At 29.1% G+C, this 60,948-nt stretch overlaps 8 protein-coding genes across 10 annotated transcripts; 6 read left to right on the top strand and 2 right to left on the bottom strand.

Moving 5' to 3' along the window:
- Positions 1 to 5,488: 5,488 nt before the first annotated feature.
- LOC113848120 (protein ENHANCED DISEASE RESISTANCE 2-like) lies at positions 5,489 to 6,517 on the top strand. Its single transcript, XM_027477509.1, has one exon. The coding sequence runs from the start codon at positions 5,504 to 5,506 to the stop codon at positions 6,392 to 6,394; it is 891 nt and encodes a 296-aa protein (XP_027333310.1). The 5' UTR covers positions 5,489 to 5,503; the 3' UTR covers positions 6,395 to 6,517.
- A 2,597-nt stretch (positions 6,518 to 9,114) lies between these two features.
- On the bottom strand, positions 9,115 to 10,963 carry LOC113848229 (peroxidase 46). The gene is made up of 4 exons (XM_027477644.1): positions 10,736 to 10,963; positions 10,197 to 10,376; positions 9,940 to 10,105; positions 9,115 to 9,530 (listed from the first exon to the last, which is right to left on the bottom strand). Exons 1-4 carry the CDS (start codon positions 10,961 to 10,963, stop codon positions 9,115 to 9,117), a joined length of 990 nt encoding a protein of 329 aa, XP_027333445.1.
- Positions 10,964 to 15,360: 4,397 nt separating this feature from the next.
- Positions 15,361 to 18,545, top strand: LOC113874984 (protein TIC 55, chloroplastic-like). Its single transcript, XM_027513356.1, has 3 exons — positions 15,361 to 15,908; positions 16,631 to 16,733; positions 16,851 to 18,545. The coding sequence occupies exons 1-3, from the start codon at positions 15,490 to 15,492 to the stop codon at positions 17,967 to 17,969; spliced, it is 1,641 nt and encodes a 546-aa protein (XP_027369157.1). The 5' UTR covers positions 15,361 to 15,489; the 3' UTR covers positions 17,970 to 18,545.
- LOC113874986 lies at positions 15,420 to 22,520 on the top strand. Of its 2 annotated transcripts, XM_027513358.1 has the most exons (7): positions 15,420 to 15,908; positions 16,631 to 16,733; positions 19,343 to 19,476; positions 19,620 to 19,715; positions 19,898 to 20,020; positions 20,939 to 20,978; positions 22,180 to 22,499. In XM_027513358.1, the coding sequence occupies exons 3-7, from the start codon at positions 19,354 to 19,356 to the stop codon at positions 22,251 to 22,253; spliced, it is 456 nt and encodes a 151-aa protein (XP_027369159.1). In that variant the 5' UTR covers positions 15,420 to 15,908; positions 16,631 to 16,733; positions 19,343 to 19,353; the 3' UTR covers positions 22,254 to 22,499. The 2 variants fall into 2 exon arrangements, with proteins under 2 accessions (XP_027369159.1, XP_027369160.1); XM_027513359.1 differs by lacking the exons at positions 15,420 to 15,908; positions 16,631 to 16,733 and having other exon boundaries at positions 18,043 to 19,476; positions 22,180 to 22,520.
- On the bottom strand, positions 22,441 to 24,353 carry LOC113874988. Its single transcript, XM_027513360.1, has 3 exons — positions 24,042 to 24,353; positions 22,949 to 23,098; positions 22,441 to 22,823 (listed from the first exon to the last, which is right to left on the bottom strand). Exons 1-3 carry the CDS (start codon positions 24,249 to 24,251, stop codon positions 22,746 to 22,748), a joined length of 438 nt encoding a protein of 145 aa, XP_027369161.1. The 5' UTR covers positions 24,252 to 24,353; the 3' UTR covers positions 22,441 to 22,745.
- A 5,937-nt stretch (positions 24,354 to 30,290) lies between these two features.
- On the top strand, positions 30,291 to 35,467 carry LOC113874985 (probable monogalactosyldiacylglycerol synthase, chloroplastic). The gene is made up of 8 exons (XM_027513357.1): positions 30,291 to 30,966; positions 31,701 to 31,873; positions 32,509 to 32,670; positions 32,760 to 32,901; positions 33,369 to 33,593; positions 34,357 to 34,419; positions 34,495 to 34,569; positions 35,072 to 35,467. Exons 1-8 carry the CDS (start codon positions 30,454 to 30,456, stop codon positions 35,306 to 35,308), a joined length of 1,590 nt encoding a protein of 529 aa, XP_027369158.1. The 5' UTR covers positions 30,291 to 30,453; the 3' UTR covers positions 35,309 to 35,467.
- A 1,023-nt stretch (positions 35,468 to 36,490) lies between these two features.
- Positions 36,491 to 41,719, top strand: LOC113848226 (uncharacterized transporter C405.03c-like). Its single transcript, XM_027477639.1, has 8 exons — positions 36,491 to 36,571; positions 37,843 to 38,232; positions 39,051 to 39,265; positions 39,841 to 39,911; positions 40,043 to 40,141; positions 40,795 to 40,912; positions 41,388 to 41,523; positions 41,648 to 41,719. Exons 1-8 carry the CDS (start codon positions 36,491 to 36,493, stop codon positions 41,717 to 41,719), a joined length of 1,182 nt encoding a protein of 393 aa, XP_027333440.1.
- A 3,062-nt stretch (positions 41,720 to 44,781) lies between these two features.
- Positions 44,782 to 48,486, top strand: LOC113847374 (ER membrane protein complex subunit 4). 2 transcript variants are annotated; one of them, XM_027476448.1, is made up of 5 exons: positions 44,816 to 45,149; positions 45,237 to 45,390; positions 46,203 to 46,300; positions 46,932 to 46,997; positions 48,083 to 48,486. In XM_027476448.1, the coding sequence occupies exons 1-5, from the start codon at positions 44,970 to 44,972 to the stop codon at positions 48,119 to 48,121; spliced, it is 537 nt and encodes a 178-aa protein (XP_027332249.1). In that variant the 5' UTR covers positions 44,816 to 44,969; the 3' UTR covers positions 48,122 to 48,486. The 2 variants fall into 2 exon arrangements, with proteins under 2 accessions (XP_027332248.1, XP_027332249.1); XM_027476447.1 differs by having other exon boundaries at positions 44,782 to 45,149; positions 46,932 to 48,479.
- The last annotated feature ends 12,462 nt before the right edge of the window (positions 48,487 to 60,948 follow it).

The raw sequence follows: 60,948 nt of genomic DNA, 5'->3' as shown, positions 1-60,948 counted from the left end.
TAAGCTTATTTACAACTTGGAAATAGTTTACAAATGTTACATACTAGAAGTTTGATGAATCATAATATACTCATCGTATGACTTCCACGCCACTTTAGAAAAAAAAATACTAGTTCAAAAATATGAATAGAATACTAATTCTGGTAGCTATTCATTATCTATTCATTATGATATTATTTGTAAGAAGGTAGTTTCAATACAATTTTTTAAATGGTTTCTAAACAAAGCTTTTATTTATTGTGGAGTTACATTTCAATTATTTGATAATTAAAATATGTACAAAAGACAACTTCTAAAGAAAATTTATTTTTTACATTTTTTTCGCATTATCTTTTTTTACATCACTTTGAGGATTTAATCCCATAATATATTAAATATTCTTTTAAAATTAAAATTTCAAAAGTAAAGAAAAAAAAGTAACGTGACTAACAAAAACAAATACGGTAAAAAGAAGTATTCCTTTTGAAGCTACTGCAGACTCTTGCTTAAAAGTAAAATGTAAAAAATCAAAAAGGGTATATTAATAATATTTTCTTATTTATAATTAAATTTTTTAATAAATTTTTCTTACAAATCTCTTTTAATCCTCTTAGTTATGTTGCTTTTGTTCACATAAATTTGTATTTTTTTTAGTCAAAAAATCATTGTAGTATAAGACCAACCACATCTTTTATTCCTCACCCAAGGTTTTTACTAATTTGTAATTTTCCCACTAAAATTAGATATTTTTCTTTTATAATATTTTTCAGCGGATTCATTGGGGGATGTAAGGGGAAAGAGACGTTCGTTCGGGCAAGACAGACAGAGAGAGATCTCACTCTCACAGTCTCGCTCTCAGTGGTAACTACGAAATGGAAAACAAAACCGTTGGATCCGTGTTTGAGTAAAACGACACCGTGTTGCTGCAAATCGAATCGAAACCCCGAATTCCTCCCTGTGTTCAATGGCGAAGTCCCAATCGATAGACCATCCATGGATCCTCAATGCAGTGCCTTTGTTGGTCGTTGTTTTAATCGCAGTTCACGTCTTCGCCTTGGTAACCCTAATCTAATGCCACTTCTTCTTGTTTTTCTTTCTCTATTATGTAACCATTTTTTCTTCTTCTTTGCTTTAGGTTTATTGGATTTACAGATTGGCCACTGACAACAAGTCACAACAGCATCAACAACAACCACAGCAACAACAGAGAAGAAAGGCTCACTGACCTACGACAATGTATTCATTTAATTTCATTTTCTGTAAACTATATAATATATCCTGTTTTATTATCGAAAATAGCTATTTTCTTTACTTAATTATTGATTTAGATAGGAATTTGTGTGAAATTGTTTTTGATTGTGCTTTTTGAAATTGTGTGATGTTGTGCAAATTAAGTTGTTAAATCTCAGATAATCGTTGACAGAGGATAGAAATTCTCTGTTTCTTGTATAACAGTGCTGAATGTGGTTTCGTTTTGTTCTCCTTTTAAAATAATAAAATCCTCTATTGTTTTGATGTTGTGTTTAAATTTTTGTTGGAGATGGTGACTTGCTAACCTGAATTTTGTGTGCTGATTGAATTTTTGAAATTGGTGTTTTGATTGTTTTAATTTTTGAGTACTAGTGTTATAGAAGATGCTGTTTGCTTCCTTCGACACAATCCCCGGGCAAGTATGTTTTCTAGAATTGAATAATCTATGTGGAATGTGGTCAGGCTGTAATTGAGTTCATTTCATATGTTAGTTTTGTGCTTAGAGTATGTAAACATTTAGGAGAGACAATGAGTGTGTTCTCTGTTATTAAATTTTGACTTAAACTAAGGCATCGCTTAAATTATTGGATGTCTGTAGTGAAGCACGGTGTATAATTTGTGTGAATATCTGGGGATTTTAGCTAGGTTTATAAACCTTTTCTCAAGGAATGCTAGAAGCATACCTTCTAATACACTCTTCACATTGCTGGTTAAACTTTATTGAGACTCATAAAATTAAGTGTCTCATTTCCTATTTAGTCATATGCTTGATTTCATGAGTCTCAATAAATTTCAACCTCTAATAAAGAGTATGTTAGAAAGAGGTTGTTAGAAGTATGCTGCTAGCATTCTTTGTGCTTACAGAGAAATGTTATTCCTTTAGTTTTCATCTTTCTTGGTTTGTCAATGTTGCATTTTTAAGGTAGGCGTGTACAAGTTAATACACAAATGATATTCACACAAATTATACCCGGCACTGCCTGGTGCTTATAGATAATGGGAAATATGGATGATATATTTGTCGTTCACTTAAATTCTGACTATGGGATTATGTGATGGCCAAGGGAAGGGATTGCTAAACCTTCGTAGAGTATATGTAGTAAAATTTGGAAACAAATGAGCGATAAGCCGGTCCTCTGATGTAATGCAAGTGTCACCAAAACAAGTATCTGTTAGGGTATGCATTATGTAATGATGCAATTGTTATCACTTTTATAATGAACTTCAGTTGCAGTTATGGGGTTAGTAATTTAACGTTTTATAGTTGTGCGTGAATATTTCAATAATATTTGCTTGTATGACTTATTTCGAGTAGTGCAAGATGAGTCAGTGCCATTCAATATCAGTCGATTATATTGGATTGTATTTCAGGAAGTTTGGTTAACTTATATGTAGCTGTTTGAAGTGAAATTTGAATGTCACAAGTATTGGCCGGAGATACTAAAGAAACAATCGTGTGGTAAAAGAAAAACTTCGATGCTTTTTGATAGTGTGTATTTCGTTTCCAGTTTTTCATTTTTCCTATCAAAAGAGTGGTTCGGATGACTCTAAATTTGACCTTGGTGATTGGGATGATTATAATGATAAGTAGAATTGACCTTCATGATTCAGGAACCTATGCTATTCAAAACCACAAGAAGCACTTAAAAGAATGAGAACATGTAAATGTTGTAATATTATTATTGAAAAGTAGTTATACCTATATCCCTTCTTTTGGTACAAGACTCAAAAATGAAGATCCAATTAAGAAACTTGCTATTCAGCTCGAATAGATCTTACTACCCACAAAGGGTTAGTAGAATGAGATAGATAAAAGAATAACACTCCCTCTATCAAGATGGATCTGTTGACAAAAAAAGGTTAGAATTGGACCCATACGGTCCATAAAACCAACCCTATAATACGTGCTTTATTCTTCTACAAGGACTAATATGTTGACATTATATATTTCTATTTTCTCAAAGATATAATTTATGTTTGATATAACTCATTTTTAAAAAAATAATTGTTTGTTAAAACTCAATCCAACCATGCACTTAATTGTCACTAAATTAGACTCCTTTTTTTTTCACCATTTTAACTCTTTACAAGAATTAATATGGTGGTATTTAAGGTTTTGGAAGACTAATTTGTTGATAGATTAAATATTTGAAGACTAAATTAGTGGTAAAATATTTGAAAGACTAATATAATGACATGGCCACCTCGTTCTCAGAAAGGTATTAAACAGGCGAGGATGTGTAAAATGTTGTAAGGCTTTATTTAAAATATTCATTTTATATGATATATGAATATACATATAAAATAATTTAATTTGTTTGACAATTATAAATTAAAAAATATGATTCATTTCATTATATTTTTACTAACAAACTCTATATATCAAGCAATGAAGCATGAATTTTTTTTTAAGAAATGAGTAGCACATATTTAACATAAGTTAGTTAATATTAAAAAAAATACTTGTATGTAATTTTGATTTTAACTTTAAAGCATCATCAGTTTAAACGTTTTTCACATTGTCAACTAATTAAATATACAGTATGATCTTTATATTAATTATCACAAAAGTCAAGGATTCTTTCTTATATAACGATTTATGGCTGGGTTGTAAAAAATTGTTAGTGCATTTCAATTAAATTTTAGATATAATTTAGAATTTTTTAATATATTTTTGTATGAATTCGAATCCTCCTCTTATATCATATACTCCCTTATGATTAACTTTCTTTATTTGAACATTTTTTAATTTAAAAACTAATTCAAGACAAAAATAACCACAAAAAAATATTACTATGTTATATATATATATATATATATACACAAGACAGGAGGACTGATAAAATTTCATAAAATCTATTATAAGTTTGTCTAAAAAGAAGTTATGTATAACAATTTATTTAGTTAATATAAATTAACTTGGTCCTCTCAAATATCTCTAGACTTTACTGAGTGAATCTACTAAAATATTTCTCGGTTTGCTGCTCCAAGTGTGTCTATGGATAAGCTGTTCCATAATTGCAATCGTTGGCTTCATGATTATTATATTAATATGATTTTATTAATTTTATTTGAGCATAAAAAAGTTTTACGAAAATTTTTAGCCATCTAATTAAATTATAGAAAATGCTAGAGCATACCAAACTGTACATGTACGAAGGTTTAAAAATGTACTGATTCAGCTTATATATATAGTTTGTGTTACATTTTTCGAAAAGTCAATTTATACTAAACAAAAGGCAGATCTTTAATTTTAAGTTGTGGTTAAGAAAATGTTATTCATCACATCAAGTGTTTATCAACAAATTCTCTTCACATGCACTCTTCTACTTTATGATTGATACGTGTCGCCATGAACATCATCAAGGTCCTAAAGATTTCCAGGTGTTTGAACTGCGCCCACCCCAGACTTCAATGCGTATCGTTGAATAGGGAAATGTTTTCTAAACAACAGAAGTTGACAACTAAATATTGTGGCATTTGATTTTAGCCTGAAAAAATAAAATAAAAATATGACGTTATCTGTCATAATTTCTTTTGTTGTTGTTCAAATAACAAGTTTGTGTTGAATTTACGCAGCAATTCAAATCTAAAAATTCAAAACAAATAAAAGAGGTGCAAGCTTTGTCAATAATAATATGCATGCCTTGCTCCCACTCCCAGCTTTGTGCTTCTTTCTTATTCTGTTTATTCCCATTTCATCATTCCTTTTTTTTTTTAATTAATAATTTCATTAATAAAGCTATAAATTAATAAATAAATATAATAGCAAGTAATATTTAAAAATGATTAACCTTCGAACCTAGTTCAACTGCTTCCAATGATGACAATAATTTGGCAATTAGTTGATGTGATGGTGCATAATTGGCTCGATCCTTTTCCAACTCTTCCTTGAATTACTACAATGTTTAAACAAAATTCTATAGTTGTTAAAGCAAATAATTTCATTATTGTGTTAAAAAGTTTTGTTGTGGAGTTATGAACATCCTATTTCAATATAAAAAGTCTTCTAATAATTGAGCTTTGAAGCAAACAAATATTTTCAAATAGTACTTCCTAAGTAAAAGCAAATAGGCATCGTCGAGGGCTAATAGTTGGCATATGCAAATAGGGGCTCCATTGTAATTTCATTAAATTAGGGTTTCTTTTCTAATTATTCTTTTTTCATTCCTCGCCCCTCCTTCATTTTATCCTTTGCTAAAACACCCCTCCACACCATGTTAAATGCACTTCAGTTCTTTCTATACACAGTGCGCAAACAGATGCTCCACAAATGTCCCCGCCGACGAACACACGCCGGAGCTCCGGTCCCAATCCCGCCGGCGGCATTGTCGACTGGATCTCCGAGTCAATCGCCGGCGGTTCCCTACGCCACGTGGACCTTCACGCCGGAACCAACGGCTGGGCTTCGCCGCCGGGCGATCTCTTCTCTCTCCGTTCAAACAATTACTTCACAAAACGACAAAAATGGCCCGCCGGCGACTACCTCCTCTCGCCGGCCGGCATGGACTGGCTCAAATCCAGTACCAAACTCGACCACGTACTCTCACGCGCTGACAACCGCGTGATGCACGCGCTCCGCAAATCACAAGCCCTAGGTCAGTCCCTTAAGAGCTTCGTCTTCGCCATGAACCTTCAGATTCCCGGCGGAAAGGAGTACCACAGCGCGGTGTTCTACTTCGCAACGGAAGAACCGATTCAAACCGGTTCGCTACTGAACCGGTTCGTTAATGGCGACGAAGGGTTCAGGAACCAACGGTTCAAGCTGGTTAATCGGATCGTGAAGGGACCCTGGATCGTGAAAAAAGCGGTGGGGAATTATACCGCGTGTTTGTTGGGGAAGGCTTTGACGTGCAATTACCATAGAGGTTCTAACTACTTCGAAATCGACGTTGATATTGGAAGCAGTGCAATCGCAAACGCGATTCTGCACCTCGCGTTGGGGTACGTAACCGCCGTTACCATCGATATGGGGTTTCTTGTGGAAGCGCAGACGCAGGAGGAGTTGCCGGAACGGTTGATCGGTGCCGTTAGGGTTTGTCAAATGGAAATGTCGTCGGCGTTTGTTGTTGATTCGTTGCACGCGCCGCCTGTGCCGCGTGGGGTTGGATTGGCCAAGGTGAATCACCATAAGTCTGCTGACGACGGCGAGTTGAATGCTTAGATATTTGTTTAGTGATAAAGTTTTTTTTTTTAAATTTGTTTTTTATATAAAAAAAACAACATTTCTTGGGTTTAATTCCCCATTTCACAGATGTAATTGAAAAATAATTCTTAGTTTGCTAAATATTCTAATCAAGATACCAAGAATAAAGACTGGAACATAGGATACCAAGAGGGTTTTCAGATAGCTAATTTAATTAAACTGAAATATATTAAAAGTATAAAATATTTTTATATTAAAGAATTAATAAATTAAAATTTTATTAAAAATTATAAGAAGAATATAACATTTATATTTCTTAGTAAAAGAATTTTACTTTTAATTCTTAATATTGTCGCTAAAATATTAATTAATGTTTTCTGAAAAAAAATTATTGAAAGGGCTAAAAAGTCCTCTAATCAAAATATCTATATTGAATAACGTAGTGTAACATGAATCATTAAATGGATGCATATCGATTTATCCAACAATTTATTTGAAGTGTCACATGGTCACTGTACAAATTTTGACTACATTAAACGAGGGTGCCCTCGATGATGTGTTGGTAAAGTGAATAGATTGATTATGAAGTTAATTAAAATCTGTCCAAAATGAAACTTGTTAACAAGTATACATAATTAGAAATCAATAATTGAACCACCATTGTAAAATCTTAAAGTGTGCATCTTTACCGGTGAACTAAAAGTTTATGAGGGATTATGATAGCTTTACTTTGAGGTTGGAGTTTGGAGCACTTTTGATGAAATGGGGAAGGGAAGGTACCTTAGTAAGCGAAATTTGGGATGATGAAAAGACGAGTGCGTATATGTGGTGCTTGGAATCTCTGTTGCTGTAAAGGGTGAGAGCATAAAATAATGGGTGCCATGAATCTTGGACATTCCTTGCTTTACACCATTGTTCTCTTTTATGTTGTAGTTAAAAGGTATCATAAAGTCCTAAGCTGCTTCTGATATTTCAGATCATAACAATATAAGTCATATTAATCAATCTATGATGCTGATTAATAAATAAATGATTTTTTTAGAAAGTATATTTGTATGAAAATTATAATAGAATATATTAATAAAACTTTTTAGTAAATTTTTTTTTTTAATTTTACAATCAATGTCTATAGACACCATTTGGCATTTGCGATCTATAAAGTTGGTTTGAACTTGAGCAAATTGAATTTGGTTTCGAACAAATGAATGGTAGTTTGAATATACAATGTGGATGTAGTAGTTTGATTCTTCCAGGTTGGGATTTAAGGGATAAAATCATGGATGAATAAAGGTGGTTCTTTTTTTTAAAAAAAAAATTAGTAGTTTGGTTTTAGAATCAAAGGGTAAAATAACATTATTTCTTTGCGTGAAGATTCTTCAATCATGACCAATGTTTTGGGGCATTAACTTTGAGGGATCAATGCTGCTGACATTACAATGCGGATTACCATTTTATTATTCATATTTTTTATTGTCTTTTGAAAACAATATTTGCAGAGGTAGATGCCAAACTGGGCAAGCTGGATTTTTAGTTATAAAATAATGTTTGATGATCTCTTTGGTATGTATATCATTGATCTCTACTGGAAGAGGAGATAGACTCAAATACCAATGATGATCTGTTGCTATTTTAATTTGTGGAATCAACTCTTCTGAACATTGGCCCTACTCCAACCAAGTTCAGGTTGGTTGACCTCAATGGGGTTTTTCTAATAAATAAAATAAATGATTCGTAAAATTATTTAAGATAGAAGGTTAACAACACCTTTTAATAAAATTATTTAAATTTATTTAAGTAAAAAAAAAAAAAAAACACTGTGAGTTCTGCAGTTTACCTCAAAACTGCAAAAAAATTCATATCGGTATCTTTTCTATTTGAAGTATCATGGAACAGTAGTATTTAGTAGAAAATCATTTACACAAAATAATCAACTCTTAATTAATGGAGAAATACTCATGAAGTTGATTGATTTATGTGCACAGCTAGAGTCAATCCTAATAGGTACTATTTTATTGTCACAAGCCCTACTCATGTAATAATCAATGTTACTACTAAATTCTTGTAAAAATATTTCAAATCATCACTGAAAACTTCTTTGACTTTTCACAAATCATTCCAAACTGACTACTCATTTTTATTTTTACTGTAAATACCTAACAATCAATGTCAACACATTACCATTTATCAAATATTACATATTTATGTTTTATTATTATTAATAATCATCTTTATAAACCCATGCCAATGTCAAATACTAAAATATGCTCTGAACCAGTAAAAATTGAAAGATAAAAAAAAATTATCAGCAATCTTTAGCACAAAGAAATAATTTAGAGTGCTAAATTAAATAAAAAAATTTAAAGAACAAAAATAAAACTTAAATTAAATTTAGAAGATTAAATTAAATAAAAATAAAGTTAAAGAACCAAACTGTAACCTCACTTAAATTTAGAATTGTTTATTAAGAATTTTATCTAAAATAGACCAATATCTAGTATACATAGCTTCAAATATTTGCATTATTTAATATAAATCAATATTTGTTATGCTACATCAATAAAAATAAAAAAAAAATACAAAACAGACATCAAGAAAGAACAGAGACAGCAGCAGGTCAACACAATTAAGCCGTCTGCATATGCTTTTTTACATGGTATAAAATTTATTTAGGTGGCATTTATTCTCCATTATACATCTATGCTTAACGAACCTTGGTTGCTACACTACATGTTTCTTTTTTATGCATTAGTTGATGCACAAGAAATTCGAATTTCACCCTCATCACCTGTTTTGACTCCAAGACTAGTGAGCTTCAAGAAAGATTGGCCCCAATTTTCAAAGAAAAACTCTTGATCATTTGCCAAGTCCTCCACTAATTTACTTGTTCTATTATCACTTAACAAAACAGAATCAGACTTTAACAACCCCTTGTTCATCATAAGATTTTTATAGTACTGGTTGTCAAAGACCATAGATGTTTCAGGATCATTGTTAACTTGCACAGATGGACTTGCACTTAAGGGACACTCTTTCATTAGCTCTTCAGCATAGCTACTGTCAAGAGCCTTGTCAATGAGTGTCAGTTTCCCCTTTGAATCTTCTTGGAACCTGTCCCTAAATGAGTTACAATGAGATGTTCCTATGGTGTGAGCTCCTGCAAGGTCAAAGCATCATTATGTAGCATTTAGTGTTGTATTAAAGCATCATTCAATCTTTTACATTATTACATCTTTATGCCAATCATATTTGGTTTTTGAATATTTAAAATCTAGGAAGAAAAACAAACCACCTACTGCTGAATAGTAATTTTAATAAATGTGGTGAGTAGGTTCTTATCTACAAAGCATCAACAATTCAATTCTTCCTACCTAACATGTGTTGTCTTGCTTTATGCCTTAATTAGATTTTACCTCGAACATGAAGAAATTCATGGTCATTTCATTTACCCCTTTAATTTTAATAATAATAAAGGGATGGGGAAGAGACTGAAAATAAAAGGAATGACACTAAATAAAGAGAAGCATGCCAAATATAGTTAAAAATCCCTTGGAATGATAATGCACCTGAAAGGATGACAAGGTCAAATAAAGACAACCCTTTACTTGAAAAGCGGTTAATCATCTCATCCATTGTAAAACTTGTGTCCACAATGTTGGGTCTGACATTTGAAGCAAGGGAAACCCTCCCATCTCTTCTACCTGTTGGAATTAGAACCACAGGACCACCAACCTGTTTTCAAGACCCCTCAAAAAATTACTTTACGAAATGACATGTCAATACAGTGTTGAAGAGTATCAGCAATGCGATGATGATAACTTACAATTCCAACAGCATCTCTAGCAGCCAATGCAATTATGTCAGCACAAGAAACTGTTCCTGGACAAAGGAATTCAAGGACTCTTTTTGCTGATTCTATAACTGAAAATCCTCCAACAGACCTGTTTCCTGGATCACTTCGTTCTGTATTATTCCCTTGTAGCATCAAAGAAGCATCACATCCCTACATATTATGAAACATCAATTCATAGTTGAATCCCCTCTTCAAACCCATTTGAATTTCCCATCACAAAAAGGAAGAACAAGAACAGAAGAAAGCACATTCCGAGTAAGATTTTTTCCCAAACTGTGAGGCATAATGGAGTGCAAGAGAACAAGTGTAGGCCTAATAGCTAGGAAACACAGATACGACACGAGACATGAATTATAAATGAACAAATTTTAAAAATCATAGATACGACACACTTATAATACATAGTATAAAATTAATATTAATTAATATAACATAGAAATATTATATCATAACGATAAAATTCATGTTTTGAAAATGAAAAGTGCTTCTTAGTTTAATATTATACTAACCTCCACAAAGCAATCATGAAAAACCAAGCGAAGGAGCTTTCCAGGAATTGAAGGATCATCAGAACAGAATGATCTGACCGTGTCTCTTACAATAATCTCAGCATTTGGGCATGAAGGTGCATAGAAGTTGAAAACTAGGCTACCAGAAGAAAAAGAAGAAGCAGCAAAGAAGATAAAAAGACAAGAAAGTGCTATAGGAAAAGGAAAAACCACTGTTCTTTTCTCCATAGAACCAAGGTTTTATTTGTTGAGTACAAGCTCAGTGGTTGCAGTCTCACATGATAATGATAGATAATAGAGATACACCAGATATGACCAGGAAATAAACCCAATTTAAAGCTACATTTATGTGGTTGGATGAAGTCAGTGGCATGACAGTAGGTAGAATAAATATTAGAGGTTATGTTCATGCATTTTCCATCCAGCTCTTGGGCATTTAAGATGCTTCCTTGTAACTTTAGAAGATAGTAAATACTACTTAGTCTTCAATACTTATTTCAACAGTGTCCTTCTCACAAGCATAAAGTATGAAGCATCGTTTTTATCCCTTTTATTTTTTATATATATTTTTTACATATATATCTTAAGAATACACTAAAAAAATGAAAGAGAAACTCAAAATTATACAAAACACGATTTCGTATAAGAGGGTAGTTTTATGCCAGGTGTAAATAAAAATCTCTCTGCTGAGGAATGGTGCTGGAATTTTCAGAAAAGAGACTTTCTTAATTCAGTGATTACATAACATTCTATTTTTCTTCCGCCTTATTTTTTTACAATCTTTTTATCTATTATATCATATTATTTGACATATTTTTTCTTCTTTTCTTTCCTACTTCACATATCAGAAAAATGAAGTGCACAAGTATACTTCTTAATTTCATTTCCACCGCTAACTATAAAGGCCCACCATATTTAATCTTTTATGGTCTAGCACCAGGACAACAAGAGAGAGAGAATAAAAACTGAAGAGGTTATATTGTGATTCAGTAAAGTAAGAATTAAGATCCAATTTCACAACTAACCACATTGAAAGCATCACTACCCCCTACATCCGCTGCCACTTTTATCAAAATTTGCCATGCAACCATTGTCAATTAATGCTTTCTCCAGCGTCACCACTGAATAAATAAATCCAGAAAAGAAAAAGATATAATTACATTCAGCTCTTTCTAGATTAGTTGTAATTATACTTAGATCTTGTTTGATTTGAAAGTTACACTTTTTTCTTATTTTATATATTTTTCTTGTATAATAACACCTATTATTTATTAAAAAAATTATATATGTTTTGGGTTTGTCTAAATTATCCCGTGAGGTAAATAACCACATTTTAGATAGACTAACAGGATTTTGCTATACAAATTAAACAAAAAGTTAATATGATGTCTAACTTAATGTTCACCTAAGATGAGGTATTTATCCCATGAAATAATTTAAACAAACCAAGAGATTCAAAATTTAAGTATAATTAGATGAGTGTAATTATGACAAGGAAGAAAAGGCATTAAGTGTTGCATTGCCATTAAAGATAAGACAAAAAGAATGAAATGTTACATAAACAAGTCATTTGTGTTGGGTGACTATTGTCACAGTTGTTTGCGTGGCAAGGAATTGCACGAGAGCCATCAAAGCAACATCAACATGGAAAACAGAAGAGACTTTCGATCCCTTTTAACTAGGCATTCCCTGCTTGCTCCTTTGTTTGGCAGTTCTCAAAACCTTGCATTACATGGTTTGCTTCATCACTTTCTTATGCACCACTTACAGGTCTCAGGCGTTTTTCTATCCTCCTTTTGTTTTCCCCACCCTTTCCATTTTTCAGTTACCAACCAAACCATGACACACTAGCCATGGCTTTGACCAAACCCATTTCTCTCCATCATCCAAGCTGGTACACTTCACCAGTGATACTTTGGACTCTCTTTTCACAGCCATTAAGACTCAAACCACACTTACAGGAGGTTTTGGTGGTTTGATTAGAGACACAAATGGTAATTGGATTTCAGGTTTCTATAGAATATTGATACACTCTCAATGGTCAACGCCTAATGCATTACACTTATGCTGTCAATTTCCAAATATATACTATCATCACTGATGTTCTTGAACTTATACACCGGAGTGGATTGTGAAATTTATTGTGTTAGGTTTCGGGTTAAATTGCATATGAATCTAATTTAATGTTATAACTTTTATATATGTTAAATTCATATATGAATCTAGGTTTAGTTTAGTGTCATAACTTTTATGTTAAATTCATATTTATAGAATTTTTAATATGTTTTTAAATATACATTTAATCAAATTTTAAGAAAATTAATCATAGATTTTTTTAATTAAAATGGAAAATAATAATGCGTCTAAGTTGACAGTTTTGGGGTCTCCTCCTTCGGGCATGCAATTACTATCACTACAGCATGGGTAGCTTACACCTTTTCAGTTTCCTCCATAGTTTAATAAAGATTTTATTTTAGTTTTTGAATTATTTAGAAATATATCATGTTAGTTCTTATTATTAATAGGCATCAATAATAATAAAATTATTCTCATCACACATTAAATACTAATTTATGAGAAATAGTCATAAGATACTCTTTCGGATACACTTTTGAACACATTTTTTCATAATTGGTCTATTTTTTAAAATGTTAAAATACTTATTCATAAATTAATTTTTTAAAAATAAAAAAATGAATTACAAGTAATATTTTAAAAATAATGTATTATTAATATTTTTTTGTATATAAAGTGTCAATTGGGCCGATGTTAAAGGTTAGATAATGGACATGGATAAAAATTTAAGATATATGGGAGAGAATATGACAAATTTATGATGATTTTGTGAGATAGGTGAATTTGAACACAAATTTTAATAATTAGCTGTTAAACTTTAGAAAGTGATATGTGTATCTCAAATACATGATTTTTTCAATTATTATTGATATTGAGTAATTATAAGAATTAGCATGATTATATATAATTAAACAATATAAAGGCTCAAATAAATTTTTTAATGATTTAAGAATAAAATTAAGAAGAATTGTAAAATTAAAGACTAAAGTAATAATTTAGTATTTTTTTCTACAATTCTAAAAAATTATTTGTATCAATGTTGCTAACCTCTTTAGCGAAAAAGTGTGATTTTTTCAGGTTATAAACACTTCATTGCAATGCATAGAAAATCATAAAAGGGGTGACAACAAAACAAAGAGCTTGTTTATATTATACGAAAGAAATGAACGTGAAACAAACTAAGATATATTTTGTGAGAATAAAAGATTTAATTATTTCTACCCGAGGAAGGTTTAAACCATAAAACAAAAAGACCTAACAAGCCCTTAAAATATCCAAAACTAATAAAAAGGAATACATGTCCAAAGTAAAGAACATATGCGATCACACATGCTATGCATAGTGTTTATACCTGTGCTACGCACAAACCCATTTTTGAGGTATAGTTTTATTATTATTATTATTTACTTTCCTTAAAATTATTTTTATATAATCAATGATATCGTATTTTATATTTATATGTACTTTCTATGATATTTGTAAATTTGAGAGGATATAATATACATTCTTAAAATTAATAATTATAATTTTTTAATATTTTAAAAATTACAAATATTTAGACCTTTTTAAATAAATCACTAATAATACTATCTAATACTAAAAGATAATAATTATTTTACGTAGAAAAGATTATAAAATACCCTTTTAATTTACACAATACTGGAAAAATTACTTGTTACAATTATAAAATTGCTTAATAAATAAAACATTTAACTTCAAATTCAAACTGCTTCTTAACAGCTTCAGATGTAACTTTCACTCTTTAATGAACATTTGCATGCGCTACAACTTTTAAGTCGATAACGACGAAAAGCATAATTTGACGATTTTTTTTTTGGTCAAGAAAAATTTTGATGATTAAAACAAAAGCCTTTTAACGGCTTTAACCTTTGGGCCGACATGTCCACGACTATGGCCATATCTCTAAGAAAAAAAATATTTAAAAGTTTGACCCCAAAAAAGAAATAAATAAAATGAAACAAAAAATGAAGGGAAGAAAATATTTTAAAAGTTTCAACTTTTAAGGAAAAGCGTGATGAGGGATAAAATTTGAGGGGAATTGGAAACGCGAGGAGCAAATAGAGAAATAAGAAAATAGATTAAAAAATATAGTTAAATATATCAATTTTAATCTCTCATAACATATCAAAATTTTATTATGATTTTTATAAAATTATTTTTATTTTAAAAATTATTAGTTTTGATTTTTTTGCTAATGTAATCTAGAGAAAAAGTAAGATGTCATAAAAGTTAACGCATAATAATGTAATAAGTAAAATAAACAATTAATTAAAATAAAAAATAATTTATAAAGATTAAAATTCAGTATAATTTAAGAAACTAGAAAAGTAATACATGTACAGTGAAGTTACCCGACCAAATTGTAAAGCAAAACAGCAAATAGATTGATTCGGGGTTTGGTGAGCAGTGTCCAAATTGATTGTGTGGCCAGAAATGGCTTTGAGTCCTCTAAGCAACACCTATTGAATGATGACAAATTAAATTATCATCTCCTTTTGCTTCAGTTCCCAATTTTCTTCACACTTCCTTAAACCTTCCTTTTCATGCCATGTGACATTACATTATACCAATTTCTTGTGTACACTACAATCACAAGTCTAAAATCTAATTTTTTTACTCTATTTTCTCCAACCTAATTGCCACGCACCACCACTGTTATGGCTTTGGCCAACCCATTTTCGCTGGCTTTGCCTTCAACGATGCCATGCAAACACAACTCTTCAATAGTGCCACTTTGCACTCTAACTTCTCAACCATTTAAACTTAGACCATTATCATTTACATTCAGGAAAAAGCAGCATCACATGTGTGGTGCCCTCAAAGGTGCACCTTTGGTTGATCACAAAGATGGGGAGGATCAGAAGGTTGTTCTTGTTGACCTTTCCAGTGAAGAGGGGCAGAAAGATGAGAAGGTGGTTGTAGAATATGATTGGACACAAGAATGGTACCCTTTGTACCTTACTCATGATGTGCCTGATGATGCACCGCTTGGTCTCAAAGTGTTTGACAAGCAACTAGTTTTGTTCAAAGATGGCAATGGAAAGCTTAACTGTTATGAAGATCGCTGCCCTCATAGGTAAACAAGATCTTCTTCTTCTTGGTTTCTTGATTCTAAGTTTCAACTTTAAAAGTTTGAACTTTTAATTGAGTTTGCTCTTTTAACTGGCTTCTGTTTAGATCCCATTAGGAATACATGAGAATCTCATTATTTAATTAAGATAAAGCAACTTATAGTTTGATTGATTGCTAGTAATGCTGATTCTATGCTCAATTTTTCTCAATTGGTAGCTTAATTGCATTAATCAATGCACGTGTTAGGAGATTGGAGATGATGAAGTTGGGAATTTGCTTGGCATGAATAAGGATCTTGACATCGTTGTTGTAGGCATAGGACTTTACTGTTGTTTTTTTTATAGCAATATTAACACTTCCATGTCAATACACCTCACAGTAAGAAACTATTAATAAACAGAACTTTTAATCACGACTGCCACAATGAAGAGGGATGAGTTTGGTGTCAAGGTGTTGTGGAATTAAAGTGAGCCTGAGCCTATGTTTGGCTTAAAAACTGGTCAGAACTGATAGTTTAGATTTCATGTTTCTTCTGAATGTATGATGTTTCGCTCATATCAACTTCTGCTATTAATTTTTATTAGCAAACTTGCATTCTTAGCAGATATAGCAGTTGAATTAGATGCCAAATGAGATAAAAACACCCTGCAAAAGTTTTCAATCTGTCAAAATCTCTGATTCCATATTTGTCAAATTGCTGGACATTTAATCTTCTGTTTTATTCAGGTTAGCAAAGCTATCAGAAGGCCAGTTGATTGATGGAAGGCTTGAGTGCCTATACCATGGATGGCAATTTGAAGGTGAAGGCAAATGTGTGAAGATACCTCAGGTTGGTTACAGTTTATCCTTGGCTAATTAATCAATGTGTGACAATTTCATCTGAGATTAATGCAAAATATAAGGGCTGATGTTAACAAGACCGTTATTATTTTTCTATTGGCTACAGCTTCCAGCTGATGCTAAAATCCCTCGATCTGCCTGTGTTAAAACATATGAGGTGAGAGATTCTCAAGGAGTTGTGTGGGTATGGATGTCTCAAAAGACAACTCCAAATGTTGATAAAATACCTTGGTTTGAGAACTTTGCAAGGCCAGGATTTCAAGACATTTCAACAGTTCATGAACTCCCATATGATCACTCTATTCTTCTAGAAAATCTGATGGATCCTGCTCATATCCCAATCTCACATGATAGAACAGATATGAGTGCAAAAAGAGAGGATGCACAGCCACTTTGTTTTGAGGTGACTGAAAGAACTGATAGAGGTTTTGCAGGTTGGTGGGGCAAAGAGAAAGATGGATCTATGCCTAACCGTTTAAGGTTTGAAGCTCCTTGTGTTCTTCAAAACAACATAGAAATTGTTGATAAAAGTGGTGAAAAACACTACTTCAGTGGTTTGTTCCTATGTAGACCAACTGGACAAGGGAAATCCATGTTGATAGTGAGGTTTGGAGGAACAAAAAGTTTTCCACTATCAAAACTGTTCCCCAAATGGTATCTCCATCAAAATGCAAGCAAAGTGTTTGAGCAAGACATGGGGTTCTTATCATCCCAAAATGAAACTTTGATAAAAGAAAAGGTCCCCACAAAGGAACTATACTTTAATCTAAGATCATCAGATACATGGGTTGCTGAATACAGAAAGTGGATGGACAAAGTTGGGAATGGAATGCCATATCATTTTGGTCACAACACTATTTCCTTACCAAAAGAACCTGCAGTGGTTGAGCATGCACCTGCTGGACTCATTGCAGGAATGTCAGCTGCTTCACCTGCTAAGGGAGGCATTGGTGAAATGCATGCTCCTAATTTAGCCAATAGATATTTTAGACATGTCATACATTGCAAAGAGTGTAGAAGTGCATTGAAAGCTTTTCAATCTTGGAAAAATATTTTTTCAGCTATAGCAGTTGGATTGGTGGCATTGGCAATTGTGGTGTCTGGGACACATTGGAAAGCCCTTCTATTGGTATCTGCATCCCTTTGCTCAGTTGGAGTCTATGCTTGCTCAACTGCTATTGCTATGGCTACATCGAACTTTATTAGGACTCATAGGAGATTGTGAACTTTGAGCTGCTACAAATAGTTTATCCGTTGGAATACTTAGTTTGTCTAATGATATAGTGCCTGTCTGTGTATAAGTTGAAACAGAGTTTGGGGAATTTTCAAGACAGCTCAATGGAGTTTTCTCAAAGCCTTTATTGCCTGTCTGTGTATACCCAAATGACATGCTTGTTTGATAACCTTAGCAATGTTTCCCCCCAACCACCTGCTAATATTTTCTCTGTGTTATTAAATTTTAAATCTGTCATATTATACCTTATGTGTCAATGTTTGTTGACTTTTCAGTGATCTTTTTTTCTCATTTAATGACAATATTATGATTTTATTATACAAAAATATTTTATTTGAAAATCGCTTGTAGCTTTTATAAACAAACTGCATGAGATGAATACATACAATACTAATATATCAATTTAGCATTATATAAATGAAACAACAAAAATTTATCAACCAGTTTTGCTTTAGAGACAAGAAAATTTGATCAATCAGTTTTGAGCATTGTTATAATAATTATCTTAAAATAAGACTTTTTAATATCAGTAACAAATAGAGGTCACTTTTCATAACTAAATCAAATCCAATTAAAAAAAAAAAAAGGCAAGAGCAGGAAATGGTTCAATAAAACCTGATATTGTTCAAAATCTGAACATATTTAGTTTATATTTGGTTTAAATCAATTTCAAAATAATTACTTTTTTTTAATTTTCTTATAAATTTGTAAATAGATTATTATTAAGTGAATATTCAAAATGGTCCTTAAAAATTTTTTATAGACCCAATTTTTTTTCAAGTCAATAAATAGTCTTTGAATTTTTTTTGTGGGATGTGTTAGTCCTTGTGCTGAAATGCTCTTATTTAATTTAACCAAAAAACAAAATGTGGCCTTTTAAATATATGAGATGATATCATGAATTTTTATTTAATAAAATAATTTTTTTAACACTTATTTTTTTAGTGAAAATAGTTTATTAAAATTGACTCTAGTATTTAGAAACATGTAAATTGACTCTAAAAATTATTTTAAGAGACTAATTTGGCTAAAAAAACAAGTTTTTACAAAAATTATTTCATAAATTGAAAATTACATAATTAATAGGTTATGAAAATAATTTTATTCAGTTAAATGTGATTCCCATAAAAAATTTTCTATGAATTATCTAGTGAATTATTTCTTAAAAGATTTAATTAAATCTCATAATTTTTCAGTAAAAATATTGGATTATTATTGAAACAATAAAAAGAGTTTCTCTCTCTCTCTCTCTCTCTCTCCCTCTTTTTGTCTGAATATTTGAATTTGTTTTGGCTCCTATAAATTGTAACTACATGAGTTTGCAAATGCACTACAAACATTCAACTGAGTACTCACCATTGCAGCGTGAAGCAAAATGGGGCATCAATACCACCAAGCAACAGATGGGCTTTTGACCCTTTTCACAAAAGCCAATCACGATCTTGCTATGGTTCATCACCGCCTCGAAATGGAGTTTCAACAGGTTTACCCTTACAATGTAAGCACACCATAACACCCCATTACTCTTTTCAACCTTTTCCATGTTCCTTCCTTCATTTTTCTTTGATTCCCTGCAAAAACCAATCATGGGCACTTCCAAGTTCTTACCTTTATGCTTAAATTCGATTTGGGGTTCTGCAGGCTAACCCTATGAAGCTGGTTTCTAGGATCAAGAAGATTCAGGAAGATATATCAACCTTGAAGGGGCAGTGTCATGAGCTTCTGGCTGCCAAGCAGGTACTTTATCATTAATTATAAGTATAATAATGCAGTGATATGCATTCTATACAGTATAGTGGGTTCTATAGAGTTGGATTGCTGCAAGGTGAGTTTGATAATTAGTGATACAGATGCCTGCTTAAAAAGATAGGAGTAAGACCCATGTTTTGGAGTTAATTGTTGGTTGTTCAATTGTGAAGGATTTGATTGATAAGGCTCAGAGAACTCTGGTTGAGAACAGAAATTCAGTGCAGCGTATGCAAACGTCCTTGGGCATCACTCCCACTGGTGAAGATGATGCTGCGTTCACCAACTTCAAACAGGTAATTATGGGTGTGAGTGTGTGATGTCTTTTTTCTAATTGTTTGTTTGGTTTGTACTTCAATAATATCTCTGGGAATTTGGATTTTGACTTTGTCCAACGGTGTCGTATGACCTAGCGGGATAAGACTTTTGTTGTTGTTGTAGTCCTTCAATGTCTTGAACAGATAATGTAATGAAAGAAGTTATATTTGTGAGTAAGTTAGTGTGGGAATGTTTTTTTAATTAGTGCTTCAGTGTCTTTACATTGATGAAGTAATGAAATTCCTTATAGTTGGATGAGCGTTCTTTCATTGTGCCTTTGCTTGTTTGTGAATTGCTGAGTACTGAGAAGCACATAATGGTTCATGTAGCTTCTCAAGAAGAGGTTTTAGTTGTTCAAAGGATTAAGTATCTGTGCTAGGTCTTTGATTTCATAGGAGAATACAAAGTTATCATTCAAAAATCAAAGTGTTGTCTTTTCCATTTTGAAGGTATTAAACTGGAGCGTGATGATAATTTATGCATGTATGTTTTTTCCATTCTCATCTCAAAGGTTGGCTATTTTCCAAGTGGTGTTCCAAGTTTTTACACCGTTTGCCAGCAAGCAACCAATATAAATAAAATTTGGGGCTTTACTTGTGAGTTTTATCCAAGCAACGATGTCCTTGGGTTTCTTTCATGTTGTGCTGCCTACATAACTAAGGGTCTTCTTGGTTGAGTTGGAGGAAGTTAGAGAATGGAAGATGGAGTAAATCAATTTCAACTTACAATATGACTCAAAGTGAAAAGAAAGCATTCTCATTCTGTTTACATTTTCTCATATTTATGTCATACGATACTGATGTAAAGTGATTTTCATTTCAAATTTTGTATCTAACCACTTTTCATATAGTCAACCTAGTAGAAACTAAGTGACAAAATTTTAATTGATTGTGCAGGTAATTGAAGAATGGACAGTACAAGTAAGATCCAAAACAGGTAAGGAGTTTCGACAAGTTATTATTTTTATAATTTTTCACCCATTAAATTTGACAACCTTATTTCGTTGATGTGTGTGTCATTATTTATGGAGTAACAAAGATTTACTGGATGTCAATGCAAAGGTTTGAATTAAATATGTATGTTGTGAAAGGCTATTGACTATTGAGAGAGAGGACAATAAATTGTGATTTGGATTGGTTTCACTATATTAAAAGTTGGCTATGGGCGTATGGGTCCAATTGATGTTTTCTTCACATATTTTCTTCACCTTTTTGCTTCTTGAATTTGAATTTCCCAGTAGCACAACTTGAATTTGCATAAGTTAGTAGGTCTGGAGAAACAACTAGGGGTTGGCTCATGTAGTTAAAAAAGGGAAGTGGAGTTGAGATAGACATCTGTCATGAAGACGGCAAGGACAAAAGAAAGGGGTTGAGCTTGGGATTGAGTGAAATGTTGAGATTCCCAACTAAATGTGTCCACTTCAGTCTCAAGGTTGGTGAGACAGTTGTTTATGAGCCTTCCAAGGACAAAAGCCACTGTTTATGCTGTTATCAATTTCTGCATTTTGGAAGTTGCTGCAGTAGCAACTGGAGTTGGGGTCCTTTTTACTTGTCGTCTTGTAGGAGAACCTGCTGATCTTTCTAGCTTTAACTCCATTCTGTAGCTGGTCTATAGTTTCTGGTGTTCAAAAATCTCTAGATTCCTAAACTCTACCAGGTTCCAAACCATTAATCTTTCTAGGATGTAGAAACACTTGCCCGTGATCAATCAATATGTGAATGGGTTTTTTCTTATATACCCTTTCAGTCTCAAGGTGCTATAGTTGAATTGACCCGCCAGTGCCTAAGTTCGTATCTGTAAAATCATTTTTCTATTTTAAGGTTGCATTGTTATGACAGTTAAAGCAGTTGCCACCACCCTTACTCATCTGGTTGCAACTGTTTTCACTCCTTAACTGCTGAACTCATTCCTAGGATGGTGGGCCACTCGGACTTTTTCCTTGTATAGCTGTTGCATTTCTGTCAAAGGGCAGGGCTATCCAAGAATGACATTGAATCTGATTTGTCGTAACATGATCTTAGATAATTACCATGCATGGCACTGCTAGAATTCAGGTGTAGATAAACATGATACAATGCCATGCACAGCTAGAATTCAGGAAAAGATAAATTTCTCAGTGAATATATATTGAATGCAGGGAATGAAATGCATGATTCTGATTCTGGAGATCTCAACAAACTGCTGTTCTCAGCTATAGTTCAAAGTAATTGAACTTCTATCGAGAGATCGTAGCTGTTGCAGTTTATGTCAAGCTCCCAGGACTTTCACATATGATCTATACTGTAGACTTGTAGTACTGATATAACTGTGCTTCTAGTTGGTTATTCTTCTTTTAAGATGTAGCTGTTGAATTCTGTAATTGGTGTGCTTCTATTGTTGGAAGGGCTACCAGAAAACAAAGTTGGTTTTATTAAAATGTAAATAAATGGAATTGTGTACACAAACAATTGTAGTGTCTACACATCAACATGTTGAAAGGAGACATACTGTATCAAAAGTTACAACACTGCTCCATGTTACGTTTTTATAGTGAAAAAAACATGTAAAATATATAACATTTTTTAAACACAAGCAACTGAACAATATTGTCAACTGTATTAGTAATCTGCTGTTGAAGCTGCAGCTGCATTCAGTTCATTAAAGGGTCCAAGTAAATGAGGAACAACTTCAATGTCTCAACTCAAAAGCTGTAAAGTATCTTTGCTACTTTGAACTAGGAGGTTCCTCCAACCACTTTGCCCGAAAACCTGTTCCTTGACAATCAGAACAGCACATTGATCCCTGAACAAAAACAAATTTGTGGCACAATAAGTCTTCTAAACTGATATGGTGAAGATGTAAACAGTGTAGTTATTATGTAGGGCAACAATATTGGTGGATTCAGATCGGTATTTCATCAGAGGTACCTTTCCGTTGCAAATAATACAGCGAGTGTTTCTGGATGGAACTTCACAAAGCATGTTGTCACCAATAATGAAGAAACCGGTTCCCCCACACCATTTGCATTCAGTGTGCCCTTTTGAGTTGCAAGATGTACACACGATTGGCCTTGGTTGCTGCAAGCATGAGGAATGTTGAATAAAACGTGGAGCTATCAAAATGTAATTAGATTACTCAAAATCTCTATGCTTTGCTTCTTCAGTAAACATATATGTACAGTTTGATTTATTTGTTCCAAATAGCTTTTACTTGGGTGGAAATGAAAAAGCATTTTATAATTAAATATATAATTTTTTTACATTTCAATGATTATGTTCGCGTTTGGCAATTATTCATCAAAATCAATTTCTAACAATGTGATACGTTTTAATATAAAATTTATGACTTATTAATCTCCACACACATCTCAACAACGTTCAATGATTTAAATTTATCCTACCAAAATCTATAATAGGTAGATACGACATAGACTTTGTCGATGATATAAATCATACGAAGAAGACATTCTCAATACTTTCTTTGGAATAGTCTATGGCTGATAAAAAAAATTGGTGACAATTGATACTCATTAATATCTGAATGTTTTAATGTGCCCTTATTAACCTTATTTTTATGTCTGCTTTGTATCACCAGTAAATGATTATCAAAGATCATTCTTTTTTTGGTCAAATCCAAAGCCATATCAGCTAAGAAAATATCAGGCTTGTTATAGAAAATAATACAACCATGGACATCACCACGAATATGATCACTTAAAATTATAGAATCAGTATCAGCACATTAAACAAAGGAAACTCAGACGCATAACAGTAAACACATGTGGGAGTGCTTAAAGGTTCAACTGAATTAAGAAGGGTATGTACGTGTATATATCTTTCAAAACGCATATTTATTAAAAAAATTATCAGACAACATAGTATATCAGGGTATCATAAATTCCTTAAAAATGAGAATCCTAAGTATAAAATATAAAAAAATGTCATCAGCACAGAACAAAGTGTAAAACTTGATTTTCAAGGGTCCAACAAAATTTGTTGATTTGAATTATAAAACAAAAACCTGAGAGATTAACCAGGCCAGTTCCATGCGCCTAAGAAAATCAGAAGAGTCCACCATAGAAGCCTGCACCCTGATGCCAGAAATCCTTTTGCATGGCCTTCCATTACTTGGCACAATAACTGTAACACCAATTGGTGACATGAACCTTATACTATGCATTGTTCTTGATATGGGCACACACCCTTTACCACAAGACACACACCTCATCATTTTCTTCTTGGGAGAGATTGAGAGGACTACAAGAAGAGTTTCAAGTTTCACTAGAATAATGAAATACCGGGTAATGGTTCTTTGGTTTCTTGTGGCGCAAAAGAGAGGTGAGACAAAGATATAATCAAGACCAAGGACAACTTCGCTATAATTGTTACAATTTGGACCCACCAAAACATGTAAGTTATTTCTTGTGGAAAAGGAGAACTCAGTTTTCCTGCAATTCCAAGTCCTAGCTAGCTCCCAAAAGGTAAAATGAAAAGCAACAAAGATAATGATATATAATAATAACTATTTAGAGGTAACAAGGTTAACATATAAAACTGTCTTTAATATAATTATTTACAGGTTTAGTACTGTTAAATTAACATATAAAATAGTGTTCATTCAAAAAAGAAAAAAAAAAACTTGTTTTTCAGTCCATAATAAAAAACTTTTTTGGGTCAATGAAAAAAGGAACTTTTTACAGGCTGTGCATGACAGGAACTGCATTCAGTTTGGAATTTTGTGGCTTTGGGCCATAGGCCCAATTTGATCCCAAGTTTTCTTTAGTCCATTTTCTGCAGAGAAAAAGTACCTTTCGGTTTAATTTGGAGATAGCTTGGGCTAAAAAAATCAAACTTTTTGGATTTCAATCACCAATCTCTACAAATAACACAGGAACTAGAAAGTTGACTTAAAATATGACACAAGAATTTCTTGCAGTGATAGTTCAGTGTTAAAAGCTTATTGGGGTCACTCAACTCCCATATTGTTTTAAGGGTGGAATTACACACTCAAATTTCTCCAAGATACATTACCATACACATGATAACGAACTAATTAAATGCCCATATTATAGATTGATATGCATGCAAAAAATTAGATTTATTTTATGGGTTGCAGTGGATCATGGGAATAATGTTAGGAAGAGATAAAAATGAGAAGTTAATTGATGAATTTCATTGAATTTTTATGTACATAGCAGAATTGGAGGAAATATAATTTGATACAAGAAAGTAAATCGAGATATAATATGATATGATCTAATTGATACAATTATAATAACTCACATTAAAAGGATTTTGTTTTATTTGACATTGCTTATATCTTGTACTTGATAGACTCCTCTCTTCGCTGAAAGCACAAAGAAAAAAAAAAATACAAAAGATAAAAAAATATTTTAAATTCTTTCAAGTGAGAATACCCTTTGAAGATGTAATTGGAGCATGAATTAACTTCAACAAGCATAAGTCTTAGAATGTGTTAAAATGTTAGATGAAAGTTTATTTAATTAGTTAAAAAACTTGTTTAACAAAAATAACTTTATTTAATAAAGTAGTTATTAATTTTTTTAACATATCCAAAATAGTTTTTTTGTAAAACGTTATTTGTTAGTTACTAGCTAATTTTTTTTAAAAAATTATTTATTATTTTTAATTATTATTCTTTTTATCCCTTTAAATTTTAAAATTTTACTATAATTTTTTTACATCTAGCTTTTTCTAAACTACTTTTATAATCAAATCTTATTAGAATATAACCAAATCATTAAATCTTATTTTCTTACAATATAAAATCATTAAATAATAATATAAAATAATATATAAACTCATTTTATTTAATAAAAAATATAATTACTAAATTTCACATTCTAAACTAAAATTTTATTTGTTATTATATATTTATTAGTTAGTTTAATAACTAATTTTATCAATAGTTAATATTTTAGTTTTCACCTTTCAATTTTTAACTTTCTTTTAGCTATCCAATCAACTCTTTTTAAAAATATATAAATTTATAATCAATATTTACTTATATTTTGAGATAATACTACTAAGGTCAAAGGAAAAATAGTAATAATCAAAGATCCTTTAAAGTTGATATTTTTCTAATTTAAAAATCATAATAATTAAAAAAAATACTTTTTAAAAAATTCAAAGTGTCATAATATTTATCACGTCATATAATTTTTTCTATGTAGTAATATAAAAGCATATTATTTTATTTAGTGAGTAACTCAAATGTTTATATAAAATGGTATTAAGGATGAATCTAAAATCTTCTGGGTAAAATAGGAAATGATTTGTAAACCCCGAAAGAATGGTGGCTTAAGCATTATAAATATGCAGTGTGTTAACTGGACATTTCTTGGTAAATAATTGTGGTGAGATCTTAATTATTCTAGTTCATTGTGGGTGTAGGTGTTGGAAGTTAAGTATGACAGATTAGCTTCTTCTATTCAATGTCCATCAATCCACAACAGATGTTTTTTGTAATAGCGTGATTTGCTGGAGGTTATTCATCAAGAGAATTCATGGCTGGATGAGAAGTTGGATAGGAGTGTGAGAGCAGGTTTGCACACTCTTTTTTGGAGAGATAAGTGGGTAGGCGAAGTGCGATTGTGTGAGGTATTTTCGCGATTGTTTGCAGTAGCGAATAATGTTGAATCTTGTATATTGGAGAATAATTTTCATGATGATACTAGGTGAGTTTGGGATGTTAGTTGGCGAAGAGGACTATTTCAACATGAGATCTCAAGCTTAAAGTACTACCAGAAAATAAATGGGTATGGAGGGCAGATTATTCAGGTTATTATTCAAGTGATTTATGGCTATTTCAATTTTTTGGTGGCCCTAATATTGTAGATTAGTGTACGTCGGATACCTTGCGAAGGCTATGGAGAGGGAATGTCTCTCTTAAGTGTCTAATATTTTATTGGCAATTGTTGTTAAATGCACTTCTTTGTAAAGTTTGTTGATTGATCGTAGTGTTCAAATTGACGATATAACTTGTTGCTTCCGTTATGGTTTGGAGAAACTTCCAACTCATTTGTTTTTAACGTGATCAGTCTCATCTCAAATCTGGTACTTTACTGTGCGTTGGTTTGAATTCTCATTATTTTTGCCTTCAAATTTATCGATTCACTTGCTTTCTTGAGTTGGTGTTGATTGTAGTAAAAAAGAAGAGATATGTTTATTAATTATTTGACTAAGTAGAGTGTGGTCTTTGTAGTTACATAGAAATCGAATTATGTTTTCCAATAGTATTTTAGATGAAAAGAAAACTCAAGATTCTATTATTCTGAAATCTTAGAAATGATTGTCACTTGTTAATAAAGAATAAATTATTTTATTAGTTGATTGATATTTGAACCCACAAAATTGCATCTGTCTTAGTTATGTATAAATATATATATTTTTTTAGTAAGTATTATTTTTTTCTCTGTGTATATGAATTTTGAGTTCTACTTAAACTCTTTTTAATAATATATGTTTTGCTTATAAAAAAAATATATAAATCTTTATATAAGGAAGAGAAACTCTTCTAGTTTCCTTGTTTTATACATGTAACGTGTATTAAACTTTTTTTCACTTGAATACTAGAGTTTTCTTTTTATTCTTCTAAATATTGAACAGTTTATATTTTTGAAATGTATATTATACGTTAAAATAAAGTGATTTTATGAATTATTTTTTATTTATATGATTTTTTCACACTTAATCTATTGAAAAAGAACTTTTAATTTAGTTGGATTGATAAAATTTAATGTTTATAAAAAAATATATTAAATAAAATAACTCTTATTAAAATTTGTTAAATTAACTTGATCTTGCTGATTTCTCTAAATTCTACATTACTTATTTACTTATTTCTATACAACGTCTTTCTTTTTCTTTTTCATTTTTTTAAAAAAATTCCCATATATGATTCCCATTTCCCAAGATCGAGGTACCGACGAAGTTGCTCCATATACACCCTTACAAGGCAATATTCAATTAACAAACAAATATTCATTCACGTATACTCAAATCATGCTTAGAGGTAGCAACTCTTAATTAATAACTCTTATTTTGAAATTCCTTTTATTTTATATAAAATATATGTCTATTCTGCATATTTATTTTCTTCTTTAAGTATGTTAGTTAGTACTTATTAGAATTATAATTTTTTAAATATTTTAAAAATTATTTAGAAGAGTATAAAATACTCTCTTATTTTACAAAAAAATTATATAATTTATCATATTTATTTAATTATTTTATACTTGACATAATTTTTAAAAATATTTTCTTATTTTTATTTTTTATTTTATTTTTGAGAAAGTGCTATCTGATTATATTATTATTATTGAGAAAGAATGTAATTAGATTTTTCTCATAGCAGCTCGAGTTCAACATGTTTATGGGGGAGGTTTAAAGCCAATTAAGAAGTTATCATTTACTAAATTAATTATTTAAATATTTTTAAATAAAAAAGCAATGGGCAAATACTTCACAATGGATAAATATTTTCTTATATAGTTATGTTATTTTATGATATGTTTTATAATATATCTATCGTTAAACATTATTTCCTTATTTTAAAATATTTTTATTTAACTAAGATTTTATCAACATTATTACAAAATAGTTAATATTACATATATAAATACAATTATATTTTATGTAATGCATATTGTGAAGTACTCATCTTAATATTTTAAAAATAATATTATATATTGTATCGTCCCTAATCCTCTACCTCTTAACGTGTTCCTTAAAAACAAAAGGCAAGTAGTGTTAGAAGAATCTTGGTTTAAAACTTAAAAGTAAAGTATATTATGTATACACGTTATCATGAAAGTTAAAGGTTTTTTAATACACTAAAATGAAGTTTTATTAATGGAAAAAATATACACTTTTTCTTAATGGAGGTTATGTACGCGTAAACAAACAACTTGGTGATTTTTTGTTATTGTTTAAGAGATGCCTTGATCACATGTTTTAAAACTTTTCAAAAGTTTTAAATATAAAAAACACTTCATTTTTTTTATTAATATATTTTTATTTTATTTTAATAAAGTGTTTATTGAACAATCAAACACCTAAATCAACCAAAAAAGTATATTTTATCATTCAACAAAAATAAAAATAATTAGGACGGAAACTTGAGTGCGATGTTGTTCTTCATTACAAATGAAACGAAGAACTTGAGAATATCCTTGGTTTGTTGAAAACGTAAATGCATGATATTCACATGATTTTGGGTGTGAAAATGGAAAATTTGGTGGAAAATGTTTGAATTTGCAAAGGCAATGGAAAGAACAACGTTGTATTGGCCGGCAAATGGATAATGAGTCATGAGTCGTCCCTCGCATTATACACAGTTCTTTTGCATGCGAATCACATGGCAATTTTGTATTTAATTCAATCATCTTTACAAATCTCATTTGAAGAACGTGCTTTGTTGGACGGAATATGGGAATGATGACCACTCATAGTTTACTTTACATCAAACTTTATTGGATCAAATTAAAAAATATTTTATTTAATTTATCTTCAAATTTTAAAGTTTAAATTTTATATTTTGTTGAATAATTTTGAGTTCACTCGTGACTGAGATTATCGATTTTACCTAATAATAATATAAATAGTAATTAATACTTTATATTTTATAATTTATAATAAATTTAATATTATAATACATCAAATCAATAACAATATCAAAAATATTGAATCTTTATTTTATCTTTTTTTTTCCTTGGATACTTAAATCTTGTTAACTCAACACACGGTTATTTCGTTTTCTTCAAAATAGTTGTTAAAAAAAACCGAATAATTATTAAAACTATTTACTTCCATTCAAGAGCTCTGAAATTGAACAATTATTATCTTTATATATAATTTCTAATTATTAATTGTTAAATAAAAATATTTTTAAAAATTTAAATTAAGTGAGAGAATTATTAAACATTCTTTTTTTCTTATTTTATCACGTAAATTAATCTCAATTTTTCATAATTTTTTTAATTAATCTCATTATATAATTAAATATTAATTTTTTAAACTTTAATTTAAAATTTTAATTTTATAATAACCGCAACATCAATAAAAATTTACTAATTAATTTCAGCTGCGAATTCCCATTGCGATCACAGGTGACGTGGCAATGACCCACTGGTTAACTGGAATCCAAGTGGCCGGTGCGAATATACCATAGCAAAACCCAATCCACACTTAAACCCAACCCAACCCAACCCAACCCAAGTAAACCAACCCAATCCCAACCCTCACAACTCAAACTGAAACAACAACATTCTCCAACACAACAACAACATCAACAACACAACAAACACTCCTTGTTCCCACCTTAACTTCCCCGAAATGTTTCTCTCCCAATTTCTCCTTAATCTCACTCACTATTAATAAATTAATCAGAGAAATAGCTATACAAAGACACAATGCATAAGAGTGTTACACCAGAATCGCGTTTAGTTCTTGATTTGGCGTCCCAAATTGGTCGCTTCACCTTCGATTCTTCGCACCTCGACTTGGGTTCTGACACGTGCTCCTCTGTTCTCTCCAATTTCTTGCACTTCAATGGAAGGGCTGGAACGAAACGCAGCGTTTCGCTTAGCTTGAAGGGTGGAGGAGGGGGTATTCGGTTTAGGAACATTCTCAACGAGTTCAACAGAGCCGTTAGGTTCCACTGCGAGAGGATTCCTATTGGGTTTGCTTCGCTTCGTGTTGGTGACGGTGGTGGTAACGGTGAGGGTAACGGTAACGGTGAAGGTAATGGGGGCAGAGAAGGTGGGTGTGGTGTTGTGGAGGATGATAGGTTGGCGTTGAATGGTGCTGAGGGTGAGAGCCCCAAAAAGGTTTTGATTTTGATGAGTGACACTGGTGGGGGCCATCGAGCTTCTGCGGAAGCCATCAAAGCTGCTTTCTATGAAGAATTTGGAGACGATTACCAGGTTCATTCTTTTTTCTGTCTAATTAGAATTATAAAAACGAATATTTTGTTTCAGAAAAAATTTAAAAAGCAAATTAGTTCTGATTATTCTTCAGCTGCAGCTTAGTTCACTTTAGTTTCTAAAGAGGACTAACTTGATAGTATTTTTGTAAGTTTGATGATTCATTTGTAGGTGAAGTAACTTAGGGACTTTTGTTGCTGTTCAATTCAAATTAGAGTTTCGTCTTACTGATTGGTGCTAAGTGCTAACCTTTAGTGCTGACATTTGACGGTGAAATTATAATTTTTATTATTGAATAACCCTAAAAGCATCTAAGGTTTTTGACTAAAGTTTTGCCATAATCTGTATGTATGAAATAGTTCAGGATTAAGGGTATGTTTGTTTGGGTTAGCAAATTCAATAAGTTCTTATCACATGAGAGTTTTTGTCATAAATTTGATTTCCAAAGCTATTGCAATAAGTTAAAAAATGCTTATTTTGATAAGTTTCACTAGGAAGCATACTAAAATAAGCTAAAAAAAATTTATATGAACTCTGTCATTTTCACAAGCCCAAAATATGCTGTGTAGAAACTCTTTCAAATGCCTCCTAAATTGTGAGTTAATGATGATAATTTTAGGAGTGGTTACTTGTTTAAGGTGATGGGAAGCTACAGGAAATCAAATGAATGGGCGTGTGGATGTATCTGTTTTTATTTGTTGGGTTATGCCCTCATTTTGGAGTTTATGGTACAGGTTTTTGTCACTGATTTGTGGTCTGATCACACGCCTTGGCCGTTCAATCAACTTCCTAGGAGCTATAGCTTTTTGGTGAAACATGGGCCGTTGTGGAAGATGACCTACTATGGAACTGCCCCACGTGTAGTGCACCAGTCTAATTTTGCTGCAACTGGTACTTTCATAGCTCGGTGAGATTTGGTTGCCTTCATGTAACGATTTCTACTCTTATTTCTTGACAAATTACTTTCATGACATGAAAAGAAAATGTAAATGCATTGATATATGCCATTGCATATGGGTGAGAGGTTTACAAAATGATCCATGAGTGGAAGTCTAGGCATATACTGCACTGCTATAGTATTTTCCCCATCTTTCTAGTTGGAAGTATTTAAAATAAGTTATATCAGAATAGTTTCATTATTTTTATGGATTGGATTTCTAGCCGGGGGAATAAATTGTTTGCTGATATTTGATATATGTATTTCTGTTTCTATTTACAAGATATTTGGGTTAAAGCATAATTTTATATTACTTGATTTCTTAAAATTTAGAAGATAGATAGCATGGTAATTTTGTTGTATTTCAGTATGGTTCTAATTGTATGTTCATGATCTACAAATGTAAAGTGCTAGATATTCTGGAGCAATTGCCCTCTGGTTGCAGATTGCGATGTTTATTGCGCTTTGCATTAATATTAGACAGAAGTTATTGACTTTTTCTGCATTCCATGTCACATCATGTATTTCAATGTGCATATAAGTCTCCTCTCAAATATAGTGTAACATTTCATGTCATAGTTGAAATATTCTTCCTCTTTTTACAGTGAGGTCGCTAAAGGCCTAATGAAATATCAGCCTGATATAATAATCAGTGTGCATCCACTGATGCAGCATGTTCCACTCCGGATTTTGAGGTCAAAGGGTCTTTTAAAGAAAATTCCTTTTACCACAGTTGTCACAGATTTAAGCACATGCCATCCAACCTGGTTAGTTCTGTTTTTATATAATTTTCTCTTAAAAAGTCATATCAATAGTATAGTTTTTAGTTTGACATCTTATTTTGTGTTTTCTTTAGGTTTCATAAGCTTGTAACTAGATGCTATTGTCCTACAACAGATGTTGCGAAAAGGGCAATGAAAGCTGGACTCCAGCAATCTCAAATAAAGATTTTTGGTCTACCTGTTCGACCTTCCTTTGTTAAACCTGTCCGGCCAAAGGTATGTCATATTCTTATGACTATGACTTTAATATACAATTCTGGTATTTGAATGCAATACTCTGTGCAATATATATATTATTCCCAAATCAATGTCGCTGGATTTTTTGTTACAGTGTGATAGGATTATAGGAACTATCCAATCTCAATTAGGAGGCTAGTAATTTAAATTGTTAGGTTTTTCAATTTATTGCATGTAATTATAGACATTTCTACGTCACCAGTGCTCAGATGTGCAAATGGTGTGCCTGTAAACTATAATTTCTTCTCTTGCCATTATATGAAGTGGATGATGCAAATGATTTTGTTTTTAAGAACTAATAAAATATGAAATGGTGTAGTACTAAAATTAATTGTTTTTAACCCTTTAAAAGTAAAGTTAAGAAACATGTTTTTTCAAATTGATTTTCTTTATTGCTTCTGGTAGTGTTGACTCTGGACTTATCCCTTATGTAATTTATGCTTTAGGATGAACTAAGGAGAGAATTAGGGATGGATGAGGATCTTCCTGCTGTATTATTGATGGGGGGAGGTGAAGGTATGGGCCCCATTGAGGCTACTGCTCGGGCACTTGGAGATTCATTACATGACGAAAATCTTGGGACTCCTGTAGGTCAGATCCTTGTGATCTGTGGTCGCAATAAGAAGCTTGCTAACAAACTGAATTCTATTAATTGGAAGGTTCCTGTGCAGGTATTGATACCCTTAAAATCATCACAGAACCGTGTTTGTGCTTTATGAGTCTCATATAAATTGCAGTGTGTTTGTCTGTGTTATTGCACTATTTATGATTGTTCCTATTCATGCTTATATTGAAAGTTTGTCAGCTGTAAATGGCAATGGACTTATGGTAGTGTCTAGATGTTCTCTTTCATGATGAACTAAATATCTAACCTAAGGATCAATGATATTGCGTGTTGGTGAAAATATTTGTGACTCATGGTGCAACTGAATATTAGAAGTATTGACAAATGAATTTGTGGATGTGTGACCCAATTACGTCAGAGAGAGAAGAAAATGTAAAAAACTTGGCTCTTAAAATACTACAAAGATGTGCTAATGAATGCTGTGATTATAATTTAAGAGTAGAAATTAATTCTAAATTTGTTGATTGATGAAAGAAAATTTCTGGATCAGATTCGATCAAGTTTCTTGTGGAAGTTATTCCAAATTACTTGGGGCAGAGGTTATCTATCCTTCAGCAATGAATGTCTCAAATCTATATTTTTTTTTACTTAAAGTTTTCCACTGTGATTAAATGCTTTTAAACTATTCCTTTTTCTTTTCATACGAGTTAAGGTAGAACTGTAGAAGAGTTTAGGTGTGAACTTCCATATCAAATTTCTTGTTTGATGTGGATGGCATATCAATTTGTAGACAAACATAGCAATTGGTAATTTAACATCATGTGTCTCCATGGTAGACCCTGACAGATTTAATTTTTATTCATATTTAGGTCAAAGGATTTGTTACGAAAATGGAGGAATGCATGGGAGCTTGTGATTGCATCATTACAAAGGTTTGATCACGCAATCCTGACTAAGTTTTTTGTATTTCATTATGACATCAGTTGATCAATTTTTCCCTTTTGTAGGCGGGCCCAGGGACAATCGCAGAGGCCATGATCCGAGGCCTCCCCATAGTTTTAAATGATTACATTGCTGGGCAGGTATTTTGGCTATGGCTATAATTTCTCAATCCTGTGATTAATTTGTTTTTGCAAAAAGTAAGCTGATTCAATTGCATTCATGGAGTAAATTTGAGACTGAGTTGTGGAACTTACTAATATATTTTAGCCACTAGAAATTATTCGAATGACACACAAAGAGTAGCTAAGTTGGCACAAAAAAAGAGATGGAAGGAATCTTTCTCAGAAGTATGAAAGTAGGAATACAAGTGCTTGTGTATATTGTTCTCTCATCTTGCATACTCTTAGTAGTGAGTTTAGTGGGAGTAGAAATTATTATGTTAGTGTCTTTCTGACCAAAGAACTGCTTAAGAAGTCAATAAATAGAAAGTTTTATTAAAATTCACATTAGGAGTAGTTGTTATACTTTTCAATTAAATTTTTACTTTTGATTCTACCCATAGTATTCAGTCACACATAAATATTGTAATTGAACCTCTACCTTTCCCTACATGACTGAAAATTTTTGTAACATTTTTTTCAGGAAGCTGGCAATGTCCCCTATGTAGTGGAAAATGGATGTGGGAAGTTTTCTAAATCGCCTAAGGAGATAGCAAAAATTGTTGCAGAGTGGTTTGGTCCAAAAGCTTACGAACTACAACAAATGTCACAAAATGCATTGAGGCTAGCAAGGCCAGATGCCGTGTTCAAGATTGTTCATGACCTTCATGAACTAGTTAGACAAAGAAGCTTCCTACCAGAGTATTCTTGTACAGCTTAAGTCACAGAAAGGTTATTTTTTGTGCGAGTATTCCGAGAAAAATGTACAAGGCAGGGATGATGTAGCACTAGCACAAATACGTGTATTTTCTTCCCCCGTTTCAACATTATTTTTCGGATCTTAAGTGGAAAATTTTAAATTTAGTTTTCACTGCTTCTTGCTTACTACTCTTTGGTCACACTTACGTTTGTTTGAGCTTCTAATCGATTAAATTGCACCGAAGCACATTATAATTTCATCAACAATGCATAAAAGGGTGCTGTCGGTGCTCTGAAGAAATCGAGAAAAAGTCAGGATATGCTACGTATGTTATGAATGAATAAAAATGGAAAAAAAACAAGAAATGAGTTACTTTTGTTACAAACGTGGCAGGATCTCAGAGCTATATTTTCTGGTATGTGACAAAAATGATGCGTGGAATCTACAATTGAATATATGACAAATTTTCTCATTCATCAATTTTAAGTGCAAACGGTAGTGTTGTATGCACTGGCAAAATGTGTATTTTTAGATAACTTTATGGGATGATTTTTAATTATGTATTTTGTTTCTAAATTTATTTTTAAAACGTGGACATAAAAAATATGTGAAAACTAAAAATAATTAAATATAGTATTACAAACAATATTAATTTTCTTCGATTGTTCAAATAACTGAATTGATAATGTATACATGAATCTTCTCAAATACAGATGTTTAAGTCTCTTGACTGCCACGGTAGCTAAGAACTAAAATTTGCACAAAATGCAACGGCAGGTGTCACTTAATGAAGGTAAAGCTAACGCATAAGCCAAGCAACTGCAACCTTAGCACGTGAATTTGATTTATATTTTGACTTTCGGGACTAGAAAATTAAGAAAGTTGCACTTTCTCATGAGACCTCGTATAATAAACCACCCTTTTATATCTCTTCCATGCCGAATATAACAAAAACCAGGTTACTTATATGGTAATCAACTAATCATCCAAACCTTATTATATACTAGAATTGTCTGCATATATCATATGTATATGTATATGTATATGTATATGTATATGTCCTATGTCCATTTATTTCAGAACTTGCCAATGCAATAGAAGACTATGATTATGATGAGATGAATTTGTAGCAAGAATAGAGTTAATCTCAGCTTATATTATATACACACACACACATTAAGGGACTTGAGACAAAATCCTGTGATGGGTTGGAGGTACCATGCTGGGTTGGGGCTGATTGGAGCTTTTGTCTTAATATGGGTCAGCTCTGCAGAAATAACACAGGTTTGTGATCATGTTTTTCCTGTTTCTACATTTTTTTTAATTCCTTCCTTTGCCTGCTGTTTTGGTTATGTTGATGCATGCTACTTTGCTGTGTTGTCTCTTTGGCTTTGTTTTGAAGATTGTTTAATTTGGTATGGTTTCTGAGTAAAGGGTAGGAAAACAAAATCTGAAACTTGTGACATGTTGGAGCTGCAAGTGAGTCAGTTCAGAAACATATATCTCATTCATCTAAATGTGACAATGATACGCTATACATACAAGGTTGGATTTTGCTTCAGATAGGACTTCAAAGTGAGATAAATTAAATACTGGTGGAAGAGTTTTCACCATTCAAAGTAATTATATAATACTCGGTAATTTTTAAGGTTTTCCAAAATGACACCCCTTCAATGAAGGGACTGTTTGTGTCTGTAACAAAGGCTTTGCCACTATTGGCCTCAACCCTAGGATAGTTAACCGTTACGTGCATATTGTTGTTTTTCAAAATTTATGATGTCAGTTTTCAGTATTTGGCTTGTGTTATAATACACGTTTCTTTCCAAAATTACATAATGTTCCTATTTATGTCGGTTCAGTTAAAACGTCCCAAGCAACCAGCTGTGTGTGTGTTTTGTGTAATGGTAAAGCCTTGTTCATTGACCATACTAAGTATGGGTTTTGTCAAGGCCGAAGATAAACCATTAATAATAATAAAATTTTATTATAAAGAGAAGTGTTTATTTGACTTTTATAATTTTAATATAATAAATATATATTTTTTATAAAATTTTTCTATTTATGAACAATTAAATAACAAAATCCTAAATAAATAAAAGAAAATGTTAACATTACACTTAAAGGCCTGATTTTAAGCAACTAAAAGAAGTAAGATTTTATTAGAAAAGAAATTATATAAGTATAACAAATGTTTCCTTCCCCGGTAAAATCTTACTTCTTTTGCTTTGGGCTAATGTTACCAAAAAATGATAAATAAATAAAGGTGTATTAAGGAAAGGATTGAGATCAAGGAATTCTTCATGTGTTCTAATTAAATTCATCAAAAAATGGAGTGAAAAAGAAGAAAAAAGAAAAATATGGCATGTGTGCTATGCCTAGAGCCTGTATGATAGGATAAAATGGACAAGTAGTAGTATAGTTCTGATTGTATGCCTTTCTAATTGTTCTTCTATTCCTTAAAACTTGTTATTGCTTCACTATTAACATTTGAATAGTTTGATACTTTGATTATGCAGTGAAACTTGTTATTCTAAGCTTATGATACTTTACTGCAGAGGATTTTTGCAGAGTATAAACAGCCTTTTGCACTCACTTACCTTGGAGTATCAGTGATGGTGATCTATTTTCCCATTTCAGTTTTCAAAAAGTGGATCTGTAGCTTACTGAAAATTTTATTTAGAAACATACATGAGGACTACACATCTGTTAGTATTTCCACTGAACTCGGCGTCCCTTTTAGAATCAATGAGATTTGCCAAAGACCAGAATCCTATCTAAAGGGTAGTCTGATTACTGACAAAGAAATTAGAGAAAGAGAAGAAGGAATGCCTTTGGTCAAGAAAGAAGAGGATGAACCTCCCTTGCTTCCGCAAAGTTCTGAAAATAGTTCATGGAAAATTGCTAAGTGTGGCTTGTACCTCACTCCAATATGGTTTGCACAAGAGGTAACAAGATTTCATTTAAATCTCACTCTTTACATTGATTTTTTCTTTTTCTGTTTTTCATTTTTATTTTGGAGAACAAGCCGGACCAAAATTATAGAATTATCCATATATCTTACATCTTATCATTGTTACCAGACTCTCTTAGATTTATTGTATTGCATATTGCAGGAGTGAAAGTGTTGTAAATTAAACATTACAAAAGTTAATGATTGAATTTATGAGCTGTTGAAATATCGAGTAAAAAATAATTGAAACATGCCTGTTGCTTTGTAGAATTTCAAACTGATCTCTTTGGCGTGGTAGCTTTTAATTTTTATGCCTAAAGTTCACTTTCTTGCTTTCACATGAAAGGATGAAGCTATAGAGTAGTATGACCTCGGATTAACTATGTGAAAATGAATATACCCATATAATTAAATCAGGAGATATGCAACTATATTTTAGATTTTTTTTCAAAAAGAAAAGGACAATACAATATACATTATACTATATACATTTTTTATTTCTTTTTTTCATTATAATTACAAAAATGTCATCTAATTTTCATATTTTTTCATGTTCTCAAATACTTGTGTAGGAAATGGTGAAACATGTTCTAATATGAAATCTAGATCATGTACTTGCTTACCTCCCTGTCTCCCATCTCCCATACCCTCACATAATATATATATATATATATATATAAATGAATAAAATGAAAATATTTTCCGTTGCATGCATGATCACAAGTTTTCAAGATGTTCAGTTCATCATGTTCCCTGTTTGTGTCTGTGATGTTGCAAACTTTTTTCATTGATTGGTAATTTGGTATCATGCAGTATTTTTCAAACATGGCACTTGCAAACACTAGTGTTGCTAGTACAACAGTTCTTAGTTCCATGTCAGGTCTCTTTACCCTTTTCTTTGGAGCTCTTCTAGGCCAGGACTCAGTAAATATAACCAAAATAGCTGCTGTTTTAATCAGCATGGCTGGTGTTGCCATGACAACTGTTGGCAAAACTTGGGCAGCAGATGAGCAAATCAGCATCTCTGAGTAAGTTGAAAGTTGCTTGTTAAGGTGCAAAAGCACTTTCCTCTACCTGCTTCAAGGCTATAATCATTGAGTCCACTTTATTAGATTGCACAAACAGCTAATTTCCTGAGGAAAATAGGATTTCAGTTTCTGTGAGGAGCTTTAGCCTTCAATATTATTGAGAAGCGTAGTGTACTAATTAATAGCGCAATACTGCAATTGCTTGATCTGAAATATATTCTTTTTCTTTTCGTTGGTTTGTTAAAGAGGCAAGCCTTGACACAAAGGTAAGGTTACCGTCTTGTGATCTAGAGGTCACTGGTTCATATGCAGTCTTATTTTACATACTCATCCTCAAGCATCTTTCAGTATAGTCTCCATCTTTTCCCCTCTTAGCTAAAAGGTTAAAAGATTCATGTTTTTGGCTGGCAGAGATGATATGAAATAAATTATTTGATACTTATGACGTCTTAAAGTTGTTTTTTTTACTTTTTTTGGCTAGTGGTTCCACATGGACCTACTGTATGTGTTTTTCCCTTTATATTTTGTTTCCATTATTATTTCTATTTCCGAAATTGGATACTGTTCTTATTAAGGACTCAGAAGCATTCTATCACTGGGGACATTTTTGGTCTACTCTCAGCACTATGTTATGCCTTATTCACAGGTATGAATATTTTATTGCCAATCAATTTTAATGTCAGATTGACAGCTAATATATGTTCATTTAAATTATTGGCAACTTGTGTGGATCTCTGATTCTAATATCATTTTCAATCATTGATCAATCAATGGCAGTGCTTCTCAAGAATTCTGCCGGATCAGGAGACAAGGTTGACATGCAAAAGCTTTTTGGCAGTATTGGTCTCTATAGTATTCTTGGATTTTGGTGGCTAGGTATGGATTTATTTTTGAAGGATTTTGCATGTATATGGACTAAGAATTCCATTAGTAGTGTTAACATTGAGTTTTGGTTAACATGATAGTTTCTAAGTAAATTAATCACTAAAATTACTTTAGCAATGGGATGAAAGCTCATCAAGTTCAGATACATATAGTGTTTAGAAGGCATGAATGCTGAAATATAGGTGATAATAGAGAAGTTAAACAAGGGAGTTTCTGAAACATACGCTGATTTGAACTTAAGCAAGAAGTTTGATTCATTTTACCTTCTTGATTTATATTATTTTCTTCTTCAATGAGAGCTTGTCAAGTAAGGATTTTAACTAGGTCGAGTTGGTTGGAACTTTCAACAAAGTAATGGTGGATGTAGGGATTTGAAGAAAGGAACCCTAACCATGCCCAAAGGAAGGCTGTTTTAGTTCTTTTTCTTTTACTTTTGCCCTTGTTCTTTTTCCCTTTGGATCAACTGTTATATACATCAACCACATTAGTGTAATGCCTTTTACAACACTGAGTTTTCCCTATTTGTCAATAAATGGGAATATTGGACAACTTGTTTATTGCAAATTTCTACCATTTAGTTAAATATTTTTACCTCATTTCTTTGTCAAACTTCCTGACTGATGCCCTTGCAAATTTCCACGCAGCATGGCCATTAAATGCTGTGGGAATTGAACCCCTTTTCAAATTTCCAAGTTCAATGTCCACTTGGGAGATTGTTATTGCAAATAGCATTTGCTCAAGCGTAATTTCAGATTACTTATGGTAAGTTGAACAGCATCTGTTTACTGAAATAGCTCGAGGGAATTTTGTTTTAACAGTATTTCATACAAGATACTAAATGCATTATGCTAGACAGTGTATAATGAACACAAGACACATAAAATTTGTTAAAATTTGACAACATTTGCATTATATATTCATGCCTTTATGGTATGCGCACTAATTATAACTGAGGATGCGTTTGATATGCACATAAAGACCTCCATTCATATATTTAATCATGAAATATAGAATAAACTAAAAAACGCTTGTTTTGATAAGCTATTCCAAAAAATTTATTGAAATAAGCACAAGAAGATTCTACAAGAGTTATAAGTTATTTTCATACATTCATATGAGCTTCTATAGCTCTTCCAAATACACCCTGAATCTTCTTATTTCTATAACTATTAGTATAATCACAATTATTACACAATGTTCTATTTCATGTCAACAACTTAAATGAATATTGTGACAGGGCCCTTTCTATAGTTTGGACAGCTCCTTTGGTTGCTACATTGGGCATGTCTTTAACAATTCCCGTTGCCATGATAGCTGACATGGTTATACATGGCCGCAAGTACTCAGCAATGTACATTCTTGGATGCATTCAGGTCTCAATTTTCTTTCCCACCATGTCTTGTTTAATAATTTTCATTCCATTAAGATTGGTGTGTGCTATTTATTATCTAATGGACTATGATTTAAACACTCATTAATTGTTTATATTGGAAACAGGTTCTTGCAGGGTTTATATTAGCAAACCTTTCGGGTAAATTTTCAAGATGCGACAGAGAGTTAAGTAGGTGACATTCTGAGCAAAGGTTTTGTATATTAAACAAGAATCTTAATACAGCCAAGAAGCCAAGACTGTCAAATGGTGAAGAGTATAAAGTGATCATATGTCACTGTTTAAAGTGATAGCCTTTACATGACACTGACTTTGGTCCATAAATAGTGACAGATGAATTTAATAGAATTCAATGAGGTTGAAAAATGTTTTGGTAAATATGACTCATATGCCAAAGAGAAAGAAAAATTGGATTAATAGCATTTGTATATTTAAATCTGTACTCTTTTACAGAGAATTTTTTTTAAGATTATTTTCTTCTTTATTAAGCCACAGTTTCTTTAATATTAAGTATCTTTTTTTTTTCTTTTTAAATAATATTGTTTAAATTTAGTTAATTTAAATTTAATTTTTGTTTTAAATATATATGGTTTTTAGATGAAATAGAAGTTAGGATTATTGTAATCTTTGTTTATTTTAGTTTAACTTTGTTTTTAAAAGTTTTAACACATTATATCAAAAAGGATTGCATGTCTTAATTTAAATATTTTTTTTATTATTTTATTAATTTTAAGAGTTTAACTTTTTTATATTTTTATTTTTATTTAATAATATAAATAATTATTAATATACAACAATGTTTATTATTTTATATGTACATTTTACTGAAATTATAAAATAGTGATGCATAGGCAAAAGGTACTAGTTTGCTTATACATTGTTGAACGCATAAAATCTGAATCAAGATTCTAAAATCAATAAGAGAATGATCAAATTTATTTGTTCATGAACGTTTATAAATGTGTAAAAATATTCAATACTTCACTTTTTTGTTCATCTTCTGATATAAGGTTGGTTTGGTTTGGAGAGAAAAACTGCTGGTTTGGTTTGGAGAGAAAAACTGCTGAAGATCAAATTACATGACTATAAACATGGATATGAATTTTATTTTTCAGCAAGTATATGACAAAGTCACTTAAATATAATTTCTCTATATTTTATATCTTTTTATATTTTGTAGAGTTTTAAAGAGTTAATTAGATTCGGATTCACTCTAGTTGTCGCGGCAACTGGATATTTAGTTTCATTTTTACTTAAGCAAAAATAGACTTGCTTAAATAAAAATACAGAAAATGATAAAAAAAATTATAAAATTTTGTTAGCTTAAGCGAATTTTGCGTCTATTTCAATCTTCTCTTTTTTTTCTTCCTATGCTTAACATTCACTCTTCAATCTCCATATTTAACTTTTTTCCTTTTTTTATACTCAACTCGTCTCTTCCTCTCCCAACTCCTTTTTTTCTCAACTTCATGTCCAACTCTTTTCTTCCTCTTCTTACTCTCGGCCTACCACATCCTTATCTCTCTCTCTTTTCTCCGTATATACTCAACTCTCTACTCTCCTCTTCCTCTACCATCAATTATTCTTATTTTCATTTATTTTCATTCCACTCTTCTCCCTACACCCAGTCTTTATCTCCTTAGATGTATAAAATTTGCTTAAGCCAAATTAATTCATTTAAGCTAATTTTACATTAAAAAATTTGACATTTTTTGTATTTTTGTTTAAGCGAGTTTATTTTTGCTTACTGGATGTCCAAATCTTACCACGCCACAACTGGAGTGAATTCAAATTCGAGTTAGCTAAATACTAAACTAGTTAACATCAAATTACAAATAAGTTATTTATATTTTCATTCAATCTAAGCTAGCTGATTAGTTAAGTGTTTATTTAGATTTAAGTATGATCTACTGTAATGTACTTTTCAATGCAAATTTAATGACTTAAATTCATCTATACATCTTTTCTAACACATTTAAATTTGTCTTTTAAATTATTAAACACGTAGATCAATGAATCACATTATTCTAATTTAATATATAATTTTAATTTGAATATCAATAAATATAATTATTTTAAATATTTGAAAGAAAAATTTTATTATTCAAATTAATCTTACTAGATTTAAATATAATAACTTTATTGTTCATAACTTGAAATAGATTTCAAATATATATATTCTAGACTAAAAATTAAGAAAAATAAAGACTAAGGGTATATAAAAATTATAATAAAAAATATAAATTAAAAAATTGTATTTATTAATAATAGATTTGTTAAACTTCAATCGACTAATAACTTGGTTATGAGAATTTGGAGAGGTGTTATGAGTTGACATCCGAAAGTTAATAAATAAGGAAATTACATATAATGACATGTGAAAGTTTACAAATGTCTCTTCCTTTATGTATGAATTTTATTTTATTTTATTTTACTTATGTACAGTTTTTTTTCTATTTTGTATAACTTGAAAAATACAATTTGTAATTCAACATTATTTACAAATATTATTATTTAATTTTTAACAAATAAGTAGTGATTTAGCCGTTGATGTTTAGCCTTTTTACCAAACTTACCCTGGCTTAAATCCCATATACACATAATTTTTATGATTAATAAATTTTAATTAATAATTAAGAGGATATTAAAAAGAATATATTAATAAGCATACTGCTAATATTTCTCAAGAACAAAAATAACTCTTAAAATTATTTTTATTTAAAATAACTCTAAAATATACTCTTATTTAATAACAATAATATGTATTTATTATACAGAAGTAGATTTTTATAATTTTTTAAAATTTTAAATCCTTATCTCTTTAACTAGGTTCCTTTAAGATATGTCAGTAGACATGATATGATGAAAAGGAATATAATATGCATTGTCAGATAAAAATACAAAAAAATTAAAAAAAAATACTTTATTTCATGTTTTATACGTGTTAAGATGATAATAATTTAAATATATTATGTTTATGTTAAAATATCTTGTTTATTTTTAACTTAAACTTCTCCGCAAGAGAAAATTTTCATTGAAAATAAAGATAAAATATGTCTATTGGATAAAATTTCGTAAATCGTAGAATAAACAAATGTTAAAAGTAAGATAATATAGAAAATATTATCTTATTAATTTTTTTATTTAAAAGGTTAATATCCACTACACAAGAAATCTACTAATCGTTATATATTTTTTGTTTGGTTCATTCTGTGGTTCGCAATTTGGACTTTTTTTTTCTTTTGTGGGTGTAACGTGCAAAACGACGTCGATTTGGTTAAAATCAGTGAGGAAAAAAAAGAAAAATCTGAACTGTGATATCTGCGTTAACCTGAACTGAAGTGGATCTAGAGAGAGACTGCTCCTCGCCGCCGTAGAGGAAAGCTGGTTGGGAGCGTCATCGCCGGCGACACAGAAACGACGTCGTTAATGGAAAAGGGAAAAGGAGTGATGGGAGCGCAGGGGCGAAGATGGGGCGTTGACTTCTCAGACAATTCAACATCTCGCGATATTCCGGATCCTCCTGGTTTTTCTCGCGCTTCTCTCGACAACGATGATTCATCTCTCAGTCGCCAGAAGAAGGACGCTGAATCCAATTGGAAAGCCCAGGTTTACAATTCTTCTGTTCTTTTTCCATTAATTGAATGATTCATTGTTGAATTAACGGTAATTGATTATTTGATTGATTGAAAATAGAAAGCTTGGGAAGTGGCACAAGCACCTTTGAAGAATTTGCTTATGATGGGGTTCATGATGTGGATGGCTGGTAACACAGTGCATTTATTCAGCATTGGTATTACCTTCTCTGCTCTTTGGCAACCCATTAGTGCCTTACAGAGCGTCGGAAAGAGTATGTTTTTCTCTTCTCTCTCTCTCTCTCTCTCTCTCTGTATACAACCCTTTGTTTTTACTATACATTTGTTGACTGAATTCAAGGGTTGATCTTAAATAGTGTCCACTTCCCTTCTGTTTTGTCATGAGAAATTCGTTGATCTAATATGTGTGTTTGGAGATTCTGTGTTCAAAATAATTTTTAGGGAGCATTGGAAGAGCTTAAAAAAACTTTCATCAGTTCTTTTTAACTTGTTTTGGTAAGTTTGTTGATATAACTTATCAAAATAAGTTATTTTTAGGTGGTTGTGCCATAAGTCATCATGTAATAAGAACTAATTGAATAAGTGTTTAATTAAACCGTTTAGCTTATTCCAATAAGTGTTTAACCAAATGCTTCCTAAAAGATGACAAGGACAACAACCAAAGCTTTATTCTACTGATAAGGTTGGCTATGTGAATCATAGGACGCCACTGGACTTGGTATAACTTGTATTGTAGTCTTCTCTGCCCTACATGGTCCCCTTACTCTTGGACTTTGTTGGTCGTACTTTGGTGTTTAAGGGCATGGGGGGGAGTGTTTTTGAGTATCTGTTGCGATTCATTCTCTTCCTGAATGGATGATACTTTTAGTTTTCTTTTCTTTATTTTAGTACACTGTTTCCGTTTACTTAAGATGTTCTAGTTGTCATTTGTGAATATGCGTTTCATTGCATTTTTTGGTTTTTAGCCTTATAAATAATTTTTGGCTTGAACATTGCAAAACATAAACTGGAGAACTTTAGTTTGGTCTGGGATTGTTAATGCATGCTATTGGTTTTTTTGTGGCAGTTTTTGAGCCTTACAAAGACAATAAGGTGGAGCTTCTGGGACCTAAGTTGTTGTTCATAGCCCTTAATTTGGGTGGCTTGGCACTTGGAGTTTGGAAGGTAATACATGTAACTGTGTTGTGTCTCATCATTCTCATCACATTACTTGTAATTCAAAATTTTAATGTGTATGTTCCAGCATTATTATGAAACTCCCAATTTAACTTTTAAACTCTTTTGAGTTTACATCCTTTGATGCAGAAACAAATTAAATTGTTTGTAAACTCTTGTTAAAGTCATACAAATTCAAGGTTACTATAGTGAATATGGTCAACTCTCAATTTCACTAGCCAGTTTGCAAGCCTCAAAATGTATAGTATGTGTTGATTTTGTTGGATACTTGCTTTCAATTGCATATTTTCTGCAATACATATGGGGTTTATGAAGCTAATTTTATGATTTCATTATTAGATTTGTTCTCTTTGGTTAAACTACAAAACATGAAAATGTCAGGCTTAGTATAATATAACATAGGTCAAGTGTTGAGTTATGTTTTACTTTGTTACTTACATTTGTTTTGTATGGAGTTGAAATGATCAATACTAATTATGGATGAATTATGTTTGGGTACTAGAATTTGTTTTTGGAGTAATACTTTTAAAGAATTTGAGGCTGCTAGGATTTCACGATTTTATCTAGACTCTATGTACATTTTTCCTCATAATTCATATGGAATTGTCCTTTTCTGCAGCTCAATTCATTAGGGCTTCTTCCTACACACACGTCAGACTGGGTTTCATCCTTGCCACCTGCTCAGGTTGGATTTGTGTTTTTAATAAATCAATTGCATTATTTGTTTTAGGTTTTGTAATATTTGTGCCCTCTTCAAACAATAGTTTGAAAGTTAGACATGTTATCTTGCTGGCTCCAAGATTTTATGACAAAACCTTGAGCACCTTCTAGGATCTCTTCTTGACTATTTAGTTGGGGAAGTAGATTAATTCAACACTTTGCTGTTTTATTCTATCAGGTTGCAGCTCAGCAGCCACATGCTTCATAAGTCTGAATTTAATTTGACCAAATAATTGTCTTCTTGTCATTATCTCATAAATGCAAACTTGATGGTGTAAAATCTTTTCAAATTATGTGCAGAAGAATGAGTTTCAGCATTTTGAGGATATTTGTTGATGATGAATTACATATTGGAAGGATATTGACTGCCTGAATTTCTTGGGAAATTCTATTCTATTAATCTATATTTCTTCTAAAGCCATAGTACCTTTTTCTTTGTTTATTTCCATATTGTTCCAATGATGAAGTCAATAATCAATCAGTTTGATTTTATTGCTGCTGTTTACAACCATTATTGCTACTGGTTCATAATTTTTCTAATTGTTAACGTATTAATCCCTATATACTTTTCAATTGTATAAGCCAGGAGTTAGTGTTCTTCTCCTTGTATTTTTTTTATACTTAAGTCTCAAATTTAGAATCATGGTCTTCCTACCTATTGCATTGATTATTACAAAGTTTCGGCAACGATTTATGTTGGGTAACCAGACATTTGAGATTGCATGGCTGTTGAGTATACAATTTATTCTGTTCTCCTTTATTGAGCTGACATTAGTAGGCAAATTAATGATTGCAAGTCATTCTGGTCAAAACATGAACACGCGCTTTTCATTTGGTCTGTAATTGTAAACTAGATAGTGTGATCACTTTTCAATTTCAGCAATGAAGGTTGAATATGAAAACAAATCTATAACTGGCTGGTGGGCCTCGTGCTTCTTTTTGTCAATTTAAAGATCTGATAATTGGTTCGGTCATTTTCATTATAATGATATTGTAATGACTTAGTTCCTTTGCTTTATTTGTTCATGACCTTGCTTTTTTCTTATTCAGGAAGTGGAGTTTTCTGGTGGGGGTGTAAATTTGGGTTGATATGGAAGCTCTTCTTCACGCCCATCATGTCTTGGAGGGAATTTAAGTAAAGAAAGATAAGGGTTCAGTCCTGCTGGATAACAGCATATTCTGATGGTTGTTATGGACCGTGTGAGGCATGAATTGTTTCTGATTTACATAAATGTTATCAATGCTCGTAGTCATCATAATTGGACAGGGTTTGTAGTAGTAGACTGGGGTTGCTTTGAATAATTAGAAGAGTATTTCTATTTTTATTTAGGATACTAATATTTGCACATTATAATCGTCTACTTCTCTTTTATCAGAATTGATATAGAGGAAAATGATGTACAAGAACCTCCCATATATTTTTGAAGCATTAGCTAATGATTTCATTTATATGCTCAAGTCAATTCCCCTTTCCCCACCTGCATATCTATCTATTTATCTTTCAGTGTCCTAGTAACTAATTAACCTGCGCGATGCCGGAGGTACACCATATACGGTGTGTGGCCTTTATGTTAGTTGATATTTAGTAGATTATTACTCCTCCTAATTTTTTTTATAAGGAATAAAATGAAGTATTCTTTTTAGGAGTAAGATTTTCTTACACTGGTATAAGTTTAAAAACTCTTACATTCGATTTGAGCATTTTATTTAACTTTCATCTAACGAGTTATAATTTATTATTTCACTGACTGTTAGATTTAAGTTAAATAAAAATTTTAAATTGAGTTTAAGAGTTTTTAAACTTATACTAGTGTGAGATAATTTTTTTATTTTTTTTATCCTAATTATAAGAAATATATGATAATTTTAAGATGTATTAATTGTTAAATTCTTTGTAAACATTTTTCTTATTATTAAATGCATGTTTACATAGTAGCTATTACAACTATATTATTTAATATCATTAGTATTTTAAAATAAAATTTATATTTATAAAAAATATAATTGATTTAAATTTTTTAAAACAAAGAAGTCAGGTATCTAATAGAAGTTTTACTAGCTTTAAGTTTCTAATAGTAGTCTTGATGCTATTACTTAATTACTCTTTATGCTATTTTTGATATCTAATGATTCTGTAGATACCCTCGAAGACCAGCATTAGAGGGGTAATCCAGTTCCATTCTGCCATCCCTCTTGCAAGATCTGTATTCTTCTATATTTTGAGTAATTTAGAAATTTGTTCTTAGAGCGTTGGTGAGTATACATCCGCGAAAAATCACCGTTGACGGTGTGTTTTGGGAATTGAAATTTACGTGATGTGTTCACCTTTTGTAGTTGCCTTCTATATTCTTTAGTAAGTTGTGTTATGACCTTTAGTAGTAAAAAAACAATTTTGTTATCACCTTTAGTAGTGAAAAACAATACGGCTTAATTTTTGTTTTTTCAATGACATTGTGTTGACATCCTGCACCACATTTACCAAGGTCAGTTGACAGTTAATCAATACTTTACCAAACTTTATTAGCCTCACATTGGAGCACGCTCAAATTGAGTAAGTGATACTACTCCTAATGGATCCTAGCAATAGTATTTCATTTCACTATACTTTTTTTTAACTGAAATGAGAATGTTATTATTTGACATATACTATCTTTGATCTGTTTATAAGAAATAATTGCCAAAAAAAACTGTGTACTAATTATAAGAAACAATGGTTTATTTACAAATATAATAATTGTTAATTTTTTTTTATATCCTTAATTTATTATAAAAATATGTTAACTAAGCACTTAATTATTTTCCATGTAAATCACTAGTTTAGTCATTTAATATGATGAACATTTTTGAAATAATATTATTATTTATAGTGTTTAATTTTTTTTATTAGTCTTGATGAATTAGTTGCTTGTAGAAACAGTAGTATAATATATGAATCTGGTTCTACTATTTATATTGGCTTATTTATTTTTTTAATTTTTTTAAAAAACAAATTCTTAAAATAATATTTTTTAAAAACATATTTCTTGTTCGAGGTCCTTTTTGTCGCGTCAGTAGCTGTTTCATCCACTGTTATGATGAAATATTTTTTTTTCAATTTTTTAAATGTTATTTAGTCTTTAGCAGAGATGAAACTATCAGATTATGTTATGTGTCATCATCTAGTGAGTTTCATCTGCTATAAAGACAAAACTCATAGAACCGCGTCATGTGTCATGTCTGGATTAATTTATAAATCTGGTTAAAAAAAAGAAAAAATTTATATTGTAATATTTAATTAAAATTTATTAAAAAGAGAAAATTATAATATTTAAGAAAAAATTATATAATTTTTAATTAACTTAATTAACAACTACAAATATATTAAAAATGTATATTAAGATTACATTGTGTATACTATATAACACTAAAGAGAATACCTACTAACAAAATTATAAATTTAAAAGCAATTGTCGTTTTAAAGCATGAGTGACATTTTTTTTTTTCAAACTAGTTTTGTAAGTTAAGTATGATATTAAAAAAATTCAATTTATAGGATAAATATGTATTTTTTATAATTGTTTTATAGTTATTTTTTTCTTAAATTAAATATGTTTATAATTATATCAATGGAGCTGATTGATTATTTTAATATTTTTTTAAAAATAAATTCTTAAAATAGTATTTTTTAAAAATACATTTTTTGTCTGGGTCTTTTTTATCACCCCATTCGTCTATTATCTCGATGAAATATATTTAATTAAAAAAATAAAAAATCTAATATTTAATTTAAGAATAAATTATTAAAATTTATATATTTTTAATTAAATTAATTAAAAATTACAAATATATTAAAAATATAGTGTTAAGATTTTGTTAACTTTAGTTTAAATATCTATAAAAAAAATAAAGAAATACATATTTATTATATAAATTATTAAATTTTTTTAATATCACATCTAACTTACAAAACTAATTTGAAAAGAGAAAAAAAATGTGACTCACTTTAAAATGACAATTGCTTTTAAATTTATAATTTTGTTAGCAGATATTTTCTTTAATATCATACAGTATACATAGTGTAATCTCAATATATATTTTTAATATTTTTATAGTTGTTAATTAAGTTAATTAAAAATTATATAATTTGTTATTCTTAAATATTATAATTTTATAATTTTAATAAATTTTAATTAAATATTACAATATAATTTTTTTCTTTTTCTTAATCAGTTTCGTAAAATGATCTACACATAACATATAGCGCAGTTCTGCGAGTTTCGTCTCTGTTGGAGATGAAACTCACCATATAATGATACATGGTATAATCTGATAATTTTATCTCTATTAAAGACGAAATAATATTTAAAAAATAAAAAAAAATATTTCATCAAGACAATAGACGAAATAACTACCGACGTAACAAAAAATTCCAAATAGAGAATATGTTTTTAAAAAATATTATTTTAAAATTTTATTTTTTAAAAGACATTAAAAAAAGCCATTTATATTAATAATAGAATGAGTCTTATATTCAATAATTGCTTCATCATATCACCAAATATTAAGTAATTATAAATAAAAAAAAGGTATAATACTTAATTAAAAAATTATGATACTTAATTCACACTAATTCATCCCAATATTCATATTAAAAAAAATGTATACCTAAACTCATTCATGTGAGTACAAGTTCAATTACATCGTCTAAACCCATTATATGTGTTTTAATTAAGTTGAATTGGTCTTTCATTATGGGCTTGCTTGACAAGCTAAAAAAACATAAATATTGTTACAACATTAATATTAACGGTAAAAATAATGAAAAGAACATTGATTAAAAGTAAAATATGTAAGTTAAAAAGTAAAAAATATTTCAAGATAATTCAATTCTTAATTATAAGGTTTAACTAATAATTTTTTTAACTTAATTAAAAAAATATTCTAAAAGTTCAAATTCTTATAAAAAATACCTTATACGGTATGGGTAACAATCTATATTCAATCCTAGATAACCATTGCAAATAATTTTTTAATTATTAGGTTTAATTCGATTGTCATCCTTACGAGCAATCTTCCAAATTTGCTTTTAGTGCTTATAGTTTGGGGACGACCGAAATATCCTCACCGTTGATGAAAAACATTTTTTTAAAATTATATTTTACATGAACGACTCATTATTTTACATAAAGAATAATATTAAATCATAGTAACATTATTTTTAAGAAATATAATTTCTTCTAATAATTTAAACAAAAGACATGATTTCTTAATTTTTAAACCCGAAATGGAGTTATAGTTTGAAATCATGCCTAATCAAGTTAAATTTAAAGCACTTTGAATAATTAAAGGATCAAAATATATTAAAATAAAGCTAAAAGAGTGAAATTAAAATTTATTTTGAATTAAAAGATGAAAACATTAATTTTATTAATTATATATTAATTAATATTATTTATTTTAAATAAAAATTAACATTTAATATTAATTTTAGGAGACTCAACCTTAGCTTTAGCAACCTTATGCTTAGGCCGATTGTGGCTGAGCCTTTAAAATTGATCGAAGTTGAGATTCAAACCTTACATTCTCCAAACATATCCTAAGATGTCTCTAATTACGCTTAAACTATTCAACTATGAACTAAATCTTCTATATCTTCATGAACCTACCCAATTTTAAAAACATTAATTTTTATAATATTTAAACTTAAACTTTTTTTTATAGGCAAAACATATATTATTAGAGAGAGTTCAAAGGAAACTCAAAATTTATATACACAGAAAAAATTACTAACTCAGAGAAATAAAAAGTAAAAATATATTTATACAAAGTTAAGACGAATATGGGTTCAAATACCAATCAACTAACAATTAATAGTTTCTCCCTTACTAACAAGTGATAGCCATTTCCAAGACTTCAGAATAATAGAATCTAAAACTTCTCTCTCATTCAAAATACCATTAAAAAATATAATTTTATTTTTATGTAACTACAAAGACCACATTGTATTTACTCAAACAATTAATTTTTAAACTTAAACTTAGTTTAACTTAACATGTTTATACCCTTAATTCAGAGTATTTTTTAAATTTCAGACACATGTTTAGTTAAAAATTAATAATAAAAATTAAGTGTGATTCTATACGTGTTTTTACCATTATTTTTGTTGAGCAAAATTATAATTTTTTTTAATAATTCTATATGATAAAAGTTGACATTAATTATTAACATACATTGTATAAAATAAATTTCAATAATAATTAAAAAATAGAACCAAAATATATATAGTATTGTATCTTAATTTTATTAAAAAAAATATATAATATTAGCATGCACATAACACACTGCATATCATGATGAAGAGTAAAATTTTCAAGTTTGAAATGTACAACGAATCAGCTGTGTCGTGTATTTATTACATTGGCCGCTGTGTGCGGTGGGACCCTTCCTGCTCTGCTCTGTCGTCAATAACGCCAACGTCCAATCTAATCTTTATAAAAAATCTCTATTTTATAAAAAAATATTTTGGTTTTCATATTATAAATATTAATATTTGTTAAAATGTAATCTTACATTACTAAAAATTACTATTTTAATATATTGATATTATAATTATGCTATCTTAATAAATATCTAAAGTAAAATATTTATTATTGAGAGTTTTAAATTGTCTTAAAATATTTATATCTACATATTAAATTTTTCTATATTTTTTTATATCTAAAGTAAAACAAATTAAGAAATTGTTAATAAATATCTTTAAAGTATTAACTAAAAAATATTTTTTTAATATTTTATAAATAATTTTATTTAATGCTTTATGGACCGTTGTTATCATTCTCTAAACTTAGTTTAATTTACAACTACACTTTAACTCTTTTAATAAAAATATTTTAGTTAAAAAATACTATGTATTAAAATAACCAATATAATTAATAATATGTGCCATTATCTAAAATATAAGTAATACTTCCTTCATTTCAGATTATATCTATTATTTAAGCTAATATTTATATCTTACAAAAACTATTAATTGCATGAATTATTATTGAAAATATATTTTTATTAAAATATTCTTGTGTTAGAGTATAACTATAATATGATTAATTATTTAAGTGAGAAACTCGCTGTAATATAAAAGATATTAAAGAGGAGTTTCACTTCATTTTAAAGAATATTTTCTATAATTGTTTTTTAAAGTATAAACTATGAATTTAAAATTTAAAATTTCTTTTTTTATGAATTTTTTTATTATAAACTAAATTAATTTTTTCATATTTAAATTTGATTATGTATGTCTAAAATTCAATATTTTTCACATATTAAAATTGATTAGTTATTTTGTTGAAATTTAAATGTGGATGTTATATTAATTTAATAGCTCAAATATAAATGAATGAAACACTGATAAATAAATAAAATTTAAATAATAAAAAATGTAATTGTTAATAGAAAGAAAAAAAGAACTAAGTGAGAAAGATTTGTGAAAAAAATAAATTTGTAGGAAGGATTAACTTTGTTTATAGAAAAAATAAAATAAAAATTATGAAATTACTGTGAACTAAGTGATATTTAAGTTTATAATATAAAAATTGTAAGAGTTTCTTAAAATTTTAATTTGTGAGGATAATTGACATATAACCACATTTTAATAGTGACTTTAACAAATAAATTAATTAATTTTTTAATTATAATTTATATTTCCTTAACTTTATAAAATAAAAAAAATTCAAAATAAATAAATAAATTTAAGTGATAGATAATTTATAATTGAAGAAGTATTACGTTAAATTCTTTCATACTCAACATATAATTTCAACAACTTTTTCAAAAATTTCATGTATTGAGCAATATTTTAATTATAATATTTGTGTATTTTTAAACAAATATAAAATATTTCATGTTTAATTATGTTTTTATAAATTTTATAATTAAATCCTTAACACTTATAATGTAAAAAACATGATATTTCCCAAATGATGAAAAACGTTTGTTATTTTAATTTAAATCACTATTAGTTTTTAAGAATCTATTTAACTTTTTGCAAAAACTTCTAATCTATAAGAAATTATTTTAAACATTGTAATATAAAAATAATCTATCTATATATATATATAACACATAAATATTATTTCATACTCTTATTAATAGTTTTTTTTTTACAGTTCGTAGTTTAATAACTTCTAAAAGAATAGGGTATTGAATAAACAATTTAAAATATTTTTTTATTAAAAATGTATTTATCTTTATAATTTTTAATATATTTTTACATAATTTTGTTAAGATTAATTAAAAATTAACATTAACCTAGAATATAATAAATCTTTTTTTTATAGTTTTTATTATTAATTATTTAAATTCAATAATAAATCATTATTAACTACTACTCAAATGAAAAAAATTATTATCATTGACCTCCTTATCGCATATAAGCCTTCTCATTGCATTGCAACTTGCAACATGATCATAAAAACTTGAATGCAGCAGTGACAAGTGATTTTCATTGCAGCAACGTCACATAACAATCTAATCTCAAATTTCATTCATAAATTCTGATTTGACTCGGTAAAGTTAGAAAATATTGCGATCCAGAAGGCAGAAGAAATAAAGTTTAGAACAAAAGAACACTGTGACCCACATGACTCTGGTGTGGGTCTGCATAAAATATTCAAAGGAAAGCACCAATGATCTTCGAAACTGCCATTGTTTTTAATGCCATCTTTAACATTTTGATTTAACAATCAAATTAAAATAAAATCACGTTTTATAAAAAAAATATTAATGGATATTATCCATGTAAAATGAACTTTCCTATCTCTTCATCTCACACACGTATGAAACATGATCATTTAATAATTTATTTACACAATCTTCTTATTTGTTATTTTATGATTTTTTTTTTATCCTGTCGTTAACTTTCTCTTAGAAAGTGACCATTGTGACTTATAGATATTTAGCTAAGTTTTGTTATATGAACCAGTAGCTGTTCGTATATTTTAACTGTTGTCACACAAAAAATACAAATTGCTGAAAATAGGTTTTACTGTTGAGTTGCATAGAATTTAATTATATATTTTTTGATAATTTTTTTTATTAAGCATTAATGTTTTATTAAAAATAATAATAAAATATAAAAAATACTTTAACACATTATATCTTTACAAAAAATTAATAATACATGTCATAAAATCATAATCTAATTCACATACACAAGTGAGCTTCTATGCGAATTATTTCAAAAAATAATATCTAATATAATCAAACATTTAACACATCGTTATTAAAAAGAATATTATTTTGTTTAAGTCAAATTATTCATACTACTGCAAACTATAAAATCACATGCTTAGTAATATCTTATGCAAATTTTTATATAAACATATATTAATATCAAACTGTTATAACATGTACCATAATCTCATAAAAATACCATAATACAAAAAAAAGGTGTAGTATATCTTTATCTTCAATATTGCATAATACACAAATTTATGATAGAATCGTCAATTTGCATTTGCATGAAAGTATATATCTCTCATTAAAGTTAGTTGGTTGTGTGACTTATTTTTAATGTGTTATGCTTTGTTTGATAATTTAGAAAGAGAAGGAAAAAGTTGTTTTAAAGGGTTTAAAAAGGTTAAATTTCTCTCCTTATTTAAATGTTTAATATCGAGAGAGTAGTATAATAGAAGGTTTAATATGTAAATAATAATATTATTTTTATATTTTTATTCATATATATTTTTTGTTATTTTTTAAATTAAAAAATTAAATATTTTTTCTTTCTAAAAATAATATTTTAAAAAATAATATTTTTATTTTTTATAATTTTTTTAAAAATTCACTCTAAAAACTAATTTTTTTAAATTTTTTTATTTTTAAACTATTCTAACTCTAAAATCATGCTAAATATTTAATTTAATAAATAAAAATATACTGAAATTCTAAAATAAAAAAAACTTTAAAAAATAATGTTAGGAACGTTTTGAGATTAAATATGGGTAGGGATGACAATGGGTAAGGTATCGGTAGGTACTATAGTACTCATCCTCATACCCGCGTTTTAAAAAAATACTCGTACCCGGCCTCATACCCTCCTCATGGGTATGAATATTAATCCTTGTACTCGTACCCTCTGGGTACCCGCATACCCATTTGTACCCATTACTTGCGTTTATTTGAAAAAAAATATTTATAAAGAGAAATATGTTTATATAACTTCACATAAGTAGCATAATAATACAAAAATTCAATATGTAGTTGCCGAACAAGATACAAACAAATAAAAAATAAATATTCAAAAATCATAAATGCTAAATGTATCTTAATATAATAATTTTCTAAACTAAAATTCTTAGAAATAATAAATGAAATTAAACACACAAGTTATTTGTAAGTGATATGATATTGACAACTAACTCTAATGAATAATGTTTTATAGTTGTTAAGTTTTAATGAGACAGACATTGAGAATGAGAATAGAGTTAGAGTAGAGAAGTTCAATATTAACAACAAAAAGTGGATACATAATTTTTTTTTAACTTTTGAATTTGAAATTGTAAGAAAAATAATAGATTTAATTAAAATAATATATTATAATATAATTAATATATATATATATATATTAATACTAGTATTTTTAACTCATATACTATACGAAAATATTTTATCAAAAATATAAATTTTTGAAAAAATTATTTTAATGAATTAAATATTTATAATATATATAAATTTTAAAATAAAAAATTTGAAAAAAAGATAAATGGTCATAATAAAATTTTATAATAAAGAAATATACATGTATATTAAAAAAATTATATTTTTTATTTGAAAAAAATTAACAAATAAAAATTAAAAATAATTTTTTATATTTATATCTTTTAAAAAATTTATTTGAACGTGAATAAATAGTAAGAATAATATTATTTAGATTCAACAGATTATAGTTGTGCTTGTAATACATATGTTGCATAGAAAAATATTATTTTAAATTAAAATATAAAAAATAAAATTTAAATATTATTAATAAATAATAAGTTTACAGCAATAGTAGGTGATTGTAAAATATATAAAATATTTACAATATATTTATTATTTATTATTCACATTATGATTTAAACATTAATATGATTTTATTAACAAAAATATTAGTGTGAAAAATATTTTATGTGTGTCATATATAAATAATATTTTAAAAAAAGTCAATCTCATATTAACTATGTAATAATTAAATTGTATTAGCTTAATTAAATGATATAAAATAGTAAATAAATTTTTCTATTAAAAATAAAAACCAAAATAAATTTTTTAGTTTACTTTATTATTAAATATATTTTTATATTAATCTTATATAACTTCACATAAGTAATATAATAATATAAAAATTCAGTGTATAATTATAGAATAATGTTTAAACATATATATATATATATGCAAGTATAAGGCGAGGTGGGTATTTAGATACTCATACCTGCACCCATTTTTATTAAAATTTATGAGTTTTTATCCACATCTATATCCATACTTATATAACAAGTAGATATCTTACCTATTATAGATAAATTTTATTAAGTGTCCATCAAATACTTTACCGTCACTAAATATGGTTAGTGATGGTATGGTAACCACTGGTTGTATCCCAAAATGACGCAATCAAAAGTCTTATCGGCTGCTGCCTCAATCACTAGCAGACAATAACAACGACATGCCGTTTAACGCTGCAACGCAACGGCTTGCCTCACTCACATCAACGGCTACGATTTCATCACACGTCACCAAATCTTCAAAGTTTCACATCGCTAACTAAAAATGAATCAACCTTTTTAATTGTTAACTTCTAACTTCCTCATAATTTATCATTTAAATTAGGTTTAAAGTTTACTTTACAACTTAACTAGCAGCATACATTTACACGTTTGTGCTTTAGAAGAAAAAAATATACAAATGATCAACAAATTAAAACAAAAATTATGTGTTTAAAAGTTTTGTTTTACATTAATAAAAAATAATATTTTTGTTATATTTACATAAAATGGTAAAAAGTAGAGAAATTTATTTTATTTTTTATTAAAATAATAAAAATATACACTATTAAAAAATATTATATTAAAATGTTTATTTTTTAAAATAACATTTTTATTGTTATTATAAAATTTTTATATAAATTACTTTTTTTTAATTCATCCAACTATCACTGTTTTTTCTTTTATTTCTATCCATTCAAATAACATTTTTTCAAAAAAATTTCCATGTATTTTTTAACTTATTTTTTATTGAAAGTAATGTTTTTTAAAATAATTAATTAATCGTTAATTATAGGTTTAATGGTAGTATTGGTTATTGATAACGCTGTTGTTTAAGATATTAATTAAGACTTATTAATAGATTTTTTTTTCTAATCACACCAGAGATACAATATAAATTATTTAAAATTGGTTAATAATAAATTTATATTATTTTTTATTCTTGATTCTTAACTAATCTCTTGAAGATACTTATTAATTTTTATTTTTCAAAAAGTAAAGTCCAATTTTTGAAAGTGTTGTATAAAATTTTGATTTATGAAAATTTATTAAAATTTACTTAAAAATTTATGTTATCATGTGATGAGTTTATTAAGTGTTTTAGATACACAAAAGGCATAATCTGGATGAATTATATCAACTGAATAAGACTATTGATCAAAGAGTTATATCTATCTCTCAAAGAAAACAAATCGTACATTTTTTATTAAAAAGAAAAAGAAGAAGAAAAAAAAAACTAAATTTCTATTTATTGTATATGTCAAACACATTTTTAACAAAGAAATAAAAGAAACGAGTAAAGTATTTTTGACTGGTTACAGAGAAATTTATAAAAATATAAACTACGATTTTTTAATGACCGGTAACATAATAACTATAACAACTTAAAATATATAATGAAATATTTTTTAATTATTAATTTAATACAATATTTTTATATCATAACAAAACGTAAATTATTACATCACAAGTAAAATATTTAATATATTATTGTATTAGAAGCGTAAAATCAAAATCTTATAAAATTACAGATTACAAACATGTTTAAGTCAAGGAAAATATTACATTTAACTTTTATAATTGATTTTAAATATAAAAAATAGTAAAATTTAGTAAGAATATGATGTCAACAAAACTTTTATTTTTACTTTTATTCATGATATTTTTTTAAAAATAAATATTTAAGATTTTAAATAAGTTAAAACTTACAAAAATACTTAATTATAACAACTAGTAAATAAATTTACATAAGATAATTATTAAATGACTAAAATCATACATTTATCGTAACCAATGCCCTCAAAATATATATAATATTTTTGTTATTCCTTATTAAACAGTCATTGTTTTATAACTTATTTTGGTATTGCTATCTTTTTTTTAAAAAAAATTATGGAATTAGTTAACCTTGTTATTAAAAAAACTATTGGTCAAGCATCTTTATTAAATATATAAGTTGAGTGTATGAAACTCAATTAAATATTTATTTAAAAAAAAAATCATCACATTAAATTTTAACATAAATTGAATCATGAAAATTATTAAAATATATTAAAAAATTATTTTGATAAGTTTAAAAATAACTTATAAAAACTTTAAGCTATTTTTATAAACTTTCTATATGCAAAATTATCATTTTTAAAATATATAATTAACTTTCATATCATAAATGATAATATTTTATTTAAGAACTAAAACACTTAAAGCAACTACTTTCTTTCATAATTCATTCTATGTATTTTTTAAGATTAAAATTATTTAATAATGATGTATAACACTCTATATATTTTTGTTTATATAAAATTTATAATTTAAATATAATTTTTTATTATTTTAAAATAAAAATATTATTTAATTATTATAAATTTATTACATATTTATTATTTTAATACATATTATTTGTAGTTATAAATTAAA

The sequence above is a fragment of the Abrus precatorius genome, unplaced genomic scaffold (genome assembly GCF_003935025.1).
Source record: "Abrus precatorius isolate BTA unplaced genomic scaffold, Abrus_2018 Scaffold8, whole genome shotgun sequence".
Taxonomy (NCBI): Eukaryota; Viridiplantae; Streptophyta; class Magnoliopsida; order Fabales; family Fabaceae; genus Abrus; species Abrus precatorius.
The sequence above is the reverse complement of the archived record's forward strand: the minus strand, read 5'-3'. Positions and strand labels throughout refer to the sequence as shown.

Excerpts from the sequence above, each read along its gene's own strand:
- LOC113848120 (XM_027477509.1), top strand. The coding sequence starts at position 5,504 with ATGTCCCCGCCGACGAACACACGCCGGAGCTCCGGTCCCAATCCCGCC.
- LOC113874985 (XM_027513357.1), top strand. The coding sequence starts at position 30,454 with ATGCATAAGAGTGTTACACCAGAATCGCGTTTAGTTCTTGATTTGGCG. Across the intron at positions 32,671-32,759 it reads AGCACATGCCATCCAACCTG|GTTTCATAAGCTTGTAACTA; the intron begins GTTAGTTCTGTT and ends TGTTTTCTTTAG. Across the intron at positions 34,570-35,071 it reads ATGATTACATTGCTGGGCAG|GAAGCTGGCAATGTCCCCTA; the intron begins GTATTTTGGCTA and ends CATTTTTTTCAG.
- LOC113848229 (XM_027477644.1), bottom strand. The coding sequence starts at position 10,963 with ATGGAGAAAAGAACAGTGGTTTTTCCTTTTCCTATAGCACTTTCTTGT. Across the intron at positions 10,106-10,196 it reads CTAGAGATGCTGTTGGAATT|GTTGGTGGTCCTGTGGTTCT; the intron begins GTAAGTTATCAT and ends TCTTGAAAACAG. Across the intron at positions 9,531-9,939 it reads TGACCTTGTCATCCTTTCAG|GAGCTCACACCATAGGAACA; the intron begins GTGCATTATCAT and ends TTGACCTTGCAG.
- LOC113874984 (XM_027513356.1), top strand. The coding sequence starts at position 15,490 with ATGGCTTTGGCCAACCCATTTTCGCTGGCTTTGCCTTCAACGATGCCA. Across the intron at positions 15,909-16,630 it reads GAAGATCGCTGCCCTCATAG|GTTAGCAAAGCTATCAGAAG; the intron begins GTAAACAAGATC and ends TGTTTTATTCAG. Across the intron at positions 16,734-16,850 it reads AATGTGTGAAGATACCTCAG|CTTCCAGCTGATGCTAAAAT; the intron begins GTTGGTTACAGT and ends TATTGGCTACAG.
- LOC113874988 (XM_027513360.1), bottom strand. The coding sequence starts at position 24,251 with ATGATGAGGTGTGTGTCTTGTGGTAAAGGGTGTGTGCCCATATCAAGA. Across the intron at positions 23,099-24,041 it reads TGGCCTGGTTAATCTCTCAG|CAACCAAGGCCAATCGTGTG; the intron begins GTTTTTGTTTTA and ends TCATGCTTGCAG. Across the intron at positions 22,824-22,948 it reads GTATTATTTGCAACGGAAAG|GGATCAATGTGCTGTTCTGA; the intron begins GTACCTCTGATG and ends GTTTTTGTTCAG.
- LOC113848226 (XM_027477639.1), top strand. The coding sequence starts at position 36,491 with ATGGGTTGGAGGTACCATGCTGGGTTGGGGCTGATTGGAGCTTTTGTC. Across the intron at positions 40,142-40,794 it reads TCTTGGATTTTGGTGGCTAG|CATGGCCATTAAATGCTGTG; the intron begins GTATGGATTTAT and ends ATTTCCACGCAG. Across the intron at positions 40,913-41,387 it reads GTAATTTCAGATTACTTATG|GGCCCTTTCTATAGTTTGGA; the intron begins GTAAGTTGAACA and ends ATATTGTGACAG.
- LOC113874986 (XM_027513359.1), top strand. The coding sequence starts at position 19,354 with ATGGGGCATCAATACCACCAAGCAACAGATGGGCTTTTGACCCTTTTC. Across the intron at positions 19,716-19,897 it reads AGCTTCTGGCTGCCAAGCAG|GATTTGATTGATAAGGCTCA; the intron begins GTACTTTATCAT and ends TCAATTGTGAAG. Across the intron at positions 20,979-22,179 it reads ACAAGTAAGATCCAAAACAG|GGAATGAAATGCATGATTCT; the intron begins GTAAGGAGTTTC and ends TATTGAATGCAG.
- LOC113847374 (XM_027476447.1), top strand. The coding sequence starts at position 44,970 with ATGGAAAAGGGAAAAGGAGTGATGGGAGCGCAGGGGCGAAGATGGGGC. Across the intron at positions 45,150-45,236 it reads AATCCAATTGGAAAGCCCAG|AAAGCTTGGGAAGTGGCACA; the intron begins GTTTACAATTCT and ends GATTGAAAATAG. Across the intron at positions 46,301-46,931 it reads TGGCACTTGGAGTTTGGAAG|CTCAATTCATTAGGGCTTCT; the intron begins GTAATACATGTA and ends CCTTTTCTGCAG.